Source organism: Arachis stenosperma, chromosome 5, assembly GCF_014773155.1.
Source record: "Arachis stenosperma cultivar V10309 chromosome 5, arast.V10309.gnm1.PFL2, whole genome shotgun sequence".
Taxonomy (NCBI): Eukaryota; Viridiplantae; Streptophyta; class Magnoliopsida; order Fabales; family Fabaceae; genus Arachis; species Arachis stenosperma.
In genome coordinates, this window is record NC_080381.1 from 139122057 (window position 1) to 139194145 (window position 72089).

General features: G+C 33.6%; 6 protein-coding genes, 1 non-coding gene and 1 pseudogene across 7 annotated transcripts; 2 read left to right on the forward strand and 6 right to left on the reverse strand.

Annotated features, from left to right (window-relative positions):
* Positions 1–4703: 4703 nt before the first annotated feature.
* LOC130979800 (F-box protein At2g27310-like) lies at positions 4704–7803 on the reverse strand. Its single transcript, XM_057903347.1, has 2 exons — positions 7280–7803; positions 4704–5361 (listed from the first exon to the last, which is right to left on the reverse strand). The coding sequence occupies exons 1-2, from the start codon at positions 7348–7350 to the stop codon at positions 4782–4784; spliced, it is 651 nt and encodes a 216-aa protein (XP_057759330.1). The 5' UTR covers positions 7351–7803; the 3' UTR covers positions 4704–4781.
* A 2959-nt stretch (positions 7804–10762) lies between these two features.
* LOC130981531 (uncharacterized) lies at positions 10763–11977 on the reverse strand. The gene has a single exon (XM_057905117.1). The coding sequence runs from the start codon at positions 11975–11977 to the stop codon at positions 10763–10765; it is 1215 nt and encodes a 404-aa protein (XP_057761100.1).
* Positions 11978–17148: 5171 nt separating this feature from the next.
* Positions 17149–18850, reverse strand: LOC130982823 (serine/threonine-protein kinase TOUSLED-like). The gene is made up of 3 exons (XM_057906930.1): positions 18424–18850; positions 17987–18076; positions 17149–17760 (listed from the first exon to the last, which is right to left on the reverse strand). The coding sequence occupies exons 1-3, from the start codon at positions 18643–18645 to the stop codon at positions 17554–17556; spliced, it is 519 nt and encodes a 172-aa protein (XP_057762913.1). The 5' UTR covers positions 18646–18850; the 3' UTR covers positions 17149–17553.
* Positions 18851–24650: 5800 nt separating this feature from the next.
* Positions 24651–25271, reverse strand: LOC130981532 (uncharacterized). Its single transcript, XM_057905118.1, has one exon. It carries the CDS (start codon positions 25269–25271, stop codon positions 24651–24653), a length of 621 nt encoding a protein of 206 aa, XP_057761101.1.
* Positions 25272–25431: 160 nt separating this feature from the next.
* On the reverse strand, positions 25432–27075 carry LOC130981534 (uncharacterized). Its single transcript, XM_057905119.1, has one exon. It carries the CDS (start codon positions 27073–27075, stop codon positions 25432–25434), a length of 1644 nt encoding a protein of 547 aa, XP_057761102.1.
* Positions 27076–33399: 6324 nt separating this feature from the next.
* On the reverse strand, positions 33400–34341 carry LOC130981535 (uncharacterized; annotated as a pseudogene).
* Positions 34342–39828: 5487 nt separating this feature from the next.
* Positions 39829–40644, forward strand: LOC130981536 (uncharacterized). The gene has a single exon (XM_057905120.1). It carries the CDS (start codon positions 39829–39831, stop codon positions 40642–40644), a length of 816 nt encoding a protein of 271 aa, XP_057761103.1.
* A 23348-nt stretch (positions 40645–63992) lies between these two features.
* Positions 63993–64096, forward strand: LOC130983474 (small nucleolar RNA R71). The gene has a single exon (XR_009087461.1). It is a non-coding gene; the product is annotated as a small nucleolar RNA R71 (small nucleolar RNA).
* The last annotated feature ends 7993 nt before the right edge of the window (positions 64097–72089 follow it).

Consider the following 72089-nt stretch of genomic DNA (forward strand, 5'->3'; position numbering starts at 1 on the left):
TAATTAGATCTTTGACCACATATTTTTCTAGTGTAAAAAATTAGTTACTAAATATTTCTCTAAACGTTAGCAACTGATTTTTGAACAAGATCACTAAGCCTTCACTAAAGAGTATCGGTCGCTAAATTGGTTGTTAACATAATTGATCGCTAAATAATGACTAACTTTTTGGTCACTGAGTAAATCGGTCGCTAAATAGCGACCACCTTTTTAGTCGCTAATTTATGACTAGTATTTCGGTCTTTAATTCGCGATCAACGTTTCAGTCTCTAATTTGGTCGCTAAGTGGGGATCTGTATTTTAGCAACCAACATTTCAGTCGCTAAATCGGTCGTTAATCAGCAACCAAGCATTTTAGTGACCAAATTTTCATGTCTAATCCTAATTTTTTAATTATCAATTTTTTACTAAATTTTTACATCTAGACCATAAAATGTTGAAAACCATCAATACAAAACCTAAACTTTAACACATAAAAGCCAAACCATAACAAATATATCTCAAATAACATAACACACTTAACCGATAACCAAAATAACTCATCAATTCAATATCATAGACAACAATAATAATAAGTAAACAACACTCTCAAATTACTAATTACATTATTTAAAGTCTATTAACTAACTAGTATCACAACTAGTGAACAACAATGAAATAATTACTCTTCAGACGTACGGTCACCAACTCATCATCTTCATTCTCTCCTATATTTTGTTTCTCCACCTTCTAGTTGAGGAATCGGAATTTATATATATTTTTAAAAATTTTAAAATATTGATTATATAAAAAATATTTGATTTTTTAAATTCTTTTTTTGTCTTTTCCAACCAAATTTTCAAGTCATCATCATTATTTTTTCTTATTCTGACTTTCGCAACCAATTAAATGACTGAAAACTTGAGCCACGATAACTAGGCCTTTTTTCAATTGGAATGGATTCTATTCCAACTTTCTTTTTTAATTCTTACTATTTCACACCACACATCCATTTTATTTAGTAGATTACTTCTTTTTTCAGATATTTTTTACATAACTTATTTTATAACATTTTTAAATTCATCCTACCAATATCAAAATCAGATTAATTATTACTCAGCATACTTAGCTAACTCAAAAAGAGAAATAAAGCATGTTAAGCCTGTTCTATAGGATTCTTTAATAGACCAAGAATAATATAACTTGTTCGGTAGGTCGGGTACTGGACGAATCGGAGATGTCTCTCTGATCTTGATGTTGGATTTCGCCTGAGGACCGGTTGAATAGTTGGTTGTATCCGACTTCTCGAGCTCCTCGCAAAGTGGGGGGTGTCACCTGCAAAGGCACTCCGACGCTCAAATCAGTGGGGTGTGCAGATAAGAAAGTGGTGGAATAATGGGTGACGTACCTTGGGGGAAGCGTATGCCCCCTCCCCTTATATACCTTGTCAGAGGTGGGCCCCCTAAGGACAGATCTATCTTCCTCGAAGCTTCCTAGCACAACTGTAAACTGATGAGCTGTGAAGGGGGGCAGGTGTTCGGGTCGGTGGCGGGGCCAGCTGGGCTGGGCCACAACAGTGCCCCCAACGCGCTAACTATGCCCGTGAGCGCCGTTGATGGCGCGTTTCGCTTTCTCGCCCGTTGGTGGTCGCTTAATCGGTCGCTCATGACCGGGACGCGCCTTCTTCCCGCGTTCGGGTTTCTCCTCTACCTCAGGTGTCTTTCGTCACCTCGTTCCTCGCGCCTGACATTAATTACCCTTAATGATTATTTTGAAATCCTGCATGAAATGACCGTTTTGCCCTTGGCTTTCGCGCTTTCCCTGGCTAATTTTCTCCACTCTCCTTTACAGTTTCCTTTCAGTTTCATTGTTGCTGCCATTGTATTTCCTCTGTCTTCTCTCTTCCCCTGTCTTCTCTCTTCTTTCTTTCCAGAATCTTTGCTACATTTTCTTGCTTCACTCGGATTCCGCCAATCACTCGATTCCTTTTGCATTTTCTACTTCTATCTGGTAAGCTTCCTTATTCCCATCTCTGGTATTGGTGTAATGCTGCTTGCTTCCTTGCTTTGGCTTTGCATGTTTTGCTTATTGATGTGAGTCATTCTGTATGAACTGTATTCTTGGTAGCGTTTCAGCGTTAGGTGAATAATGTAGGGGGTTTACCATCTTAGGATTTTGTCTTTCTGACATTGTTTCGATGGTTATAGCTATTGAATAGGTAGATTTTAGCTTCTTTGACAGTGATGTCATAGTTTTCTGGTAGTGCTGCCGACCTCCCTACCTTTTAGACTGATCTTGGGTGGTGCCCCACTGTAGGTATGGTCCAGCGTCCTGTTGTTAGAGTCGTGAGGCCGGCTGCGTATGACCGATACGCGTGGGTGACCTCGGATGTAAAGGAAACCCCGAACCAAATGTCGTTGGAGGAGCTTACCAAGTTTCGGCAGAATGAGTACCTTTGTGGTGGGACTGACGAGGAAGTTAACTATGAGGTCTTCGTTCCTGCCGACAACGAAAGGATCTACGAGCTAAACCTGCATGCTCCCCGTGTTCCCGAGTGGATGTGGTTGTACAAAGCCATGCATGTTCACTCGCTTGGGAGTCCGGCTCCCCTTTTCCCCCTTCCAGATGGCACTATTGAACCGTTGTGACGTGGCGCCATCGCAATTGCATCCAAACAGTTGGGCCTCTATTCGCTGTTTTGAGATGGTCTGCGGTCATCTGGACTTGCCGGTCTCCGTGGAAGTGTTTTTATTTCTTTTTACCTTAACAAATCCTTCGAAGGAAGGGAAGGCCAAAAAGGGTTTCATGTCCTTCCGGGCTGCCCAAGGTCGTAGGATTTTTAGTGTTTTTGAGGATTCTTATCATGGCTTTAAAGACAAGTATTTTAAGGTCCGCCCAGCTGAAGGTCGGCATCCCTTTTGGTTGACCTTAGAAGAGGAACGCCGGATTCCGACGTACTGGAGTTTTGGAGCGGGGGCCAACTCCTTTACGAAGGTAACCTACAAGGGGTTGTCCCCCGTGAACAAGAGGGCAGCCGACGTCTTGTTGGCTATCTTTGGAAAAAACTTTATTAACCCCATCTCCTTATGGGTGACCAGGATATGGCCAGGAGTTACATACGTGAGTGTCCGTTCTTTCGATTTATTTGTGCTTGTGATGTTTTTATCTTCCTGTTTTAATGACTAACCGGTTTTTGCGTGTCATTGTAGTGTCAATGTCTGCCGAGATGACCGGTCTTGACTCACTTTTCAACACCTTTTTGGCCGGGAGTGACTACGACTCTGCCACCCCTGCTCAGGAAGCGCAGGCGCCTCCGGAGGATACCCCTAACCCGGAGGTTCAGTCTCAACCCTCCCAAGGGGAGGCAGCTGGCACCAGCGCTGGGGCGGATCCTCCCCTCCAGGTGGCAGTTGGACCGGAAGATCGGGTGGAGGTGGACTTGGACGAGGATGAGGTCCATGTCGTTGAGAACCCGAAGAAGAGGAAACCTTCCTCCAGTCCCGAGGGGGCTCTCACTGTCATTATTTATCAATTACGTTATGACAAATCTGGTTATTAAAAAAGATTAAAATTGACTTAAATATACACAATATTATTCCATGTCTTTTATTTTTATTTTTATTTTATTTTCATAAAAAATCATATACATATTATAAGAGAACATCATCTTTTTATTACCAACGGTTCTTCCATTCAATAGTTTCTATAAAAAACAAATGGATGCTTTTGTTATTTTCAGTTCTTTGGTATGTATGGACTGACGTATAATAATATTGTGTTTGGCAAGAATATATGAGATTTTAAAAGGTTGAAGTATATGTTTAGTCCTTAACATATTCGTAGATGAAGTGCAGAGTAGATAAAAAGATAGCTAATAAAAGAATAAATGGTTAAAGCGTCCTCAATATTAACAGTCGTAGTGTATGATAAGTGTTCTATAATTTTTTTGAATTTAATTGTTTCTTTATTATTATATGTTATTCTGTTTAATTTATGCTAAAAAGACTTAAGATAATCATCTTATCGTAGTAGTGTAAAAGTTGTAGGTGATATATTTACTTTGTATGCTCTTAAATCTCATATCTTTGATAAATATTTGTGATTGATTAATTATTAAAATAAATTAGTTTAATATATATTATATATTTTATTTAAATTATAATAGTGAGTAAATATTTTTTTTCAAAGTAAATAATGCAATTTTTTCATAAAAATAACGTTTGAATAATTGTGAAATTAGATTATACCACAAATGATGATAAATATCTTAGCATTAAATCTGCTATAAAACAAACTTCTACGAATATTATGTTGTATTATATAATTAGTTATATTTTTTCTATTTTCAATCTACATTATTTAGATTGAAATATTTTAAAAAAAATTATTTAATTTTTTTAAAATTATTAAATCAAATCCATTACAACTAATTAATTAAATTGATTAAATATATAAATATCTTATAATTTAATATAATTTAATGTATATAGATACATGACTTTTGCAATTTTACTATTTATTATAATAAATTTTAGAAATAATTTTTATAAATTATAATTTATTTTTATTATCTGCATATTCAATTTTTAAAAATAATTTTTTAATTTTTTACTTATAAATAGATTATTTTTTACTTTAATATATAAAATTTTTATTGCGTAATTCATTTTAACAAAAATAAACTAATTTATGAAAATTTAAATTTAAATAAATTATCTATAAAATTATATGAAAATTCAATTATATAAAATTTAATAGTTTCTTTCAAAACATATATGTTAAAGTACTGTCTATAAACTTAATCAGTGTGAGGAGTCATTTAATTTCTTATAAAATGCATTTGGAACTCCGACATATGTGAGGAGATCAATCCTAAAGGGGCAGTTGTAGAACCAACCATCATATCCATTAGCATTTGGAACTCCGACACCCCATTGAACTTTCGAGCAGATTGCCTTATCTTTAAATCTAATGTCGACTACAGAGATGAAATCCGATGGAGAGAGGCTTTTGAACTCACTCATATCACCATAGTATTCTGCCTCGGTCCAATCATCCGGGTACTCAAGAAAGTTCTTCTCTTGATAATCCGCGACTTCCTTGTTTACTATAAGTGGGAAACAATCCGCATAAAACTTTCTGAATCCCCCCATGGATGATATTAAGCTTTTGATATCTTTCCTGTTGGTTGCAGGCCACACAGATGAACACACATTTTCCCACAAACTTTCTTCTTTTGAAATGGAACAAAACGCTGCACAGGTACATGCTGCACTAGCTAGGGTAGGGCCATCAAGACGTCGTAATATGTCGTAGAAGAGATCACTATTCAACGAAGGGATGCTATCAACCGGCACGACTGACATTGCTATAATCCGCAACCTGTCAAAGGCGCACAATCAAATTGCATAATAATAATAATAGAAAAAATGAAGGAACCTGCATTCTCTTAAATAATAAAAAAAATTAACTAAAAATTTATTAGTTGATAATCAGGCATATAAAGGTAGGACTATTAAGACTTAGTTCATCTGAAAAATTTTATAGCTATAATCTATAGTTATCCCCATCTTGTAATCATAAGACCTCAACATCATAGCATTATAATAGCATGAACATAACTTAATATCGTCATTAGAACTTAAGGGTTTGAAATAGAAACATCAATCAAACCAAGAGATTTACATCATTTTCCAATCATTTCTAACACATGCCATGGCCAAATTCTGAAAGAAAGTTTCCTAAAAACATGCATATATACCTACACAACACAGGAGATCAAGTGAATATCCGCAAATCCAAAGTTAACATCTTAGAACTTAGAATATCAAAATAACTTTTTCAGAGATACTCCAAATCTAATCTTAAGTTCCTATAAACATAGGTTTCCAACATATAGAAAATTTATGAGAAAAAAAAAAACAGGAAGTAGTGCTCATCTCATATATGTAATTTCCACTCACTCCCTTAAAGTATATACTATAATTCACAGCCAAGACAAATGAGTTCTTTCTAAAGATTGGGATGGCAAAAGGGGTAATATAAATTCTAAATTGTGTTTGATAAGTGTCTTAGGACAAAATATTCAGAAACATTGAGACAATAGAGACAGAGACAGGACGAAAAAAGAAAAGGTCCCTGTTCCTAGTGTATCTAATAACAGGTTAAAGGAGAAGAAATTAAATTGTCCCTAGTTTACTGGGTACAAAAAATGAGCAAAACCAAATTTAAAGTGCATAAAAAGAAAATTCAGAACAAATCAAACCAAAAAGAAAATGTATATAAAGAACCTTTTTACTTTTTAAATTTTTTCATATACAAGGTTAAGACAGCACAAGCACCTAGTGTATCTAATAACAGGTTAAAGGAGAAGAAATTAAATTGTCCTTTTGATAACAAAGTTAAGTCTTTTTCTATTAATAACAAACTGAGTAAATTGAGTATATATAGAGCGAGCTATTAGTCCAAGGACTAGCTTTAAATATATTTTGTAGCACGATAGAAGTTTGGTAAGAACAACAATAAAATGATAACAATACTATTCTTATTCATGTTTATATAATTGTAGTTATTCACTGAAATTCCTATATGAAGAGAAGTATTTGAATTTATGTATGTTTCTTCTGCACATGTTCTCTTACATTATATTTGATGCTATTTAGGATCTTTCATGTGCCTTTGTTAAATATTTATTTTTCTTTTTGTTTTTCATCCATTGAGAGATTCAATCAATCGATAATAAATTAACAAGAAGATAGAATAAGCAATAAAATTAATTAAGCAAATAACTTTCATCAGACTCAATAACTTAGACGTTCTGATCCTGATATATGGTAGATAGCTAGTTATTAGTACTAGAGTTAAGCTATTTCTATTTTCTAACTTTATGGAAAAACTCTAATAAAGCAGGGAATGAAGACAATCGATGCACATGATTCGACTGAAATTAAGCTGAGCTGAACCTTAAGGCTCTCAATTGATAATGTTAAGTGTGTAACAGAGTCCCAGGAAAAGGATGGTTGGGGACCTTATTTCAAACAGTTACATCCATAATATTATTAAAACTAAATCAAACTGAATCAATCAAATAACTTTTTTCATTTATTTACTCTAACTATCAATTTCAATATAAAGCACACAATAAATAAAAAAAGTAGTACCTTCAAATCCCTAACTCTAAATAGCAACAATTAACCCCAATTAAAAGAAGATTAGACAAATTCTGAATCAAAATAACGTGAATCAAAATTCTGAACCAAGAATGAAAGTAAGAAAGAAAGATCAATGTAGAAGAACGAACCAGTGAGGGGAGAGGCCGCGATAGCTCAGATTGGCGCAGGGGGAGGAGGGTTTAAGGGCTTCACACACCATGGAGGAGATGGGAAAGTTCGACGCCGGTAAGAGAAGGACGGAGGGCAGCCGCGCGACTCCACAACCACACAGAGGCGCAGGGTGGATAGGAGATTAGGGATTTCACGCACCGTGGATGAGGGAGTATGGATTTCAGGCACTGTGGAGGAGAGTCGAAAACACGACGCTAGACAGAGGAAGATGGATCAGCGACAAACCGTGGAGCAGCAGTGCCATGGTTTCGTGCGCTACCAATCTCACTTCGCAGGTTTCTGCAATATTGGGGGAAATTATTGGTTATAAGATTAAAAAGAAGGCAAAATAAAAATTGAATTATGATAAGGATCCAAATTAGCGGCATTTCTTGATGCAGTCGCCACGGATGGTGCGGCACATGAAGGGTTGGTGCTTCTGCAGACATGTTTTGCGGCGGTGAGTTGAGCGGCTGGCAATTTTTGGCCGGTATGGTCCGTGTCTGTTGTAAACTTGTAGTGATAGTTAAATATATTATCTATTATATATACAATTATTAGAATAAACAAACAAATATATAATTTAATTTTAATTTAAACTAAAAATTAAATAAATTATATAAAAAATTGCAACTAATTTTGTTTCTAATTTTTTTATAAGTTTATTTGAAAGTAAAAATTTTTCTATAACTACTAACATCACCGATAAAAAAATTATAAATTTCTATAAAATAAAAAATATATATAATTCGTGGGTTTTGGCAGATTTCGGTGGGTGAGGCGGACAAGCTTTTCTGCCGGGCCAAGCAGTTTTTGTCAAGGCCATTTTTTTACAAAATTCAGTGATGTTATTGATCTACAAGAGGATAAAAATGATAATCGAAGATATTCTAAGTTATATTTTGGATTATGTTTTATATTTGATTGATTATAAATTTGAAAATGTTTAATTATATTTTTTGGACAATATTTGTTTTGTTTTGGACAATGCTAGTTTTATTATTTTGTTTTAAAAAATTTAGTTTATAATTATGTTTATTATATATTTATAATTATAAAGACTTTAATATTTGTGAATTTAGAAATTATATTTTTTTATATCTTTAGAAATTATAAATTTATTGAAATGGCTGTGAAATTATATATATTGTTTAATATTTAATGATTTATAAAAAAAAAGATTTGGCGGGCTTGGCCCGCTAATCCGCCAGCCTACCGTTAGGCAGGGCGGAGGAAGAATTTAGGACCGCCTCACTAGGCGGAGCGGTCCAATCCGCCAGATGACGGACTTTTGGCAGGACAGGGTGGGTTTCCCCGTTTTTCACCCCTAATGGAAACACGGACACAAGTACCTGTCCCATAAAACTTATTAAATACACGTGAATATAAAATTACTAACTTATCGTAATTTATATATAAATAAATCCATTTCTTGAATTTAGTTACCCTAATTCTTGCCTCCAATTTGAATTCTTTCTTGTCACACTCTCATGAGTACCCATTATCATACCTAACTAGCAACGGAGATCCAATCTAAGCTGATTTGAGAGGGGACACGTGGACTTCATCTGCATTGGATGACCTTTAAGGTAATAGACCTAAGTTGGATTTGGAACCTAACAATTGGCCTTTAAGGTTGATCTTACTTTACTTACATTCAGGTCTCACTAGACCCAAATATATCTTAAATTAATATTTTGAGTCATTATTATAACAAATACTATACTATTTAATATTATAACACTTAGTATATGTAAAAGTTGAATATATTTACAAAAATTTTTTAATTCAAATTAAAAAATAAATTATTTTTTTAGTTTCAAATATTATTTACTAATATAACAAAAAAAATAAAAATAACAATAATCACTCACATAATTAAAATAGATAATCCTAATATATACATGACACTACATATATCAAAAATTATTATTTATAATAAATAATTTTTTTTCTGTAATGACTATTTATATAATTTATTGAACAATTTTTTCATCTTAATATTTAATGAATTTAACATTCAAAATATTATTTAACGTATAAAATAAATAACTTAAGTCATCATCTAAGATAATAAGTATAGTAGTATAAATATCTACTTATTTATTAACAGTGAAAAATATGTAAATAGTATAAATTGATATTCTTTTAATATAAAAGAAATAATAAAAGTTATTAATTAAGTTAATTACATAATTAAAAAATTATGAGTAATTTTTAAATAATAATAAAAAATAAGATCATTATTTTTACATATTACAAAATTTATGAAAAAATTTTGGATAATAAATCAATCCTCAATAGATTATACATTAGTTCTATCAAAAAAATAAATAATTAATACATTAAATATTATTATTTATGTACTAATATAATATATATTATCGATTATTAAGTTTATAATTAATTTTCAATCCAATTTTTGGTAACTAAAATTTAAATGATTGAAATTATTAAATGTTGAATATTTTGTATCTAACCAATTTTATTTTTGTTATTGAAATTAAAAAAGGATGAGTTGTTAATCAATTCTAAATTTAAATTTATATTTGAGTAAAAAAATAAAAAATATTTTAAATTTTATCTCATTAACTATAATTAATTTTAAGATAAAAAATTATTTTATACATCATACATATTGTAGGATAATATGGTCATTTGCTATTTTTTAATGGCAAATATTGTCAAAAAAATAGTGTAAGAAATTAGAAGGAAATGTATTTACTAGTTCAAGAAATATTAATTTATTTTTCAATAGAATAAATTATATATTGAATAACAAAAGTTGTTATTAGTTTTTTTTCACACTTATTAATACTCAACAATAGTGTTTCGGTACATTATATTACCAAGAAATATTAATCGATCTAATAACTTTTGTAATGATATAAGTTTATAAATTAAAAAATTTAAAAATCATTTCATCAAAAGTGAACTTTCAACAAGTAACAATGTTGATCATATTATTTTGACTTAAAAAATAATACGATATCAACAAATAAAATTGTCTCACGTAAATTTCAACAAAGACAAAAGCTTATAAGTATTGCTATTAATGAGAAATTAATCTATTTTAAAGACCAATACAATTTTTTTCTACAGATTTTTTAACTCGACAAGTCGAGAATTAATCCACCACATATTGATACTCTATTTATTAAGGGTTTGCCGTTAATTAATGGATTGTTATACACACAATATGAGACTCGAATTCCAAATATTTGTTTAAACGGACAAATAAAATGACCATTCAACCAATTTAAATTGATTAAAACAAATATTAATTATTTTTAATATTTTTAAATTATAAAATATTTATAATAATTACTATATATATTTTTTATTTAATATTTAATAAAAAAATTTTATATAATTTTATGTATTAGTCAACATACACTAGTTAATTCCAAAAAACTGAATAACAAGAGTAACTACATGAGAGAAGAGAGACACTAAAAAATCTAGAGATGTTTATTGGGATAACACCAAACAGGAGGACAGAAAAACTTGACATCCCGTAATATTCTTCGAAAACTTTTATCCTTCAAGTCGAAGATGCCAATGTCACGTGTGGAAGGAATGTCTGTTGATTTCAGCTCTATTAAGTCATCCGTGTAGTAAATTTGATTTCCTTTACCTAGAAAATTGGTAGGTAACATCTGGACGCTGGAATTGAGTCCGATCAAAACTATGAAATTCCCTAAACTATGTAATCTTGACCATTTTTTGGAACCTTTTCTCAATTCATAGATATCAAATTTCTTTGTCTCGAGTTCCTTCTCTGTGCCCCTCAATGTACCAAAATGTCTTACCAACATCAGTATGTTTCCATTGTCACATCCAATCAGATACTTCAGCTGAAAAGTGGATGCGGTAAACCCAGTCGGAGGTGCAGCGTAGATTCCTCCCATAGTCCCTGATTCTGTGTTTGTATCAAATTCGTATAGCTGGCCATCATAGTCTACTGCATATATCTTCTCTTTAAAAAATATGACATCTTCGAAGTCTATGTTTCTTGTGAAGTCTGACCATCTCTTATTGTTAGGTTTGTAAAAGGCTAATCTTTTGAGCTGTCCATATATAGCCACCGCCATAAAATCTTTGTTATCATTGTTAGGAGCTGAATTTATGACCACCTTCCAAACTTGGATCTTGTGCATACCATCGCGGTCTAGGCTAGAGATTTTGTCGCGAAAATCCCAAAAAATATATTCATCGTCTCCAGGATTATACTCAACTATATTGGGAAAAGTTGACAGTGGAGGAAGATCGAAATGCATCTTTGTAAATGGGTTTAACATTTGCATCATACCTTCGGATATTGTTAGGGTGATCAACCATCCATAACAGGAACCACGAATGAGGATGTCCAGCATCTGCATACCTGGCAGCATGGCATGGTAGACTCCCTTCTCTTCAAGAACCTTAGTCTCAAGTGTGTCTTCATCGGTAACAGGTAAATGCATCAGACTGTAGATCTCCTCCTCTTCATCAAAACTAGCCTTGAAAGTTTCTTCAGGTAACAGTAACCACGGAATTTCGTTGCTTACAAGTTTGAGGTTCCATTCCTTGCAAACCAGTGGAAGTGGGATGTGGTCGTCGTAGGAATGGAACCGCTTTGTAATTTCGTTCAATATGTCTGGATGGATGTCTGCCCATCGATCAATCTCACCCATGATTCAGATCTCAGAAGAGACGCCTAAACCAGGGTTTCTTTTTGCTAGTTACTGAACAAAACCTCTATATATATTAGGGCTTGTTTAGATAGATTTCTTTCAAGAAAGATTTTTTTTAAAATTAATTTTTTAAAGATCTTATAAGAAAATAAAATTAATTTTATATTTAGATATCTCATTGTAAAAATATTTATTTATTTATTAATTATATTTGGACATATTTTTTTTTAAAAAATCTTATAAAAAATAAAAATAATTTTATATTTAGATATCTTATTTTTCTTTTTATTTATTAATTATGTTTGGACATAATAATATAAAAATATTTGTTTATTTATTTGTTATGTAAAAAATATTTTTTTAAGAAAACAAAATCTTTAAAAAAATATCTAAATTGCAACTTCTCATTTTTTTATTTTTATTATTAAAAATTTACTAAATTCACTAAAAAAATTATTTTTTAATATTATAATTTTAAATAAGTTAACAGATTTTATAAAAATTATAATCTTTTGATATTTTACCTATTTAATTTATTTTTTTAATTGAAAAAATAAATACAAAAATTTTACAATGATAGTTTAATCTGCAACAATTTGAGTTGCATCAAATACAAAAAGTAAATTAAACTTTTAATCTAATGCTTTAAAAAATATATATTTAAATATTAAAAAACTAATTAATAGAATAGATTAGAACTTCTAATCATTACTCAAACTTTAGTACTTGCAAGTTGCAACAAGCACCCGTGAAATTGTTAAAAATGCGCATGGACCTGTTAGTTGGAAGCAGCACGAAATAAGTAAGAACACATTAAAGTCTAAGTGTGTTTCAAACTTACAAAGTTACAATCACTTAAAAAGTTTAAAATTACATTGAAGACGATAAATATGTTTTCTTCATCTTGCTACAATATCCCATCAAAATTACTGAATTTGGAATTCATATGATGTGTACCAAACATTTTTTTCTAAATAAATAAATTAAATTTCATATTTATTTTTATATGTATATTTTTAAATATTTATATTTCCATACACTATTAATTATGTCGCTATCACTATAATAAAATGGTGAATCCTACCCAACCCCTTTCAAAATAACATGTCATGTGTCAAATTTTAATTGGTCATTATCTTAACCATAATTGGGTTATTTTGTAATTTATTATTTGAGATGGTAATGATATAATTTCTTAAAATATCAAAATCTCACTTCCGTTAATTGAAGCACATTTCCATTATATTCCTCAATTCTTTCTTCATCGCGCACCTTCGATCCTTTCAAGCATCGCCGACGACGTCATCGCCGTCGCCGTGATAAGAAGCGCTGACGTCGTCGTCATCTAGCCCTCTCACGCAATCTCTCTTTTTAGAGTGCATCATTCTTTAGTTACGTCGTTGAATTCCCTCTTTTTGCCGTGGATCCCACCTTACTAACATAATTAATGGTTAGTTTAGTTATTACATTTTTTATTAAAAAAATATCTTTATTTTTTTGGTGACTTAAAAAAATATCTTTATTTAATTACATAATAGAACATATATTTATATATAAAATATAATATAATAAAATAAATTTATTTAGAATACTTAAAATATAATTAAAATCATGAACATATAAATATAATAGTAAAATTTGTACTCTAAACAAGTAAATATATGCTTTATCATACATAAATTATTTAAAAAAATTGAATAAATTGTTAGAATTAATAACAAAAATTTAAAATAATAAAATCTAACTTTCTTACCATATTTTTTATAATATCTTATTCTTTTAGTTTTTAATTTATTAGTACTTTATTATTTAATTAATGATTAAATAAATTATTTTTATGAGATATTATTTTTTTAATATCTTAAAAAGAAGACTAATATAACAATTTAAAAAAATAACGTAAAAATAATATTTTAAATAAAAAATATTTAATATTAAAATTTTTAAATACAAAAATAAATTGTATAAATATTTAAAAGATAAATATAAAATACATGTCTAAAATAAATGAAACATATAAATAGAAGTACTCTTGAGAAATAAAAAATTATTTTTGTCTGTTTTATTTATTTTAGGCATGTATTTTATATTTATTTTTTAAATATTTATATAATTTATTTTTACATTTAAAAATTTTAATATTAACTATTTTTTATTTAAAAATTATTTTTACATTATTTTTTAAACTATTATATTAGTCTCTTCTTTAGGATAATACAAAAAATAATTTTTTATGAAAATAATTTGTGTAATTATTAAGTAAATAATGAAGTACTAATAAATTAAAATTTAAAAGAATAAAAATACTATAAAAAATACTTGTAAGAAAGTTGGATTGTTATTAATTTTAACCGTTTATTTATTTTTTTAATAATTTATGTATCATAAAAGATATGTTTACTTATTTAAAATACAAATTTTATTATTATATTTATATGTTCCTGGTTTTAATTATACTTTTAAGTACTCTGAATAAATTTTATTTTATTATATTACATGAGTATATGTTCTATCATGTAATTAAATAAAAATATATTTTTTTAATAAAAAAATTTAATAACCAAATTAACCATTAATTACTGCGGAAAGAAGCTTCGAGTGAGAGGATAAGAGATAACGATAAAGCCAATACTGGCTATATTAGCAAGGACGGCAAAGTTACGGATGACAAGAATTTAACAACGTTGTTAAGAAATGATGACGACGACGTTGGCGCTTCTTGTCACGACAGCGACGGTGATGTATGGAAGGACAGAAGCTACGCGATGAAGAAAGAATGGAGGAGCAAAAAGTTGCTTCAATTAATGGAAGTGGTGTTTTGATATTTTAAGAAATTATATGAATACCATCTCAAATAATAAATTACAAAATAATCTAATTATGGTTAAGATGATGACCAATTAAAATTTGACACATTAAAAAAAGTAAGTTACATGTTATTTTAGAGGAGGTTGGATAGAATTCACATAATGAAATAGGTTTATAACTATGTTAATCTCAGGTGATATGCAAACTGTAGAAAAAATAGGAGAAAAGATCACATAAGCCTAGAGTTTCTTTTATTTATCGTTATACTTATATTACTTCCTTACACAGCACAAACTTGTATTTGTTAGCTAGTATTTTATATTCCGTACAACTAGGTAATCAATATGAATCAGCCTTTTTCGGTTATTAAATTATAAAAATTATTTTCACATTTGGCATTTTAAATCTTCATTCTTTTAAATTTAAAATAAAAAATCATATCTCTTAAAAAGGATTAATCTACAGGCTATGGAAAGATGGATGAAGAAGGAAGCCATTCGTGTTATGGATTTGGAAGGAGGTTTCTTCCTAGTTTACTTTTCAAGTTATGATGATCATGCTCATGCTTTGATCAATGGTCCATGGATGACAGGGATTACTACTTCCACATTCAAAGATGAAACCCTTGTTTATCTCCCAGGAAATTGAAGTTCAGAAAGTTGCAATATTTCTAATGGAAGGTAGAGAAGACGCTTGGAACTATGCTAAGAGTTAATGAAGAAAGTTTTGTTCGAATTTGTGTGGAAGTAGAACTGAGAAAGAAGCTGGTGCCTGCGTTTTATGCCTTGGGAAAGGAATCCAAAGTGAATACCAAGGTGTCCATCAAAACCAGTGAAGTGGATGAAAATGCTAAGGGAGGAGCTGCTAAGGAAAGCCGGAACAACCACCATGATAGCAGCGTGCTGCTGGGCTTAGTCAGTCGGAGCAGAACCACAGCAGTAATAATTATGCACCAAAGAAAAATTATGCTTCAAAATTTGAGATTCTGAACAAAGATGAATCCTCTGAGGAAGATTTGGAAGTAAATGCATATGCCAACAATTCTACTAGATAACTACCAGAAGGGCACCAAGAATGAAAAGCAGAACAAGAAGGAAAGAACACAGACAAAACAAAAGGAATTATGTTACGATTTAATATTAGGAAAGGTACTAGTTAAGCCCATAAGAATTAGTCTTTTAAGAGTACATGTAAGAGACTTTCATCAATGTATCTTAAGGAATTAATGAATTGATACTGAACTTGGTTCAATTTGGAGTTTCTCTCCCTAACTCGAAGAGGGGTTCTAACATTGGTGGACAATATGTACTGTGCAATACTGGAACGCTAGAAAAACAATTGAGGAGCAGAGATTCATAGAGGTGGGAAAAGGTTTGAAAGGGAAAGCTCTGAGATGGTTTCAGTTATGGAAGGCGCTCAATCCATTTGCCAATTTGGGAACATTCGAAATCTCATTCTATCATCGCTACCAACCGAATATGCGTTCAATCTTGCCAGAAATTTGCTGGAATGAAGTTGCAGAATGGAAAATTGAGTGGGAAGAGATTAAAGCTAGACTAAGGCAACAACAGCAACAGCCACAAATCGATCAAGAAGCAACCAAATCTCAGCTATCAACAGAACAAGAAATTGCAGCAGCATCAACAGAAATTCAAGAAAAGAGAGGCCAAATCGATGCAAATTCAGATTCAACAAGCAATTTAGCAACAAATCCAACAACAGATCACAAATTCAATTTCACAAGATCAGTTCACAAATCATCAAGTCCAGAATATGAAATTGATGATGAAGAAGAAGAATCAGATTTCAATTTTGAATTTCAACCACAACAGCAACAAGAAGAATCAACAGAAATTGCAGATCAAGCAGGAATTCAAAATTCAAATCCAGAAATTCAATAAAAAATAACTCTAAATCCAGAAAATCAAGTACGCTCGTTGCAAAGAAAGTAGCAAATCGCAACAATAGTGAGGAAATTAGAACAACTTTCAAAGATTCAAGCAGAACCGCTTTTATCATGGGGTCTTCGGCAGAGCGGCTTTCCGCGGGGTGACATCGACGACGATGACAGGAGCAGTGCCGAGGTCGGCACCTCTACTGAGGAAAAGGGGACTGCGGTGACGGAGACGATGAACGAGGGCGGTGCGAGTGGCAGAATGTTGCAGGAGCTTCATGTTGGTTTGCTTGAAAGGGTTGCACTTCTTTTATTATTATTATTATAGTGCTACGGTGCTGATAGTAATTTTTTTTGATACATGATGAAATGAAGTGACAAGAAGGAACGGTGGACGCGAGGTTCACTTGTAGCTACAATTGGGGACAACAGCTGATGCACAACAGATGGGTCACAATTATCTGTCAGTTAGAAAAAAATAGTTGGTGAGGTTTGCAGGATAAATTAATGCATCATTGAAAAATTAATTAATGGTTAAGGGGACTAAAACTCCAAAGTGGTCCCTGAGATTGGGCGAGTTACTCATAATCGTCCTTGACTTTCAAAATTTCCTAACAGTATCCCTCACATTCAGCTCCGGGACCCATAGTTGTCCTTCGACCCTTTTCGGCGCATAATCAGCAAACGGAAGGATGATCTGGCACCTCCCATGCCATGCTGGAGCCAGCAACGACTAGCTGATGTGGCAAATCTTAATTTTCTACCCAATGTGGTCCTGGTCTCATTAAAACCCTAAAAGCTAATAATCATTATTATAACTAGTATCTCTTCTTCCCCTCTCTTTCTTCCCATAATTCTGGTCCACCATTGTGATTTAACAGAAATTCCATCGAAACTCTGAAGCAAAATTCAAAGCAGTTGGAGGAGGTACTTTTGTTCTGGTCTGATCATTAGATCTAGAACCCCGGCCCCTTCCTGAACCAGAGTTGCCTCGTCCACGGCCATGTTTCTTTCTATTCACATCGTTACTTATTTTTATCTCGACGGGCTCTGAACTAGTTTGTCTTCCATCAGTCATAACCTGATAATGTAAATAATGTCGGTTGGAGACAACAAACTGACACAAGACTACTAATTCTTATGAGCGATAAGTTCTCAAGATAGTAGTTCGAAAAGATAAAAAAAAGAATAATATTAAAAAGTAAGCAAAAGAGGAAGCATTCTATCCAGTTGAGTTTGGGAATTCACAATATGAGTTGTAGCTACTGCCCTACTAAATAAACCAAGTTGTCAGGATAAAAATAAACCTCGAGATGTTCAAAAACATTAGAGTTGTCATCTTCTTGAAGTTTTAGCCGCTTCTCCGTGTTGGCTTGTATTAAGAATTCTTCACCATTCTAGAACAAAGATATAAAGGTAAGGACAATTTGATTAACTCCGAACTCATTGAATTAATACAGATCCATAGATCTACAATCATTCTAGATCATTAGTATGCAAAAAAAATTTGACAATCTTCTAATGCATAGACATTAAACAACTTATGAACACCACTTATAAAACACATACATCAATCGCATCGAATCATCCAAAACCATATATAGATGGAAGAAACAACCAGTCACGGTTGATTTATAGCAATGGATAGCAATTCAATCCACAATACCCTAATAATAGCTATCATGATACAACTATGCAAGCATATATTATCAAAACAACTGCATTGAATTGAGCCGGAACTTACATCATCATCAGAATCACTGGAGCTACATGCCTCAGCTAAATCCTTAGCAGCTCCTCCAAATTTCCTAGTTAAAGGGACAGAGGACCAACCTGGCTGCTGAGCAGCGGTGGAGGAAGCCTTGCCTACCATTCGAGCTTCCAGCTTCGCAATCTTCGTTGGAAGGGACTGGTCAGATTGGTTGGAGGAATTGGAAGAGAAATGCACAAGCATATCATCAGACATTATGCCTCCTGCAACTCAAAACTGTGTTTGCCAAAAACAAATAAAATGCACCTTAATAAACCATTCAACCCCAACAAGAAACTACAACAAAAACAACCACCAAATCTTTTTCAACTAAGTTAAGTCTATAGATGTATCAAAATATCACCAATGAATCCCATCATGAATTATGTCTTTAGACAAATAACTTAAATTCCTTTTAACGGTTTCATCTGAACTTAACATGGCTAAAAAAAATTCTACCCTTTTGAAATCAACCACAAACAATTCTGGTCCCATAATTCCTATCAAAGTATCTTTTCTTCTCCTCTCATTTTGAAATCAACCACAAACAATTTTGGTCCCATGAATTCTTAGCTTTTAGGATTTTGAGGGGAAGAAGAGATACTAGTTATAATAATGATTCTTAACTTTTAGGGTTTTAATAGGACCAGGACCACATTGGGTAGAAAATTAAGATTTGCCACATCAGCTAGCCGTTGCTGGCTCCAGCATGGCATGAGAGGTGCCAGATCATCCCTCCGTTTGCTGACTGTGCGCCGAAAAGGGTCGAAGGGCAACTATGGGTCCCGGAGCTGAATGTAAGGGATACTATTAGAGAATTTTAAAAGTTAAGGACGATTATAAGTAACTCGCCCAATCTCAGGGACCACTTTGAGGTTTTAGTCGGTTAAGGGAGATAATCTCTCGTGTCTTTTTTTGGGTATGGCCATACTGACTGGACCAACAAATGCTCTTTTGAACATAACACTCAAATTGGGCCATGAATATAAAGTTCACAAGGATAATAATAATAATAATAATAATAATCTTATATATATATATATATAAAAGACAACTACGAATTTATTTATAAACCCTAAATAAAAATTTTATTTTAATAAATACATTAAAAATTAAAATACATTAAAAAATTTTAATATATGAATTAAAAAAAATTTAGTTATAACAAATTTTTTATTTTAATTTATATTAATTTATTATGTATGTATTCAATTTATTATATATATATTGTACATAATAAATCGAAATTCAATTTATATGTAAATACCTAAAAATTGAGTTTGCCTGATTCGATTTATATAGATCTATTTAGGACATATATGAAACTAATTTTTATTTAAGACATCCGTATAATTTTAGTCTCCAATCAATTTATTAACATAAATTATCGTTATTTTTAAATCCAATATATATATTTTAGTTTTATTTTCTCATAAATTTACTATTCTTTTTAACTTTTAATGATTCATTAATTACTTTGTATTTACTGCGGTCTTCAAATTTTTTATAAAAAATAAAAAATCAAAATCATCAAATTACAAAATACTAACAGTAATTATTTTTCCTTTTTAATTCTTGAATATAATTTTACTTTACTTAAGATAGTATATTTAATACAAAAAAATAAAGCATACCAGATAATAATATTTTAATTTTGAATATTGCATTGTTATTGTCCATGTTAATAATGATATTTTTTTGGACAATAACAATGCAATATTCAAAATTAAAATATTATTATCTGGTATGCTTTATTTTTTTGTATTAAATATACTATCTTAAGTAAAGTAAAATTATATTCAAGAATTAAAAAGGAAAAATAATTACTGTTAGTATTTTGTAATTTGATGATTTTGATTTTTTATTTTTTATAAAAAATTTGAAGACCGCAGTAAATACAAAGTAATTAATGAATCATTAAAAGTTAAAAAGAATAGTAAATTTATGAGAAAATAAAACTAATATATATATATATTGGATTTAAAAATAACGATAATTTATGTTAATAAATTGATTGGAGACTAAAATTACACCGATGTCTTAAATAGAAATTAGTTTCATATATGTCCTAAATAGATCTATATAAATCGAATCAAGCAAACTCAATTTTTAGGTATTTACATATAAATCGAATTTCGATTTATTATGTACAAAATATATATAGTAAATTGAATACATACATAATAAATTAGTATAAATTAAAATAAAAAATTTGTTATAACTAAATTTTTCTTTTAATTCATATACTAAAATTTTTTAATGTATTTTAATTTTTATTGTATTTATTAAAATAAAATTTGTATTTAGAGTTTATAAATAAATTTGTAGTTGTCTTTTATATATATATATATATATATATATATATATATAAGATTATTATTATTATTATATTTATCATTACTTATTCTCCTTGTGAACTTTATATTCATGGCCCAATTTGAGTGTTATGTTCAAAAGAGCATTTTTTGGTTCAGTATGGCCATACCCAAAAAAAGACACAAGAGATTATCTCCTTTAACCATCAATTAATTTTTCAATGATGCATTAATTTATCCTGCAAACCTCACCAACTATTTTTTTTCAACTGACGGATGATTGTGACCCATCTATTGTGCATCAGCTGTTGTCCCCAATTGTAGCTACAGGTGAACCACGCGTCCACCGTTACTTCTTGCTACTTCATTTCATCATGTATTGAAAAAAATTACTATCAGCATCATAGCACTATCCTATTTTTTTTGGTTTTACACAACACATACCTACCTGACTACCTCTATTATTCCTCTTTTCTTTTTTTGGGTATTGAAACGGGGTTATAAAAATCCAGAAAACAAAGGCCTAAATACAAACTAAACGGGGTAAGGTAGTCCCTATTTCATCATCACTGAGGATACTAACTAGATCTGAAGGAGGTAAATCCCAAAACACAAACTCATCATCTAAATTTAAACTCTTTTTTGCTAGGCAATCAGCACATCTATTGCCTTCTCTATAAATTTGTACAAAACGTATATTCCAATCCTTTCTTTTCCACTCATTTACTTTTCTAATTATAGGATTTGGATGGGAGGCCAATTTCTTTCCTCCATTGAGTCTTTGAACCACCGCAGCAGCATCTACTTCCACGACCACTTTCTTGAAACCCATCGTCCATGCAAGCTCTAATCCCTTTACCACTCCCCATAGTTCTGCTGTGAACACCGTCGCTTCTCCAGTTCGATGCGAAAAACCCGCAATCCACCGTCCTTCATTATTTCTCAGAAGACCGCCGCAACCACTTCTGCCTGGGTTCTTCTGTGAAGCCCCGTCTATGTTCAACTTCACCCATCCCTCTGAAGGCGGCTTCCACTTGACATGCTTCTCTATTCTCCTTCCTATGCGACCGACCTTGTAAGACCTCTCCGTTGCTTCTTTAATTTCAGTCACTTGTTTGATGATTTCTGTTTGTGGGTTGGGTGGTCTCTTGTAGTTTTGTTCATGAATTTCTCTATTGCGCCAATACCAAAGTCTCCAGATAGCTAGAATGAAGATATCCCTCCACTCAAAATTCTGATTATTACCCATTTGTTGCCTAAAATTGACTTCAATCCAGTTTTCCCAATCGAGATGGAAAAAATCTTGGAATTTCTGTTATTTAATGAGTTTTATCCATATGGTAGAAACTTTAGGACAGTCCCTTAAAGCGTGCAACAGATCTTCTTGGCCTCCTCTGCATAATTGACATTCCCCATTTCCCCCAAATAATTTTGTCTTTCTATGATTTGTCATGACTCTATTATGCATAGCTGTCCAAACGAAAACTTTTGCTCGCTGAGGTCCTTCCAACTCCATAACTCTGTCCAAATAGTTTTACCTTTCTGGCCAGTTTGAGAGACTTTTGTATGTTGTGTTGACTGCAAAATTTCCATCAATTGAAAGCTTCCATCCCACCTTGTCATCCTCATTTTCTTCCTTTGGAGGGCTCATGTGACATATCTTTTCAATGCTGTCTTGCGGTAGATGGAGTCTGAGCTTTTCTAAATCCCACTCACCATTTGTAGATGTCCATTCCCACAAACTGTCCAAATCCACATTGACAGGATTAATAGCCTTTTCTATTAAAATACCTTCCCTTTCCACCCATTGATCTCTCCAGAAATAGGTGGATAAGTCGTTGCTAACATAGTGAACAGAATGCTCTTGAAAAACAGGCCAGATCTTTTTCAGCTCCTTCCACAAACTTGAGTCCGTATGTTTATAATTTGCATTGTTGTTTAATCTTCCCCCATTACAGTATTTATGGGATAGCACCCTCACCCAAAGAGCTTCCGAATTTTCCATTGCTTGCCATATTATTTTGAGCATGAACGCATCATTCATGGTTGAAAGTTTTCTGAATCCAAGACCCCCCAAGTGCTTCGGTTGACAGAGGGTTTTCCAACCAATCAGGTGCATTCTTCTTTGGTTAGGCTCCTCTCCCAGATGAAACTTCTTTGAATCTTTTCCATCTCCAAACATATTCCTTTGGGTATCCTCTCATGTTGCATATTGTAGTTCAAAGCTGGATTTAGAATAGTTTGAGCTAGCGTAAGTCTCCCTGCCAAAGACAAACATTTAGTCTTCCACCCTTTCAGCTTGCTATGGACTCTTCCCAAAATATCTTTAAAATTATCTGTACTCCTCCTATTGTTGGTGATGAGGGCTCCAAGATATCTTCCAAGATCCTTTTGCTCTTTGAAACCTGAGAGATTGGAAATCTCCTGTCTAGTGGTAGCAGTTGCACCTTTAGAAAAAACTATAGAAGTTTTTCCTTATTAATCTTAAGGCCTGAGGCCTTACAAAAATTATCCATCACTTGCATAACATTCATTATTTGGTCATTAGTAGCTTCTGCAAATAGTAAAAGGTCATCCACAAACATAAGGTGAGAAATGTTCAGTCCTTCTCTCCCAACTTTCATGGGTCTCCAATTTTTATTTTGCACATTATTCTCAATTAAATAGGATAATTTATCCATACAGATGACAAAGAGATAGGGAGATAATGGGTCTCCCTGCCTCAATCCTCTATTAGGAGTAAATTCTTCAGTTCTGCTACCATTCCAAATGATATTATAAGTGACAGATTGAATGCAAGACATAATGATTTTACTTAATTGCTCCGGGAATTTAAACTCCTGAAGTCTTTTCTCCAAGAAACTCCAGTTAAGTCTGTCATAGGCTTTCTCGAAGTCAATTTTAATGGCCATAAATTGCTTCTTTCCTTTCATGCGCCTCATGGTGTGCATCATCTCTTTTGCAATAAGAATATTATCCTGAATCTTCCTTCCTGGAATAAAACTTGATTGGTTGACTGCTATTCTATCATTCAAATGCGGTTTGATTCTTTCCACCAAAATCTTGGTCAAGACTTTGTAACTCACATTGCATAGAGCAATAGGCCGAAATTGAGAGATAAATTCCGGGCTATTAAGTTTAGGCACAAGAGTTAGTAGAGTGTTGTTGCATTGCTTTATAAGATCCGGATATTGCCAGCAGCAGTTGATAAAATCATATAGCTTCCCTTTCATTAAATCCCAGTTATTCTTGTAGATGAGAGATGGAAATCCGTCACTTTCTGGTGCTTTAAACGATCTAATACTGTAGAGAGCATTTTTTATTTCCTCTTCAGTGGGCTCCGCTATGAGTTTCCTGTAAACACAAGCGCTGAAATTAGGTAAAGTATCATATAAGTTTTCAATTGGACTAATGCTCACCTGTTCTTGATAGATGCTTTGAAAATGGTTTATGATATGTTCTTTCAATTCATCATCCTCTTCTATCCAGCTTCCATCTGTTCTTCTGAGTTTCTGAATTTTGTTCCTTCTTCTCCTAATGACAGTCTTAGTATGATAATATTTGGTGTTCCTATCTCCTTCCACTATCCATTGTTGTCTTGATTTTTGCATCCAAAAAGTCTCTTCTTTATCTTGAACGTCTTCTAACTCTTTATTGAGATCTTGCTCTAATTTGTCCAAATACCGATTGTTACCATAAGATCTACTCCTCTGAATGCCACTTATTCTGTTCAAAATTCTTCTCTTGATCTTGAAGATATTTCCAAAAATTTCTTTATTCCACTTCTGGAGGTCTTCTTTAAGATCCACCAAGGATCCTAAGAGAGAGTTGTTCTTGTTCCAGCTAGTATTCAGGCAGTTTTGAAAATCTTGATGCATTCCCCACATAGCTTCGAATCTGAATGGTCTATCTTGGCCTCTCCCCCTCTGTTCTCGCAAGAACTTCTACCACGGCTTCATGAAACCTTATCCTCCAAGAATGATTAGCGAGGGCTCTGTCTAGTCTTTTAAAGACTCTATCTTGTCCTTCCCATTGTGGTCCTCTCCAAGTGTAGCGAGATCCTATGAAACCCAAATCAATTAGACCCCATCTATTTATCCATCCGGAGAACACATTGCAATCTCTGTTACTAATAGTAGCACCGCCTTTTTTTTCTGAGTTGTCTTTAATTTCATTAAAATCACCAGCTATCAACCAATCTCCCATTATCTGATTAGCTATATTGAGAATTTTAGGCCATAATTCTCTTCTATTCTGGCTTTGAGGACTGGCATAGACTGCTGTGAGGAACCATTCCTTTTCACTCTGAGTTTGAATTTTAACATGTAAATATTGACTATGATTTTCTATGGTGGTTATGTTGATATCTGGTCTATTCCAGCAGATCCATATGCCTCCTACAAATCCCTGAGCTTCTTCCAAAATAGAGTAAGAGAAACCAAGGTTATGAATCACCCTTTTTGCTGTGTCTCCACTGCACTTAGTTTCCAAAAGAATAGCAATGTCTGGTCTATGTTGTCTCATCATTTCTTTAAAGATGCGCCTAAAAGTCTCGCTAGCCGCACCTCGCACATTCCAAATAAGAGTAATCATTAAAACAAAAGGATGATAGAAAAGACAGATAAGAACCAGTTATTTAAACCAAACAACAGTCAGAAAGTAGAAAGCTAAAGCTAAAGAGAAAGCATCAATGCATCTGCATTTCCACATCCTCTAATATACTCATGTCTGGTGTGGTGAAGTCCACCCCTTCAATTATCCTCATGCTTGGCTCCTTTTCCAAGGAATCCATCACTATATCTTCTTTTTCTATTACGTCCGCTTCCATAAGGTCAGGGGGTCTTCCTTCCTTTTGTTGGTTTTGGTTAGAAGGTTCAATCCCTTTCTCCATAGAAGATGGAGTTGAGGATTTTGCCTCCATCCAATTCTCTTCATGGTGGTTATGGTTCACCCTTTTAATTTGCATTGTAGTAGACTCTCTTTGTTCCCCTGTTTCCTTTTGATTTTGCTCTGGTTCTTGGTTTCTTTGTGCTTGCTTTTCTGTGTTCTTGGTGTTGTTCTGTTTGGCCTTTACTTTTTGAGCTGGCTGACTGCTCTTTTCACTTTGTTTTTGTTCTGGTTGTGCTTTTGTCTTGCTTTTGTTTTGCTGTTCCTTCTCTCTTTTCCCTTGTGTGTATTTCTCTTGTTCCCTTTGTTCTTCAATTCCTTGCCCTTGGGCTTTTGGATTTTTCTTTATATGTAGCACGCCAAATCTGCCTTGGTTTCTTTTTGTTTGTGGGACTTCTCTTTGTCTACTTGTTTCCTCTCCGTTTCTGATAACATCTTCTTTTTGTGCTTTCTTTCCTCTTTTTGGCCTCTGGACCACCATCCATTCACCAAAACTACTATTGTTCTCATTAATTACTTGCTTCCCCATGTCATTCTTGCTTGTGCTAGCTTTCTCTTTTTGCAGGTCTTGTTGTTTTTTACTGTTGTTTTCTTGCTGTACACCTGTATTAGATTCAGCATTTTGATTTTCTTGTTGCTTTTTTGTTGTTTCTTCCTTTCTCTTATTGTTTGGGCAGTGTTGTTGATCATGATCTACTCTTCCGCAGGTGAAACAAATATGGTGGATACCCTCATATTCAATGTGGTACTCCCTACCATTTATCAAATATCTCCCCAGTAATGGTTTGGTTAGATCAACCTCAACGCACAGCCTAGCAAACTTGCCCCTGCTCATGTCTGCCGTGTTGTTATCAACTTTTGTTGTTCTCCCAATTAAATTGCCAATTTGCCTCAGCACAGTTCTATCATATAATTCAATAGGCAGTCCCGGCAATCTTACCCATGCTGTTACTTTGTCAATAGTGGCTTCCAAAGGATTGAAGTTTGGCTCCCACATTCTCAGTGTTAAGTAGTGGTCATAGATTTTCCATGGTCCCTCTAGTAGAGCGAAATCAAAGTCTTCAGATGAGTAAAATTTCACTAGATAATAGTCATTGCTCAAGTCAATAACGTCTATACTCCCTTTCTTACTCCACATATTTTCCAGCCTCTTTTTCATGGCTGCATATCCAACCCTTCTTTCTAGTAATTTTACTATAAAAGGGTCCCACCAAGGTTTCCACAGTTCCCTCTCTATGGACTCACTAATAACAATGTTATAGAGCCCCTTCTCCACTTCTTTCACTCTGATTCCTTTGCTTCCGCTGCTTTGGGAGTCCACTCCATTATGCTTTTTTCCGCTATCATTAGCTGCTCCTTTTCCATCTTCTGTTTTTTTCTCTTCTTCCTCCTCACTGAGACTGTCGTCTTCCATTTGATCTCCTTCAGTACCTCCTTTCACCATTTGAGCAAAAGTGATTTTTTTGTTCTATTTTTGTCCATTTTCTGTGGTTTCAGTCATCCAGCTTTCCTCCCTTGGAACCAGTACTTGTGTCCCAGAGAAGCCCTTTGTATCCTTTCGCACCTTTTTAGTACTTCTTCTTAGCTGATCTTGTTCTTCTAGCGATGGCTGACGATTGTGTTGAGCCCCAACTGGGGTTCCGGTACTGGTCATGTGAAAGAAGCAAAGCTAACGGTAATATTGTACGGAGAGAATTACCTCTATTATTCCTCTATTATCATGGTTCTATATTTCTTCATGAGGATTTGAAATTTTTTCTTTTAACTGGATCACAGGTTGACTTAGTTGGGCCTTAGAAAGTCCCGGGTCATTTTCTGCAGAGATGCAGGCTCGGTAACGAGTAATCTTTGCGCTGCCAAATTGGTTGAGACACGTAAGGATTTGAATTGAATTCGGTGTAGCTCCAAGTGAGACAAACAAAATTACTATTTGACCCAGACCTCGGCTGCAAGGTTGCACTTCTGAGAATCAGGACAAATGCAGATGTTTCCTTGGAGACTCCTATTGACCTTAATGGGCCAATAGCAAGCCCAATTTCACCAGCCTGAAGTGAGAAAATATTTTTGGTAATGAACCAAAACTCTATGACAGTTATTGCTGAAGGCATACAGAGGCTAGTTATTAAGAGTTATTTGTTTAAATATTTGGGCCAGTATCAACAAAGTTGTTATACTCTACTTGGTGGATATTATTTCAAGCTTTGGGATCCCGATGGAATTTTTTTTATTTTTTATTTTTGAAATAAAAAGCTCAACACAACAAAGTAGAGTATCAATGATTCAATAAAAAGGTACTAAATAGATAAAATAAATTAATTCCTAATCATCTTCGACAAAATCATCAACAACCCAAAAGATCAAATACCACTCTACTCTTTGTAACTCTTAATCGACCTGCTGACTATTTTTGCAATACCTAATTCTTGATTCCTAAAAATTCTGTTATTCCTTTTCAACCAAGTGCTCCAAATGATAACAATAAAACCAAATTCACCAATATTTTATTAATTTGACTGCATGATTGACCTCCTGAACCACGTAAACTTACGGTCATTCAACTTTATATCCACCAGTTCAATAATACTGTTAACACACTAGCGCCTTTTCTTTCTTCCAACTGCACAACCTCATTAAAAACACCCATGTAGCAAAGAGGAACCTGACATATCTCCGATAAAAAACTTAACTCCTCACATAGCAAGCTTCTCTTTCCTTGTATGCGTACCATACACCAAGCAACTAGCACAAATAAAATTATTATTTGTTAATTTCCCTTTTATATACAATCATCTCTTCCCTTTATAAGAATTACTCAACCTAAATATCATAATATCCCACATTATTAATAAACTTCCAAAAACACCTTCTGATCCCACAAATTCTAAATTCACCACATCATTACTCCAAAATTGTATTACATTAGAATAGATTACTAATATTACTTACTAGTCCTATTTATACTTAAAAATTTAATAAATGTAATTAGAAATTTACTTATTTTTATTTTCTTATATCAACTTTGAGGATAAGGTTGGTTTAAAAGGGAGAGTATTGTTACAATTTAATATTAGAAAAGGTACTAGTTAAGCTCTTTAAAATTATTTAGTCTTTTAAGAGTATAAATAGAAAACTTTTATCAATGTATCATGATAAATTAATGAATTAATATTGAATTTGTTTCAATTTGGAGTTTTTCCGTCTAACTCGAAGAGGAAATTCTAACAAATTAATGAAGCTACTGATAACAATAATAAAGACGGAAAAATAGAAAAGTGAAGAATTTTCAAAAATATTAGGGACAATTTAGCAAATTTAACAAGGAAATTAATAGAAATAAATTGGTTAGTTTATCAGTTAGCTCACCAGTCACTCTAAATAAACGTTGAGAATTCGAATAATCAATAATAAAGCTCTAAATAGTTTTTTATTTATTGAGAAATACTGTGAGAACGAAATAAAAAAATAAAAAAATGAATAAGAGTTACAAATAGGGTGAAGCCAAAGCCATTTCAATCAGTGCTATTATTGAGTGGTAATGGGTAGGGTAGGGTAGGATTTGGATCCAACCCTAATCTTATCTGCGGGTTGAGATTTTTATATAAACTCAACCCAATCTTACTCTACCCGCGGGTTGAGAATATCTCAACTCTAACTAGGGCTGACAATCGGTAGGGTAGGGTAGGGTTTGGACCCTACCCTAACCCTACCCGCGGGTTGAAAATTTCATTAAAACTCTACCCTACTCTACCTGCGGGTTGAGAATCTCTCAACCTTAACCCTACCCGCACCTTAAAATTCTAAACCCTACCCTACCCTACCCTACCATACCCGCAGAAATATCAAATTTTTTCAAAGTAAATATAAAATTCAATTATTTCGAATTTTATATGTATTAATAACATAAAAAATAAAAAACTAATGCTCTAAATTACTAAATTAACTAACTAGTTTAGTGGTTGTTCACTTATTATAAGTCATTACATAAGAGAGGTTGTGGGTTCAACTCTTACTTCCTTCATTATATAGAGAGATTTTAAATATGTGTTATATATGAGGTGCGGGTAGGGTAGGGTAGGGTACACCCTAAACCCGTACCCTACCCTACCCGCAGGCATACCCGGACCGTACCTTACCCTACCCGAACGGGTTGGACCGGATTGGGTATCTTCGGATAGGGTATGAATTGCCAGCCTTGGACCGGATTGGGTATCTTCGGATAGGGTATGAATTGCCAGCCCTAACTCTAACCCTGTCCGCTCTTATATTGTATCATTCTAGACAACTTCAGCAGCAACTTGAATAGACACAATTTGATTACATTCAATAATAATTGATCCTAATTGATCCTAATTATATTCTAACAGAAAAGATACACAATTATTATATAACTTGATGATAATTTAAAATAGAACTGATTTTTATGTAAAAAAATATTAAATTATTAATTAATAAATTTTTTTTAGTAGCCAAGGATCTTTTGTATTTAGTAAGAGGTCTTTGGTTCAACATCCACTTAAAACATATTTTTATATAAGTATATAACATATACATATATAGAGTGCAGGTATTGGTCGGATAGGGTTGAGGCTCAACCCCACCCTACCCTACCCGCACGAGAACCCTACTCACACCCAACCTTATCCGCTGCGAATCGAGTTAGCAACTCTATCCGACCGAGTGGGATCGAATTGGATACCTGCAAATAGGATATATATTGTCACTCCTATTATTGATCAACATTCAAGGGACTTAATTGCTAAGATCATGGGAGGGAGAACAAGGAACAAGATTCACTCTACCAGCAAAGACAAGATTAATTCGGACGATGCTATCATGGAAAATGATAATACTATGCAAGAATTATAATTTTGATTTGATTATAAAAAATAAAAATACTAAATGCCTTGCTGAATTAATTTTTTGATATTAAAATGTCTTATTATGATAAATATAAAGTAAAATTAAAATACCATTTAGTTCCTTTTTAAAGGAATAAAATATTCTTTAATTGTTCATTTTAAAAAGTTTAAATCTAATATTAAAAAATCTTTTTAGTTAACTTTATAGGATTATCCCTCAGATTTCGCAGTGATCAAACATTGTGGTTAACAAAAACAAAAGGACAAATTTTGTTATGAAATGGAAATTTGTTAAAAGAAAAATGTTAACAAGACGAAGAAAAATAATCAAACGAGAAGTATAAAACAGGCATAAAGTAGGGAAAAAAATAAATGTGACAACTTTTTTCAATCTCTTGTACATCTAGAGAAACCCTTAAATATAGTCTGGGTTATGAGTAGTGGTTAGCGCTGTCACTAATTCAAATTGTACATTTATATTGTGTGTGATAGTGATAGTTAACACGTAGTCTATTTGTCACTAATTCAAATTGTACATTTTATATTGTGTGTGATAGTGGTAGTTAACACGTAAGCATATTATTTTTCGTTAGTGATTGTTAGTTTTAAGGTATATTTACTAGAGTTAGTAAACTAGAATTAGTTTATCCATTATTTTTACTCATTCTTTTACTTTTATATAAACCTTTTTTTATACGATGATTAGGTCAATATTTATCGTTATTATTCAATTTTTTTTTTAATAATCACATCATTTTCACACGCTCTCATCCAACTCAAACATTTATGGTCGAGCTTTTCAACATAGATAGTAGTTAAAATTAAGCTACTATTCATGCTATCCAGTACATTTATTTTGAAATAAACAAAAAAAAGATTTAAGTAAACTAGACTGTAATCAGTTCAAGAAGCATTGACAATATACCTGTTCTCTATTTCCATCATTCCTTTTATCATTTTCAGTAAAATCAGCACTAACTCCGAAAATTCCAACTAGCACTCAAAGCTATTTCTTCATCCTTGTACTCAGAGAAATCATAACCTTTTGTTTTCAGTTTCTTTGTCAATAGCTGATGTGCGGAGAAGAAAATTTGAAATATATTCAAACAAGTAAACCACAACAATAGAAGTAGAGCATTATTGTGAAAAGATACTTGGAAAGGAAATATGTGTTTAGAAGAAAGATTTTAAGATTTTTCAGAATGTCTAATTAAAAAATGTACTATTAAGGAGTGTGGTGTGTGGATTGATTTCTCATGAGTTTGGCAATTTTAACAGCGTAGAGCTATAATGCAGGGACATTGACATGCGACACGACACGACATGAGACGCGCCGATACGCAAATTTTAAAATCTTATAAGACACGGGGATACACATATATATAAAATATAAAGTATTTTTTAGATAAATCGTAATGATATTTTGATGTTTTATTAATATTAAAATATAAATTAATTTTTTAATTATTTTTAATATCTTATTTTAATTATATCAAGTATTTAAAATATTTTTTGTTATAATAAATAATAATATATACTATATCTAAATTTATTTTAAGAATATATTTTAAGAATAAAACTGGACAAATTGACACGTGATGATATTTAGGTGTGTCCAAATATATTCAAAGAAAAATTTTTTATTTTTTATTAAGATACGGTTTGAACATAGCAGACACGCGTGTTAGAGTGTCAATGAATATCGTATTCAAAATATATTTAAAACATGTACACAATAACTTAGTGAAGTATCCGTACTTTATAGGTGTACAATTTTTTTAGAATGAGAGAGCTCAAATAAACGAGTTCAAGGATATATTGAAATCTATGGTTGCAAGGATGTCATGGCGTGGACTTATAACACAAACGGGAAATATAACACTAAATTATTCTATGATATTGATCTAAGGGTGATGCATGGAGTGCCAACTATATGAAGCACATCTTTAATGATATTTGGAGAGGGTTAGTACCACTAAAATTTAAAATATTGGCGTGGCTTGTGATTTTAGAAGGCCTCAATACGAAAGATAAATTACAAAGAAGAGGCATAATAAATCAAGAAGGTGCAACTTGTGTACTTTGTGAGTCAGTGAAAAAAATGGTAAATCATCTTTTTTTACATTATTCCTTTTCTAGTGAATTATGGTAGATGACCTTAAACGGAGGATGTGTATAATAGATGGGTGCCAATAATATTAAAATTTGGTTTGAGAATTAGATGCAATAAGGGGAATAGATCCTCTCAATTTTTTTTAATAACAAGTTTAATCACCCGTGATAAGATTGAAATTATAATTTTAAGTTGTTATGTTAAATTTTATTTTAATTATAATAATTTAATTAATAAAAAAATAATTTGTATGTATTGTTTTTTTTTTAATATAGTGTTAATTGTATTAACTATAAAATAGTTATTTAATCTACTTTTTTCAATAAATCAAACATATATACTCAATATGACCATAAATAATCTAGTAATACTTAAATCTACGAACAAAGTTTTATATGTTAGTTTACTGTGAAGTAAGAAAATATCAAAATCAGCTCAAAATGAAGAACAAATTAATAGGGAATCTTAATGCAGAAAGTTTTGTAATAAACAATAAATAATTTAAACCTAATGAATAACAATTCAATGCTATCCTTTGATACCTGCAAAATATATACATGAAACAACACTGTATCAATGTTTGTATATAAAATTATATGATTAACGTAATTATAAAATTGTTTGTCAAGAGAATAAAATTATACGAATTTTTAGGATAATTTTAATATTCTCAAACTATTAATGTACAATAAAAATTCATCTATTAATTCCTAGAATTTCTAAATTTTTTTAAGTGATAGTAATAAATTTTAATAAATAAATAGATTTAGTAAGACATTTTGTTATTACCTTTTTATTATAGGCTCTCAAAAACTTCTCTATATACCACATTCATCGTGCAGTTATCTTCCAAGTGTCCATGATCTTGCAACAGCACTCGCAGACCATCTTTACTCGTTACCCTTGATAATGCAACATACAATTGACCATGGGTGAAAACTGGCCTTGGAAGGTAAATTCCAACTTTCGATAGAGTTTGTCCTTGAGACTTATTTATTGTCATTGCAAATGACATAATAATTGGGAATTGTCTTCTTTAAAACCTGACCGGCAATGTTTCATTATTTGGAATTAGATTCAATATTGGGATAAGAACAATACTTCCAACTTTGTTACCAGTTAAAGTCTTGCATTCTATCACATGATTTCCCATTCTTCTAACTTGCATCCTCGTTCCATTGCACAAACCATTAGTTTGGTCTATATTCCGCAGCAACATAACAGGAGCGCCAACCTTTAGAACCAACTTGTGTGGTGGTAGACCTGAATAATTTATTCCATTTAGAATCTCCGGCGAGAAAGCATCTAACTCAAATTCTATATTTCCCTCTTCAGCACACACAGAGTCTGAACTTAAGTAGACTCTTTCATGTCCAGGTAATCCTGCAGTCATCTTGTTGTTGACATCACTGACACAATCCAAAGTTGGTGCAAGAATTGCTCTATCATTGAAATAATTTTCAACGGATAAATTGGATAACATATCTGGATACACGAAATCAATGAGGTCATCCAAAGTTGTCTCAGAGTTCTTAATCAAAATGTCAGATGGTATATGAACGATCGATTCACCATCTGTTGTATCACCAGCCAAACCATCACCAATTTTGAGTAGCCATTCTGCAAAATTTCTGTGTTCTTGTATGTTGTTGTTTTCATCTAGTGACAATCTCATATTTTTTGTAAACTTCAAAACCTTACAGTTATGCCACAAATATGAAGTTTGATCTCTCACCATTAGTTTTATAAGTGAGACCAAGAATAAATATAAGAGAGAGAGCAGTGAAGGGTTAAAGATCACATTTTACACTCTCAATTTTTTTTAACAATTGAGAGAATCCATTCCCATGCAATAGGACGTTAAAGAATTAGGTTAACCACAAAAAATGCCCCTAAATTATTCAAACGCTGACAAAAATACACCCGAATTTTACTATCGACAAAAATACCGTCAAATAATTTAAAAACACAACAATAAATATATATTTTCAAAAAATACCTTAGAGATTGAATTTTGATGCAATTTTTTGCAAGCATGATTATAAAAATAAGGGAAAAAGACAGATAGGTCCCTGACTTTTTAAATTTTTGACAAATACATCCCTGACAAAATTTAAATACAAAAAAGTTCCTGACTTTAACAAACGGAGGACAATTTTGTCCTTCCGTCTATTTGCCTCTCATACACCAAACGGAACTGGCTGACGTGGTTGAAACGGTGTCCAGGTGTCCGTTACGGTGCCACGCTGGAAGGGGAATAAAGTTCGAAGGACAAATAAGTCATTGAAGTCATTTTACAAATAAAGTTCGAAGGACAAATAGGTCCTTGAGAATTTTTTTTTCATTATGCTTCTATTATGTTTCTATTACGAGAATTTAGTTTATAAAATTATGCTTGTATTTTGAAATCTAGTTAACTTGTTGTATTCTGTAATTTAAATTATTTGTATTAAAATTGTAGAAATTGGGCTTGTTCTGTTTCTTTTTTTTTTCTTAAATTGTATTAGTTCAGTTTTAGTGCATTTGTGTATTATATTAGAATTTGTTAAATTGCATTAGTTCAGTTTTCATCATACCAGTGGCATTAGTTTACATCAGTTCATTTATACATCAAGTTAGCATTAGTTTATTTGTGCATCATTCATGTATTAAGTTAGCATTAGTACATTTGTGTATTATATTAGAACTAGTATTTTTATCTATAATAACATTACGAGAATAATTTTTTTAAAAAAATTATAGTTCACTTCGTTCTAACAGTATAAATTATGCATGACACAAAAAATTTATAAAATCAAACTATTTTTACAAAAAAATTGTAAGTTGACAAAATTTCTGACTAAGAAAATCAAGATATCCGCAAATAAAAAATTAAATAATAAGATTTTTAGTTATTATTTTTATATGAAAAAGTCTAATTTTTTATTAATAATTAATTATAACATTTGTTATCTAAAATTTAAAATAATTTAATGTGTATACTTTTACATTTAAAATATTTTAATTGTAAAAAAATATCAAATGACATGTTTTGATTTGTCAAATTACTAATATAAAATATAATTATATATAGAGTAAAAATAATAGAGAGAATTTAGGAAAGGAGTTTATTAATTTTGAAAAAAAAAATTCTCAATGACCTATTTGTCCTTCGAACTTTATTTGTAAAATGACGTCAATGACTTATTTGTCCTTCGAACTTTATTTCCCTTCCAATGTGGCACCGTAACGGATACCTGGACACCGTTTCAGCCACGTCAGCCAGTTCCGTTTGGTATATGAGAGGAAAATAGACGGAAGGACTAAATTGTCCTCCGTTTGTTAAAGTCAGAGACTTTTTGTATTTAAATTTTGTTAGGGATGTATTTGTCAAAAATTTAAAAAGTCAGAAACCTATATGTCTTTTTCCCTAAAAATAATATATTATTATACATAAAAATTGGTGATATTTTGTTAAGTACGTAATTTTTTAATAATTGATTTTGTTAATAACCAATAATACTTTTAAAAAATCACAAAATAATATATACTTAACAAAAAATTACCAAATTTTAAGAATAATAATATCTCATTTTTTTAATTATTCTTGCAAAAAATTGTATCAAAATTCAATCTCTAATGTATTTTTTTGAGAAATACATATTTAATGTTAGTTTTTTTGCAAGATTATCTAACATTAAATAAGTATTTCTCAAAAAATATATTAGAGATTGAATTTTGATTCAATTTTTTGCAAACATAATTAAAAAAATGAGATATTAGTATCCTTAAAATTTGATGATTTTTCGTTGAGTATATATTTTTTTGTAATTTTTTGTTAACAACTAATAATACTTTTAAAAAATCACAAAAAATATATACTTAGAAAAAAATTACCAAATTTTAAGAATAATAATATCTCATTTTTTTAATTATTCTTGTTAAAAATCACATCAAAATTCAATTTTTAAGACATTTTTTTGAAAATATATATTTACTGTTGGATATTGTTGTTATGTTTTTAAATTATTTAAAGGTATTTTCGTCAATAATAAAATTCGGAAGCATTTTTGTCAGTGTTTGAATAACTTGGAAGCATTTTTGGTAGTTAACCCTAAAGAATTATATAAAAATAAGTAGTAAAAATTATTCTTTGCTATTATTTGGATTATCTACTACAGTAGAAATATGAAAATTTTTGAAAATAAAGTGTTTGACAGCTGATAGCATATTAATGAACTTGTAAATCAATGGAGTATAATAAAAGAGAAGAAATATGTTAGATTCAGATCAGCAAAGACGGAGGCAGTTAATAGGATGTAGTTTTGGTGGGTATGTAAAATATATATTCCTACCTATAATAATTTTGTTGTTAGTGGTTATCTTGAAGATTCCTATGGCATGATAAAGTGTTTTATGGAAGAGAATGTTATTGAAAAATTTTATGGTGAAGCTATTATAAGTATAGAATTAGTGCTTCAATTTTTACTAAAAAAATTATAGGCCAAAGAAGAGGACATTGTGATCTTTATTGATAACAAGAATATAATAAAGTGACTAAATGGGGGAGGAAAGTACGTCTTAGGAGTAATGGAACTTAAGAAATAAAGTTTATGGAATAAAGCATTTGGTACAAAATATTAGGGTAAAGTATAGGAACACTAGAGATTTTAAAGCAAGAAAGGAATGGAAGAGTGTGACTGTGACAAACAATAACTATTGAGTAAAATGAATCACATAAATATAAGTGGATGGCAATAAAGGTGATATGAATGAAGTAAGTCGGCGAAATTAGAATGATATGAGTGGTTAGCATAATGAAATCATTTGGAAAAAAATCAAAATAAAGCAAACACAATATTTGGAGTGCCCATCAAGAAACATGAAGAAATTTTTACGTGTTTGGTCATATAATATTACTTATTATTTAGTTGTTTGAAGGTCTATTATATTTTGATTGTTAATTTTTAAACGATTTTAGTGTGATCTGTACTTTGTCTAATTTGAATTTATTCTTAATAACATTGTTAAAGGAGATGATTTAATCTTCTCTCCCTAACTTGAGTCAAATTCTATAACAACCAATGTAAAAAAAAGTAAACCACTAACTTCTGGACTTGCCTTCTTCCGGAACGGGTAGATACTGTCTCTGGGATAGAGGTGGCGCCCTAGTAGGGAAAGGGGCTACAGCTAACACCTGAGATTCTCATGTCTTTTTTCAATTGAAAGTTGGTCGCCTTTTTAAAGAGGTAATCATATAAAAGGCAAAGGCAGAAGATCATGTTCTCGCTTCCCTTATCTGTTTGGCCTAAAAACAAAGCAAAACAGGTTTCAATTTTCAAGAAATGATTCACGCGAAAAAAATCTAAAATAAAACGTATTCCCAAGTACGGACAAATAAAACCATTCATTATTTCTAAGAAACAATAATAAATCAGATTATAAGAAAGGCCACAAGTACATATCCTCTATATCCAATTTCCTTGGTTACAGAGTGGTGAGAAATAAGGAACATAAATGTTGCGGCTAAAGAATTTCAATATGGAAAGGAAAGTGGTGATTTGGCCAGAAATGGGGGAACACTGTGTTTTACCTAATGGTGGACGTCTAGGGTGCATGGTCAACACGCAGGGGGCGTGTTGACTGCTACACGTGGGGGCGAGATGACGTGGCACAACTTGCGTGGTACACGGGGGGCACCACGTGGGAGCATGTTGACCTAGCACGTGGGGCGTGATGATGACATGGCGGAGCTTGAATGGTGCACATAGGCATCACGTGGGGCGTGCTAACATAGCACGTGTGGGCGTGATGATGATGTGGCGGAGCTTGATTGGTACATAGGGCATCACGTGGGGGCGTGATGACATGGCAGAAGCACGTGGGGGCGTGCTGAGTCAGCACGCAGGGGCGTCCAGACACGTGGCAATACGTTATTGGCCTGAGACAATTAAAACGTGGGGGGCGTGGTGAATGCTACTCTCTATATAAGGCAGTGCTCGGGTCCATTTTCATTTTGAGGAAGTGTGTGATTATTGTTTGAGTGTGTTTTTGGTGTAATAGAGGGTACCGCAAACTTGGTAGTGTATCGCGACGGTGAGATAATACGTAATACTCATGAGGGAGTGAGGTTTGTGTGCCAAAATCCATTTTTGTTTGTGGTTCCATGCACCATGACGTTTATGAAACTTCAGAACGGTCTTTGTCAAAGCATGGAGAACGGTACGTTAATGAGAGTGAGCAGAATTCAGTACCGGAATCCGGTTATAGTTTTTGGGGGTCTAATACAGTTTGATACCATGTCAATCACTGGCGAAGTGACTATGCATAATATGTTTCAAATTCACCGGCAGACTCAGATGCGACAGCCACATGTTGAGCTGTATGTTGAGTTTGAAACTGTAGAGGTGGAAGGGATTCAAAATGATTTAGAGGTGGAGGATGATAGAGCCGCAGTGTACTAGGAAATAAATAGTGACAGCGAAGAGGACTTAGAAGCCACTTATGAAGCCATCGACGAAGATGAGGATGGTGATGTGGGAGTTGAGACAACAGCAGATAATGTAGTGGTTTATCCCTCGATCAGTCAACCGATGAACGTGCCGCCTTTTATGCGTGAGTTGGATCTCGACGCCATGCATGCATCAGAGTTTCCGGAATATTCAAACATAGGTACGTGATGACCGAATAATATGTTTTCTTTAATCTATACTTTGGATTGATTAATAAACGATGATGGGCACTTTCTGTAAGCGTTGCTGATCCCGAGGACGGAGAGTTCCGGATTGGAATGAAATACGGTTCTAGAAAGTCGGCCGTGGCGGCAATTAGAAGTTACACTATCGCTAGAGGAGTTGACTACGACGTGTATGAGTTTAAGCCACAGACGTTCTATGCAAAATGCAAGATGTATGGGCGTGGGTACGACTGGCTTATCCGAGCCAGCTTGACATGGAAAAAAGGTTGTTGGGAGATATGCAGATACAACGGTAGGCACACATGCACAATGGGAGTGATTTCACAGGATCATTCCAAGTTGAACTCGGATACAGTTGCTGAGGCTATAAGGCCCTTGGTCGATACTGACCCGTCCATCAAGGTGAAATCTATAATAGCCAAAGTCTAGTCAAGGTTCAACTATACCATCAGTTACCGAAAGGCTTGGTTGGCAAAGCAGAAGTCCATAGCAAAAGTTTTCGGTGATTGGGAGGAGAGTTTCCAAGCCTTGCCGTGGTGGCTATCGGTTATGACTAAGAAGATACCTGGGTCAGTTGTCCAGATAGAAACACGCCCATTGTACAATGGGAATGAAGAGGCGCAAGGGGTAAAAATACTTCATCATGTATTTTGGAGTTTCAATCCATGCGTTAGGGCATTTAGGCATTGCAAGCCCTTAGTTCAGGTTAACAGAACACACCTATATGGAAAGTACAAAGGTACACTTCTGGTCGCTGTTGCACAGGATGGGAACCAAAACATTGTGCCTATCACTTTTGCATTGGTGGAAGGGGAGACAGCTGATGCGTGGCACTTCTTTCTCAGGAATTTGCGAATGCATGTTGTCAGAAAAGATAGCGTGGGTATGATCTCAGACCGGCATGAGTCAATTCGGGTAGCAGTAAATCGCTCCGGAAGTGACTGGCAACCTCCAAGAGCATGGTGGATGTTTTGTATAAGGCACATCGGCAGCAACTTCCTACGAGCATTCAAAGTCCCTCACTTGCAAAAGCTTGTAGTCAACATTGAATATTCAAGAACGGTGGAGGAGTATAACATCAACTATAAGAGGTTGGAAGAGCGAGGCGAGGCATATGCCAGGTGGTGCGATGCCATTGGACTTAGACATTGGGTATTGGCATTCGACGAGGGACATCAATGGAGCCATATGACGATGAACCTTGTCGAGTGCATTAACTCAGTGTTGAAGGGTGCCCGTAATCTACCTATGTTGGCACTAGTCCGAGCAACATATTATCGGTTAAATAAACTTTTTACGTGGAAGAGTGTTGAGACTTACGAACGTAAACGTACTGGATTTACTTATTCCGTATTCACACAATAGCGGATAGAGGCAAGTATGCAACATGCTGGGAATATAGTTGTGCACCATTTTGACAGACGGAATGAAGTATTTGAGGTGCGCGAAATGACTAGCGGAAAGGTGTTAGTCGTTGATCTTGCGCGACGTACGTGTGACTGGCGGCACTTTCAGGTGGAACGAATACCATGTCGCCATGTTATTGCTTGCTGTGCTAACCAGCGAATCGGTTGGCAACTGTATGTGCATGACGTGTACAAGATGACAGAGATCCGTAAGGTATATAGATTCGAGTTCTCACCGTTAGGTGATTCCGAGACATGGCTTGCATATGAGGGACCCACATTGGTCGCTAATCCTGCCTTGAGGCGAACGTCGAAAGGTCGCCCAAAATTGACCAGATACTTGAATGAAATGGACTCACGCGAGATGCGTGGTCCTCGGATATGCCGTCTCTGTGGTGCTCAAGGACAAAGTCGAAGTCGATGTCCTCAACGTGCTGGACCGAGTGGTGGGGGGGAATGACTTTTATTTTTATTGTGTTTGTATTTCTGAATTTGTATTTTTATAATAGATTTTCTTTTTTATCTTAGTCGTGTTTGTATTTTTAAATTTGAGATTATCCATTGATGTTTAAGACCATGATAATGTTAACATTTACTGCCTTACTGAAGCAAATATACAAATTTTTAACTACAAATAACATCGGCCAACATACAGAACATTAAATACGAATTACATTAAACCCTAGGATGAAATCTAAAAACCCCAACCCGATGCTCACTTCCTACGACCCATCCAGCTCAGTGCCTTATCCATCATGCCCTGACCTGGCCGCGACGAAGTATACCTATGAGGTGGATTTCGCTCCGTCCGTAGGTCATACGGGTGACCTGGAACTGAGTCATCCATACCTGCAGCGGCCGACCCACCTGCCTCTGCCGGAGGGGCCGACCCACCTGCCTCTGTTGGAGCAGATGGACCGGAGTTGTACTCGTCAACAAGTGTGTATGTCCGTCAAAGGAATCCACTATCACACGACGCACCCTCTGACGTGTGGTCGGAAGCAGGACGCCGCAAACCATGGCTTATAACGACTGATGCCCCACGTGGATCAGCTGAGGCTGACGGTGAATGCATAGTACTAAAATCTGACCAACCACCCAAACTAGCATTGGCCCAGTTTTGTAGTTGCTGATCTCTGTGACCGCCAACGGAGAAGTCAAACCAATCATGACCGGCTGGAATCGTCAGTATCGGCTGATGCACCTGGCTGGACTGGCCCTGGTGCCTGTGCTGAGAGTGCTGGGAATGGTGGCTGTGTTGAGAGTGCTGGGAATGGTGGCTGTACTGAGAGTGCTGAGGTGGGACCTGAGGTGCAGGTGGCTGAGGAACTTACCCCGACAATCTCAGCATATGTCTGAATGAGCGAACGTACCAATCCTGATACTCTGAGGTCGGTATGAAGTCCCAGGTCGGAAGGGGGTACAAATCCCGCAGTCGAGTGTTTCACCTGTTGCCCCACTCCGCTATCCATGCCAAATGCAAAACTGTCCAGTCATAAAGCTGCACTCCACGAAGAGCCATGCAATGCTGGTCCACTGGAATGTCCCTTGGTATTCACGGGGGAGGCTGCGCGAACCCAAACTAACGCATCACTCGGTCTGCAGGGTGCCATTCGATACACTCGAATGACAACAACGAAGCAACGATATCACACACATCAAGATGTCCATGTAACTCGCCGGGTATGATCATTCTTTCGTACGGCCGCCACTCAAACTGCCACAGATAATTCGAATGTCATAACCCTAACAATAATGTCTGGAACTGGGATTCATTAGAACCATAAATATTTAACTCATGCATGTAGTCTATATCATGCCTAAATGTCACAACGGTCTTCTCTAACCACGATGTGCTCTGTTCCGAATGACTCCACCTGAAACATGATACAGTGAAAAAATTTACATAAGTAACCGTAATTGAAACATGCATAGTGAATATAATCTCCGACAAGAACCATAAATATTTACCTCATGGCAATTGGTATCTCAGCAGGTGGAAGGATATGTCTCGGTACGGGCGCAATACACGGCATTCGCTCCCACGCCCAAACAAGCAACAGATTAAGAGGGCCATCCATCTCCTTCGTATCATATCGTGATGCACAACATAATGCTCTGTAAAGATGTGCGAGACATGCTGAACCCCAACTATAAGTATGGATTCGCTCGAAATCGCGAAGCAACGGTAGATACTTTGCATGGGCGTATGCAGTTAACTTATCTGTGAATAGAGTCGACCCTAACATACAAAAAATATAACATCTCACGTATCTCCTTATGGACTCTTCAGTGTCCAACGGCTCTGCATCTCTGATACGTCGAACCCAACCAAACTTTATGTAGGATTTCGAATTACGACTGAGTACTGGTTCACGTCCGAATATTGCCATGCTCTGACTCTGAACGAAATCACTACTACTATCAGTCCATCCACTCACAGGCTCTCCATCAATGGGTAAGCCGAATATATGTGCGACATCTTCCAATGTCACTATAACCTCACCCACCGGCAACACAAAAGTGTGAGTCTCCGGCCTCCACCTTTCAACCAGAGCAGCTAACAACGAGTGAAATTCTCTTATCATCCCAATCCTAGATACGTGGTAGAATCCCGTGACACGTAAGTAGTTTTCGACCCTCAGATTCCAACTCTGTGGCGGATCCAGTTTACGCACCAACAAATTTCTGTTAGGCTGCATCAACAAAAATATATTTATTATATTAGTTATAAATATTTATTTATTAATAAACAAATATTAACATATCTATTTGTATGTAATCACTTCATTTAATAACATTATTTACATATTTATTTATTTTAATATTTTATTTGTTAATTTAATTAACGTGCAGTGCATTACCAGTACAATAGTTAATAATTTTTTAATAATTTTTTTCGTGCATCAAAAGCATTTATTTCTCTAATACTATTAATAACAACGTATATATTTTTTAATATTTATTTATTACTTTAACATTTATATATTAAAATTTTGAATACATACATATTTATTTATTTTACAGAATATATATTTTATTTTACTATAGTATTATTTTTATATTTTTATCGTAGAAAAATATATTTTTTTTAAAAAAAATTAGCATATTCTATAGTATAATGCAAGGTTCTGAAAACCGAACCGATCATTGAACCGCTCTAGCTATTGGTTTACTGGTTCATAGGTTCAACCGGTTCAACCGTAGTTGAACCGAAAAAACCGTTTTATAAAAAAATAATAATTAAAATATAAATAAACACACAAAAATATAATTATAGACTAATAATCTTTAAAATATTATCCAAATTAAAAATATTACAATCAACCACAATATTATAATCTCATCCAAATACAAACACAAAAGTCAAATAACAAAAAAAATAATAATCAATCACAAACCATTTAATTATTCACCATCTTCATATTACATGTCAATTTGCTGCATAGAAAATACTAACATTTTGAGTGTTGTTCATTCAGCAATAGAGAGTATGTAAAGGTAGGATTGGGTGAATTAGAGAGATGGTGTATTGAGGCCACTGATGAGGTGAGCACCAATCAACCATTTGAGATCATTCCTTCTATTCCATATTTATATCATAACATGAATCTGTCATGCTCAGTATGTTGGCTCAGCCTAGGAGGAACTGAAACATATTGAGCAAGTTGTAAGATTCCTAGTAAAAGTCAGTTTTACAAAATCTTGAATTCATATTCAAACAATCAAACGAAAAGAAACTCAATATTGCTCATCTTCCATTCAATTCTTAATCTCAGGTATTGCATCTGAAGTAACAAAGGAGCTCTGCCCAGTGAGTGTCTTCTTTTCAATTTATAGCTACCTGTAAATTGATATACCTCAATTCCATTCTCTTTCTAATAACAAGAACAATTAATTAAGATCAACATCATGAACAATTTATATACTTAACAATTTATAAAATTAACAAATTATCAAAAGGTCAAGAACAACATAACAACTTAACAATCTAAAATTTAAAAGTTAAGAACAACACTAAAACATTAATTTATCAAATTAACAAGTTAATAAGATCAATTAGAATTGAAAATCAAAATAACAAGAACAACTAAAGCTTTAAAATACAGCAAACCAACAAGAAAACAAAAACTTGAACAACATACTAATCATTAAAAACAACAATTAAATAAAATAATAACTGAATAGTAAATACAAGAAAGAACAAATAAAGGAAAATAAATTACCTTAGGCTGGAGCATGTTCTGAAATTCGAACAGAACAGGGAGAGGGAGAGGGAGAGGGAGATGGAGCTTTGAAATGCAATGGAGATGGTTGAATAGAAACAGAACGGTGGGACATGACAGCAACCAGCAACCAGCAACCAGCAATTACAAAACAGCAATTACACTAACATTGGTACATTATGAAACAGAGCCAGTAACCAGAGCCATTACAAAAAATCACAAAATATTAAAATGAAATTTTGAAGAAAATTTTCAGAAATTAAAAAGAAGAAGAACCAACTATTCAGAAATTAAACAGAACCAGTAACCAGAGCAAAATTAAAAAGAAGAGCCAGTAACCAGAGCCACTAACCTTCCAAGCAAACATGAGAAGAGGGAAATTCCAGGGAATAATCTGACCAGCAACACCGATCGGTTCATACAATGTTTGCACATGATATTGCCCATCAGCAATGTTTTCAATGTTTGTAATGTTTCCAATATCAATATTACAGGCTTACAGCAACCCATTAATCTCATAGATAATTAGCATAGTGATACACAATAAAAAAAATTAATAGTAGCAAGGTTGAAATCAAGAATATCAGAAACAAATCACAGATTAACTGATTAACCAACAAACTAAAATCACAATTACAGTTACAAAAATAAAAAATACCTTCGAGGGAAGGGCCGCGCGATGGAACAGAGCAGACGCCGCTGAAGGGACAGGAGCGCAGTGGAACAGAGCTGGCGCGGCAAGACAGTGGCTGCGCGATGGATGCTTTGACGATCGAGCGGTGGCTTTGCGATGGAGGGAAGGAAGTTTGCGACATTTGTTGCGCGAAGGAAGGGAAGTGAGGGAGCAGGCGGTGGCTGTTCAAAGTTGGAAGTTGCGACGGCAGCGGTGGTTTGACGGAAGTGGCGGTGGCTGGACGGAGAGTGAGAGTGGAGACTGGAAACGTGAGAGGTGAGAGGTGAGAGGTGAGAGGTGAGAGTGAGAGTGGAAGCTCGAGAGAGGATAGGGGTGAGGTCTGTGCCTCTGTGATTAGGGTTCCCTTTGGCCCTTCAACATGCAAAACGCGGCGTTTGGGGCAAATATAAAAAACCGGCCAGGTCACGGTTCGGTTCGACCGACCGGTTCCCGGCCGGTTTGACGGGCCAACATCGGTTTTCAAATTCTGCGGTTTTGTGTTTTATTCGAACCGTATTTGCTAACGGTTCCCGGTTCGACCGGTCCGACCGGCCGGTTCGAACCTGTTTTCAGAACATTGGTATAATGTATATTTTACTTTAGTATTTTTATAACATAAAATTAATTCAAAATTAACAAAAAAATTATATTTTAACATGTTAAATAACAAAAAATAACAGAAATTTAAATACACAATAAAAATATAATTTAACAACTTACATAAATTGAATGATCCAAATAATTTATAATATGTTCTTCCGGAGCATTATAATTATGAACCATTTTTTAAAATAAATACAAAATAATTTTTTTTCTGCCTATTTTCCCACCTTCTCTCCTTGTGGAGCAGCAACACCCTTCCCCTCTTAGTTGAATCGCAACCCCCCTTCCCCTCTGTTTCTTGTGTAATGCACTGATGCTTTTCTTCCCTCTCACTAAGACACTAACACTTTGTATACATTGCAGTTGAGGGAGGCTCTTTATATAGAGCGACTTAGGCCACGCTTGCTGTTTACCGGGGTGAGACCTGTCCCCTGCATAACAGCAGCTGCAACACACCCTCCCGTGGTGCAGGCCTCGGGACTCCGCGACGCCAGCTCCTCCATGCCTCTGCATGGTGCCAGATCGTTGCATACGTGCCGCGTCACCATGCCCCCAGCGTGCTGTTGGGGTGCTGACACGCAGCTGAGGAGCAGGGACACCACGCCCCCTGCGTGTTAACCGGAAGTTCCACTGCCCGGTAAATCACACCACCCTCCAATATCTGCTGAAAACACCAACTTCTTTCCCATAACAAAAATAATCTATAAATGTTGCCCTAATAGCAAATTTCAATAAGTTGTTCCTCTATGGCACCATATGGTATATTGCCAACTATAAACACAATCACAATCACAAACAGTGTTCTTAAACTTGACAAATCTCCACAATATTAAAATTCAGAACATCCAATATATATATGTAACAAATATTAATTGGAATTTCAAATACTAGCTCTCATTTATCAGCTTGTAAAATACAATATTTTAATCAATAAATCAGATATAGGAGTAGTAGAGATACTGAGCTATCGAATATGGAACAATGTTAGAAGGCCATGTGATGAGTCTCACCCATGTTTTAGATTTAGAGTATGTCAAGTAGCATTTGAAAGAAAGACAGACTAAAAAACTGTGACCGAAAGATAGAGACGAAAAGAACAAAAACTAAAATAAGTCTCAAGATTGTATTTGGTGTAAAAGTGTACAGAACTAATTTGATTTAATTAATTGGAATAAAGCTCTAATTTGATTTTCACAAAGAGTAAAGTTGGAATTAATTAATTAAAATATGGATATTTTAGGTATAAAATATTATTAAAGTTTTAGTCCCCGTCTCTAAAATTTTTAGTTTTCTGTATCCCCACTTTTTGAAAGTATTGAAATACTGAAATTTTGGAGATGAAGACTGAAATTTTAATACCAATCTCTGGACTAACAAACATGTTACTGAGTCCTAGTCTCTATCACAGTACCTCAAAACAAACGCTACCTCAAAGTACATGTTCGCTATTTTAATCTCAAATCTTAGAAGAGACGAATGCAATCTAGGTTTCTTTTGGCTAATTACTTGACAAACTTGAATTTGTTCGCTAGTATTATATTATATTTACATGTGGTAAATACTAAATTGGTACCCGAAAGATTTTGGCGCTGACAAAATGGTACCTCACTATTGTTATTAACAAAATGGTACTTGAATTATTTTAAAAATTGACAAGTGTGTCCTCGTGCTCGTCGGACCAAAGCTCCAGGTGAGGACGATGCTTAGCTGGCAACCGATTTTTGCTAACAAGGTAAGTTTAATTTTAGCTGGAATTTTGAATTGCATAAATCATCATCCTAGGTGAAAAATCCCTAATTCAGATTCATTTTGCCCTAAATCAAATTGTTTGCCCTAGTTCCTAAACTTCTGTCTTCCTTCACGTGACTCCAGGTTGCAAAATTGGAAGATGCATACAGCTAGAGTTCGTGAAAAATCTGCAACTGGGAGAAAAAAACCATCGATGCAAGCTTTCAACGTAGATGGTGGGTCAGATAAGGTGAGCAAAGTCTACGACGGAACATGCTTTTGTCCCCTTCCAGTGGTTCCGTTGAAGTCAAAGACAACTAGCAACCCTGATAGATGGTTTCTACGATGTCCTATGTGGAAGGTAAACTTGGAATGCTGATGGATATGTAACGAAGTAATCCAATAGCTCTCCTTGTTTTGTCGTCTCTATTTATTCAATTTTAGTGTTGAATCATTCTTTGATGCATGAATTTTTTTTGTTTCATGCTAGAACACACAAATGCGATGCGAGTATTTTTAATGGTTAGATGAAATACAAGAGAAATATATGGAAGGAGAAGTATCTTCAGAGAATAGTAACATGGTGGATAATTCAGAGCCAAAAAAGAAAAGCAGAATCAATGTCAAGTGTGGGGATGCACTGAAAATTGATAGGACGATGATGGTAATATCTATGGTGAATGAAATGAAGGAGCATCTTAAGAGGGTTGAATTGTTCTAGATTTTCATTTGTATGTTGATTGGGTTAAATCTGGCTTTGAGTATGTTTTATTTGCCTAAGAGTGTAACAATGACTGTCTTTTACTTTGTAATGTTGAAAACATTGTAATTGAGATAATTCAATGGATGCTATTTTATTCTTGTTCTGTGATTGAATTATTGTTGTTGTGATGTGAGCAAGCTATATAGAAGATAAGTAAGCATTTAAAAATAATTGTACCAACAGAAGCTGAATATAGCCAAATTTCATCCAAATTCCTTCCTAGTTCCATTCTAATTGACAACAAGTTACAATATGTAATAAGGTTGCATATGTTCTGATGTCTCAAAATAGGAACTCCATTGTTCATAATAACATATCATGAAAGTAAATTAAAGGTAGAATAGGAGAGTAAATTAATCCATACTAGACACATTAAAATACCATTAACATAACATGAAAGTAGAATACATAATTGTTCAAAGTAACATACAGCAGACCCAAAATGACACTAACAGATCACAAGTATCTAGGATAGCACTAACATGCCAAAATGACACTTATATTCAGAGTAACTACTTCAGATCCAAAATGGAGCTAACATCAAAGTGAATAACCGAAATTCTCATATCACTCCTTCTTCTCATTTGTGGTTGACTTTGATGGTGGTGGTCCAGATGACTTTTTCCTCTTCAAAGATGAGGTGGGCATAAAGCCTATGAATCTGTTCTGGGTGGCTGGACTTGCTGTTGCCATCGTCTCTCTAGTCACAGTTGGTGGCCTAGATGGAGCTGATGTTTGGGTTTGAAGAGTGAACTTAACTATTGGATCTTGTTTCATTGATCCAGACCCACTACCTGAGGCTGCAGCACTTGATGGTGAGGCTGGACTTGGACTCTTAAACCCAACAGGAGGCCGAACAACCCTAGGTTGAGCAGGGGGGTGTTAGTGTAGCCACTGCATATTGTGCTACAGTTGGAGATGTAATTGCAGTGGTTGCTAGTGATCCTCGAGTGAATCTGCCTCTTCCTCTTGGATTAACTGGGCTGTCCCTTACAAAAGTAGGTCTGCCTCTCTTTAGAGGTGGTGGTGCTATTGGCTTGATGGTCACTTGAGGTACTGGTTCTGAACCAATTTTTAGTTGTTCCAAGTTCAAAGCTGCTGGTATAGTGTCTGCATTAGGTGGTGGTGTAGTTGTTGTAGTAGTCCCATCATTGTTGTTGATCTGGATTATTTTGGTAGTTAGTTAAATAAACAGTTATACAATTCAGATCCAACATGTGGTGAACAACAAGGTAAGATAGATTGATGTGTTTACTTGTTTAGATTGACTATGTGGATGATTTTGAGTGAGGTCCTCCTCATCTGTCACATGTGTAACATGTGCAGCCTCCATAGTTTTCTCCCAGTTAGCTTCTTGCTCTCTAGCCTCTTCCTCATAAATATCTTGCTCTTCAGCTGCTGTTCTAGTTGGTCTCTCAGGACAAGTTCTACTATTATATCCAGCTTTGCATAGAGATAATCAATAATGTAATTCAGCACTCACATACACACAAACAGTTCATTTATATGTTGTAAATAGAGATTAAATAATAATTTTTTTACTTACTCTCTTACAGATTTGACATATTATCTGTTCATATCTTCTCTTTGCAGATTTTTCACGAACCCTAGCTGTATGCATCTTCCAATTTTGCAATATGGAGTCGCGTGAAGGAAGAGAGAAGTTTAGGAACTAGGGCAAACAATTTGATTTAGGGCAAAATGAATCTGAATTAAGGATTTTCTGCCTAGGATGATGATTTATGTAATTCAAAATTCCAGCTAAAATTAAACTTACTTTGTCAGCAAAAACCAGTTGCCAGCTAAGCATCGTCCTCACCGGACTTTGGTCTGGCGAGCATGAGGACACGCTTATCAATTTTTAAAATCATTCAGATACCATTTTATCAATAACAATAGTGAGGTACCATTTTGTCAGCGCCAAAATCTTTCGGGTCCGATTTGGTATTTACCTCTATTTACATTTAGAGAGCTATTACATATCTAAGCATTTCTGGCAACTAAATCTAACCAAATTGGCCCAAACTCAACAAAAGCTACTTTCATTATATATAGCGTGTACACCTCCGCTTCACTAACACAAATGAAATCCTGTTTCACTTTGTGTTTGTTCTTCGTGTTTCTCTGTGCGTCTCCTCGTTCTTCTTCTATTGGTGATGTTGTTGCTGTATTTTATTTTTGTTTCTTCTTCTTCTCCTTTTTTTCATGTTATTGCAGTCATTTATTCTTCTTTTTTGTTTGATGTTTTCTTCTTTTTTCTTGGTTTTATTCCTCTCAAGAGAGTAAATAAAAAAATTATGAGAAAATAAAATAAGAAGGAGAAGATGAAGAAAAAAGATGAAAAAGAAGAAGAAGAAGTAGTAGAAGATGATGAGGAAGAGTTTTGAATTGTGCAGAAAAACGAGATCAAATGCACCAAAATTAACTAAAAACTGCACCAAAATTACATAACAATTGCGACACAATTAACTCAGAAATGCACTGAAATTACATAATAATTGCGACACATAAACTCAGTTCGAAAACAATCACACAAATAAGACTGAATCATGAACAAAAACACAACTAAAATCAATTTTGGATCAGACAACGTCATTAATATGTTTCTTCTTCTTTTTTGTTTGATTTTTTCTTCTCTTTTTCTTGGTTTTATTTCTTTTAAGAGAGTGAAACAAGAAAAACTATAAGAAAATAAAATAAGAAAGAGAAGATGAAGAAGAAAGAGATTAAAAAGAAGAAGAAGTAGAAGAGAAGAAAGAGAAGGAAGAGTTTTGAATTGTGCAAGACAATGAGACCAAGTGCACTGAAAATTACATAATGATTGTGACACAATTAACTCAAAAATGCACCGAAATCTATTATATCTATTATATATATCTAATTTTACAACCAAAATGTGCCACATGTCACTTTCTCATTGCAATTGAAATCAAATTTTTTCCTCTAAAATTAAAGAGTTCTATCCTCCTTCCTCCTAATTTTACAACCAAAATGTGCCACATGTCACTCTCTCGTTACAATTAAAATCAAATCTTTCCCTAACAAATTAAAGAGTTATTCACTCATCTCTACTAATTTTACAATTAAAATGTACCACATGTCACTCTCTCATTACAATTAAAATCAAATCTTTTCCTCCAAAACTAAAGAGTTCTTCCATCATCCCTACTAATTTTAGGGCTTGTTTGGGTGAGTTTCTAAGAAAATATCTTTTTTCGACTTATCTTTTTTTAAAAGATCTTATGTAAAAGTAAAAGTAATTTAATGTTTGGATATATATCTCATGCAAAAAAGATCTTTTTATCTATCAATTATGTTTGGGTATAACAATATAAAAGTACTTTTTTGTTTATTTATTACATGAAAAAATATCTTTTTTTTTTAAGAAAAAAAGATCTTTTAAAAAAAGTTATAAATTATACATTCTCAAAAAAGATGTTTTTTTTTTATTTTTCTTGTACTTTTACTTTTACTATTAGAAATTTGCCAAACACGCTAAAAAATAAAAAAAATTCATTGAAAAAAGATTTTTTTTATCAAAATAATGACGCCCAAACAAGTACTTACAACCAAAATGTATCACATGTCATTCCCTCATTGCAATTAAAATCAAATCTTTCCCTCCAAAATTAAAGAGTTCTCCCCTCCTTCCTCTCTCTTTATGTATTCCTCACATTCCTTTAACCACTCTATCTCTTTTATATATCATTATCAATGAATAATTATAAATTTGATAATCAAAATATACAACATGACTCTTTTTAATTATATTAAAATTAAAATATTAAAATTATAATTAAAATATAGCTATATTATACATTGTTAACTAATTTAATAATAAAATATGTCACATGACACTCTTATTAAATTTAAGAGAAAATATTTTCCTCTAAAATTAATAAACTATCTTCCTAAATTCTCTCATCTATCTCTCTTCCTTTTTATATTTCTCTCCACCATTCTCACTCTATATATAATTCTGATATATTTATATATTATTAGTATTATCTAATTTAATAACTAAATGTGTTACATGACATGCTCTTATTCAAATTGAGAAAAAATATTTTCTTCCAAAATCAATAAACTACATTTTTAAATTCTCTCATTTATCTTTCTCTCTTTTTGTATTTTTCTCTACTCTTTTCAGTTTTCACTCTATATATAATTTGTAATTTATATTTTTTATTAGTAATTTGACGTGTCATAAGATATTTTTTTATTATAATTAATTTTTTTAAAATTAACAAACTTCTTCTCTCAGTCTTTATCTTTATCTTTTTTCTCTTTCCTCTCATTCTCTATTTTTTTTATCTTTTTGTTTTACAAAAAATAAAATTAACAAAATAATATAATTTAAATAAAAATATTATTATTATATACATATTTTTTTAGTTTTTTTATTTAGTTTTAAATTTTTACTGTTTATCTTTCTAATCTATATTTTTATTTTTCTTCTTTTAAATATTTATTAAACATAATTTAGAGAGAATACTAATGTTATGATTACAAATTAAAATCAAAATTTAATTGTTTTAAAAAAAATTAATTTTGAGTTAATTTTTTAACTATCAATATAATTTTTTTCATGCTAATATCTAATTATATTTTTATATACATAAAAAAATATTATTTTTAAATAGCAAGCATAAAAATTAATTATTTCAATTTGTGCAACAGATTTAACATCTAATCAAAAGTATACAAGTTAAATCATTTCAAATTTTAGATAACGAATATTAAAATTAATTATTAGTAATAAATCAAACTCTTTCACATGAAAATAATAACTAAAAATTTTATTATTTGATTTTTTATCTATGGAGATCCTGGTCTTCTTAGCTGACGGAAAACTTTTGTCCCCTACGATCTTTTTATAAAAGTAGTTTGATTCTATAAATTTTTTGTGCTATAATCTATAATGTCAGAACAAAACCCACATAGTTTGAAAAGATTTATATTCCCGTAATGTAATTACGGGTAAAAATACTAGTTACATAATAATTGTGACATATAAATTTAGTTCGAAAACAAACACACAAACAAGATTGAATCATGAACAAAAACACATCCAAAATCAATTTTGGATCAGACAACATCATCAACAAGACAAAAATTCAACGATAACAATAATAATAACAACGATAACGATAACAACGATATGTATAAAAAGAAGATGATAATTATAATAACGATAATGATGATGATCATGATGATGATAGAGGAGAGGAGGAGGAAAAGGAAGGAGAATAAGAAATTCAAATGAGAAAAAAAAAGAAAGAAGAGGAGGAGGATGAGGTGGTGGTGTTATTGGTGATGACGATAACAAAAGAGAAAGAAGAAAAAATGGCATGCGTTAATTTGAAATATGAAAAAGAAGAAGCACGGCGTAAATATGCGCGCATAAATTTAAAATACTTGGTTAGACTTTGTTAGAATTATGATTTGGATGTAGAATTTTACTCTTATATTTATGTATTAGTATCGGATAATGCGTAGATTTTAGATAAAATTGAATTATAGATTTTAGATAGAATTGAATTATGGGATTGGGTGCACTTATTAAAAAAAGAAAATATTTTTAATATTTTTTAAAAGATTTTTTTTTAAAAAAATAAAAATAATTTATTAATAAAAATTTCAGCAAAAAATATTTGTAAATATCAATTATATTTAAATACAATAATATATTATTTATTTATTTATTATTATGTTAAAATAATTTTTTAATATCTTTTTAAAAAATGAGAATTATAATATTTTTTATTTTTAATATTTTTATTTTTACTTAAAAAAGTTTGCAAAAATAATAAAATTAAAAAACAAAATACTTTTTACTGAATTTTTTATTTTGGACTTCAAGTAACCAGAATAAATATATTTAAATCAAAATATATACAAATTAATTTTAATGGATAATTTTAGTATATAAATAGTATTTTTAAAACTTTATATGCATAAAAACTTAGAGGCTTGCTACACATACAAGTCTTTTTGACTTACAAGTTTTACAAGTTGCTACACATTAGAGTCTTTTAATGCGTTATTTAATTTCCAAAGCGCTACACTCACCGTGAATTATGAACGACTCCTCTTCCTCTTCCTCTTCCTCTTCCTCTTCCTCACCGTGAATTATGAACAACTCATCTTCATCTTCCTTTTCCTCTTCCTCTTCCTCTTCTTCTTCTTCTTCTTCTTCACTCACCATGGATTATGAACAACTCATCTTCCTCTTCCTCTTCCTCTTCCTCTTCTTCTCCTTCTTCTTCTTCTTCCTCCTCCTCCATGTATTTCTTCGTTATTCTCTTTGCCTTTTCATTAGTTGTTTTATTTGCGTTTATTACTGGTATTCTTGCTTCGTTTTTTTTCGATTTTCATGGTTTCTGAAATCAAGCTTTGAAATCGTTTTGAAGATAATGAAACTTCAGAAATACACCCAAACGATTATAGAAAATACACCCAAACGATATTTTTTCGTTATTCTCTTTGCCTTTTCATTAGTTGTTTTACTTGCATTTATTACTGGTATTCTTGCTTCTTTTTTTTTCGATTTTCATGGTTTCTGAAATCAAACTTTGAAATCGTTTTGAAAATAATAGAACTTCAGAAATACACCCAAACGATTATAGAAAATACACCCAAACGATTATAGAAAATACACCCAAACGATATTTCTTCGTTATTCTCTTTGCCTTTTCATTAGTTGTTTTACTCGTTTATTACTGGTATTTTTACTTCTTTTTTTTCGATTTTCATGGTTTCTGAAATCAAACTTTGAAATCGTTTTGAAAATAATGAAACTTCAGAAATACACCCAAACGATTACAGAAAATACACCCAAACGATTATAGAAAATACACCCAAAGGACACTTTATGCATAATTCAGAACTCTTTCTCTTTCTCCTCCTCATATTCTGCTGCTTCTTCTTCTTCAAAAATGATTTCAGAGCTTGATATAAAAAAATAATGGAAATCAAGAATAACGAAAAAAGAAAACAAAGAGAAAAGCACGTAAATGAAGAAGGAGAAAGAGAAGACAAAAAACGAAAAAAAAGAAGAAGAAGAAGAGGAGGAAGAGGAAGAAGAATGTGCAGCAAGAAGAAGAAGACGATGCAGTGAAATTGTGCAGTAACGGTTGAAGAAGGAGAAAGAGAAAGTAAGAAACGAAAGAAAAAAAGAAGAAGAGGAAGAGGAAGAAGAACGTGCAGTAACGTTCAAGCGCGTTAATATAATAACTTGTAAAGACTTGTATAAAAAAATGCTTGTATACGGAGAATTTCTCAAAAACTTATTTGTTACGCATGACAATAAAAATGTATGTTGTATTCAATTTATATATATGCGACAATATTAGTTTGATGTATAATCGTAACAATGTTATTTTTTTTCTTTTCTCAAAGATAATTGTCATTGATTGAAATCAAATTACAGAAAGAGTCAAATGGCCATGCATTAGCAGAAGAAAAGGTTGGAACAACCGAACAAAACACAAGAAATTACATCAATCTAAAACTGAGGGATTGACTCCTCTACTCCTCTAAAAAACGAATAAAGAAGAAAATAGAACCCTAGCATACCCTTCTAAAGATCCAAATAAAGAACATAACCAATGAACAGTTATATCCAAGAAAAAACCATACAAATTTCTCCATATGCCCTTTTAACCGCCGGTCACCGGCGGCGGTGCTGGCTGGGCGTCTTCGAAGGGGGCTGAGCATGGCATTGTTTCTTGGCTTTCCTTTGGCGTTGGGGAGGTGGCTTTCCCCAACACTGCCCGCAGTAAAAAAAGAAAGATTAATTGCGTTGCACCAAAACCAAAGAAATGATGAAAGGATATATTAATTGATCTTACCTGATGTTCTTTGAAAGAAACGACATCTTCAAATTTATTGCCACAGGAATAGCACTGAAATGGAAGGTCTCTGTGCTTCACTCTACTATGCTCGGTTAACGCATTTGTGGCATCAGAGGGAAAGCTTTTTCCGCAGTTGAGGCAGATAAGCGGTGATGGAAGAACTTGTATTTCTTGGTTTTCCTCTTCGGCCATCACTTGAAAGTTGAAAGTAGAGAAATATTTTAAGTTTGGGAGCGAGAGATTCAGAGAATATAGAATGAATCAGTAAATGAATGACTAGTGTGCTAGCTAGCATGTATATATAGCCATATAGGTTACTTGAGATTTCAAAGGTGGTGAAAGAAAGCATATCAAGATTAAGAGATGGATCTTTAATTCTTTATACAATTTGTTTCGAGAGTGTACTTTATGCTCATTTGTACATGTGAGTTGTGACACAATTACATTATTTGACTTTTTTACTGTCAAAATAATCATTTCACTTTCCCCGCAAATAATAAATCTCTATTATATGTAATTTATTTCCTAGCTTTTTCATTTTTTCAACTTTTTAAGTATATCCAATTGTAAGCTAAAATTAATTACATAAGTAAATTATAATTAACAACAGTCCCCATTATGTATTTATTAATGACGCACAACTTTATAATTTAAATAATTTAAATATTTTATTTTGTAAAAATTATAAGTATAAATACATAATCTTTTATATTTATCAAATATAAAATAAAATATTTATATTTTTAAAAAATACAAATACCTTTTTAAAAAAATTTACCAATCAAGCCTACCATTACAAAAAAGGGGGTTTAAAATGGCATTTATATTACGGCGGTTTTGAAGAACCGCCGTAATATTCAGACATAATGGCACTTTTAGTTGTTGCCATAATTGACTATGTGTTTGGTGGCGGTTTTGGTAATTATGGCGGTTTTGAACCGCCTTTATCATACGTATATAAAATGAAAAATGCAATCCCTAACTGAAACACTATACATATGCATACGATGGCTCGCTGAATCTCCCTTCTATCTCTCCCTCTTCCTCCTGTTCAATCCATCGCTACCGCCTCTTTCACCCTCCACCATTGCTTCTCTTCAACAGAATCGAAGATTCCAAGCCACACACACGTTGTTTCCCCATTGTGCGACGATTGCGGATCTTCTTTCGGATCTCGGATCTTCTCCGGTGACATCTCCACCAGCGACGACCTCCTTCGGTGATATCTCTTCCCGTGGTAATCTCCTCCGGTGATGTCACCTCCAGCTTCCTCTCCTTTCCATCCTAGCTCTGCGCCTTCTCTGCCGAAATCTTCAGCGTCTTCTCCGATGACATCTCTCTATTGAAGATCTCTAAATCCAAGCCATCACAAATAGAACAAGCACAACTCTCCCCTGCTTCCTCTGTTCTTCTGTAAGTACTATAGATCTCTCTCATCCTTTCTCTTGTCCCTTCTTTAATTTTTTATTTTATTTTTGCAGTATAACAATATAATTAATTACTATTTGTTCTTCTGTTGCTGGTTCAATTTGATTAATAATTAAGGTTTAGGCATGACATCTTAATTATATGATTGTTAGGGTTTTGAGAGACAGGAATTGTAGCTTATTGTGTTTTGAGCACCATGTGTTTGTTTTTATGTGTGTGTGATGGTTAATGTATCTAAATTGGTACTTTTGTATATCAGCTTCTAGTGTGCTTCTAAATTGGTGGTTTAATCTCTGCTTGATGATCTTAATTTTTTATTTTATTTTTTTTGAAACTTATTACATAAGAGTATGTGATTCAGTTTCTGGCTGCATTGAGATAGATCATTTGGTGACTTCATTCCAAGCTACTTTGTGTTTGATTTGATAGGACAGTCAATTTGTATCATATAAACGTGCTTAACGATGAGAATATGGGACTCAGTAGTGATTAGCTAAGCATGGATGTTGACTAGCTAATTTAATGCATATTCTTTGTCTCCAAGGGAATTACCAATCTTCATTCATGCTAATGCGGTTTAAGTTACCCTTTGTATTTTGGTTTGTTGTGGTTCTTTCTTGAAACAAAACAGTGATGAAGAAGCAGTTCAGAAGCTTCAGGGACATCAATGAGCTGATTAAGGACATGCTGGAACTGAAGGAAAGACATTCGGCTGTGAAAACAGTAACTGAAAGAGATTGGTGCACGAAATTGTGATCACTACAACTTCGCACAACTAACCAGCAAGTGCACTGGGTCGTCCAAGTAATACCTTACGTGAGTAAGGGTCGATCCTACGGAGATTGGTGGTATGAAGCAAGCTATGGTCACCTTGTAAATCTCAGTCAGGCAGACTCAAATGGATATGGTGATGAACGAAAATAACATAAAAGATAAAGATAGTGATACTTATGTATATCATTGGTGTAAGAGCTTCAGACAAGCGTATGAAGATACCTTCCCTTCCGTCTCTCTACTTTCCTACTGTCTTCATCCAATCCTTCTTACTCCTTTCCATGGCAAGCTCGTGTAGGGTTTCACTGTTGTCAGCAGCTACCTCCCATCCTCTCATTGGAAACGATTGCATACGCTCTGGTCACAGCATAGCGGAATCCATATGTCGGTTCTCAATCAGATCGGAATAGAATCCATTGATTCTTTTGGCGTCTGTCACTAACGCCCCACCCTCAGGAGTTTGAAGCACGTCACAGTCATTCAATCATTGAATCCTACTCAGAATACCACAGACAAGGTTTAGACCTTCCGGATTCTCTTGAATGCCGCCATCAGGTCCTGCCTATACCACGAAGATTCCGATTAAAGAATCCAAGAGATATTCACTAAGCCTCAGATGCTTGTAGAACAAGAATGGTTGTCAGTCACTTTGTTCATGGGTGAGAATGATGATGGGCGTCAATCATCACATTCATCAGGTTGAAGAACAAGTGATATCTTGGATAAAGAACAAGCGGAATTGAATAGAAGAACAATAGTAATTGCATTAATACTCGAGGTACAGCAGAGCTCCACACCTTAATCTATGGTGTGTAGAAACTCCACCGTTGAAAATACATAAGCATAGGGTCTAGGCATGGCCGAATGGCCAGCCTCCCAAAGTGATCAAAAGATCTAAAGAAAAAGGTTCCAAAGATCAAAAGATGAAAATACAATAGTAAAAGGTCCTACTTATAGAAAACTAGTAGCCTAGGGTGTACAGAGATGAGTAAATGACATAAAAATCCACTTCCGGGCCCACTTGGTGTGTGCTTGGGCTGAGCAATGAAGCATTTTCGTGTAGAGACGTTTTCTGGAGTTAAACGCCAGCTTTCATGCCAGTTTGGGCGTTTAACTCCAAGTTTTATGCCAGTTCCGGCGTTTAACGCTGGAATTTCTTGAGGTGACTTTGAACGCCGGTTTGGGCCATCAAATCTTGGGCAAAGTATGGACTATTATATATTGCTGGAAAGCCCAGGATGTCTACTTTCCAATGCCGTTGAGAGCGCGCCAATTGGGCTTCTGTAGCTCCAGAAAATCCACTTCGAGTGCAGGGAGGTCAGAATCCAACAGCATCTGCAGTCCTTTTGAGTCTCTGGATCAGATTTTTGCTCAGATCCCTCAATTTCAGCCAGAAAATACCTGAAATCACAGAAAAACACACAAACTCATAGTAAAGTCCAGAAAAGTGAATTTTAACTAAAAACTAATAAAAATATACTAAAAACTCAACTCAAACTACTAAAAACATACTAAAAACAATGCCAAAAAGTGTATAAATTATCCGCTCATCACAACACCAAACTTAAATTGTTGCTTGTCCCCAAGCAACTGAAAATCAAATAAGATAAAAAGAAGAGAATATACTATAGACTCCAAATTATCAATGAAACATAGCTCCAAATTAGATGAGCGGGACTAGTAGCTTTTTGCCTCCAAACAGTTTTGGCATCTCACTCTATCCTTTGAAATTCAGAATGATTGGCTTCTTTAGGAACTCAGAATCTAGATAGTGTTATTGATTCTCCTAGTTAAGTATGATGATTCTTGAACACAGCTACTTTATGAGTCTTGGCTGTGGCCCAAAGCACTCTGTCTTCCAGTATTACCACCGGATACATACATGCCACAGACACATAATTGGGTGAACCTTTTCAGATTGTGACTTAGCTTTGCTAAAGTCCCCAATTAGAGGTGTCCAGGGTTCTTAAGCACACTCTTTTTGCCTTGGATCACAACTTTATTTCTTTCTTTTTCTTTCTTTTTCTCTTTCTTTCTCTTTTTTTTTTCGTTTTTATTCTTCTTTTCTCTTTTTTTTTTTTGTATTCACTGCTTTTTCTTGCTTCAAGAATCATTTTTATGATTTTTCAGATCCTCAGTAACATGTCTCCTTTTTCATCATTCTTTCAAGAGCCAACAATTTTAACATTCATGAACAACAAATTCAAAAGACATATGCACTGTTCAAGCATACATTCAGAAAACAAAAAGTATTGTCACCACATCAAACTAATTAAGCTAGTTTTAAAGATAAATTTGAAATCCTGTACTTCTTGTTCTTTTGTGATAAAAACAGTTTTCATTTAAGAAAGGTGATGGATTTCATAGGACATTCATAACTTTAAGGCATAGACACTAAGACACTAATGATCATAAGACACAAACATGGATAAACATAAGCATAAAAATTCGAAAAACAGAAAAATAAAGAACAAGGAGATTAAAGAACGGGTCCACCTCAGTGATGGCGGCTTGTTCTTCCTCTTGAAGGTCTTATGGAGTGCTTGAGCTCCTCAATGTCTCTTCCTTGTCTTTGTTGCTCATCTCTCATGATTCTTTGATCTTCTCTAATTTCATGGAGGAGGATGGCATGTTCTTGGTGCTCCACCCTTAGTTGTCCCATGTTGGAACTCAACTCTCCTAGGGAGGTGTTTAGTTGCTCCCAATAGTCTTGTGGAGGAAAGTGCATCCCTTGAGGTATCTCAGGGATCTCATGATGAGAGGGGTCTCTTGTTTGCTCCATCTTCTTCTTAGTGATGGGCTTGAGGTCATGCCTTCTCAGTTGAACCGGCTTTGGATGCCATAAATGGTTATGGAAAAACAAAAAGCAATTGCTTTTACCACACCAAACTTAAAAGGTTTGCTCGTCCTCGAGCAAAAGAAGAAAGAAGAGAGTAGAAGAAGAAGAAATGAGGAAGAAGGGAGATGGCTTTGTGGTTCGGCCATAAGGGGAAGAAGTGGTGTTTTATGAAGGATGGATGTGAGTGGTGAAGAGAAAGAGATGTTGAGGTGATTGGTGAATGGGTGAAGAAGAAGAGAGAGTGGTGGGGTTGTTTGGGGATCCTGTGGGGTCCACAGATCCTGAGGTGTCAAGGAAAAGTCATCCCTGCACCAAATGTCATTCAAAATCACGTTTTGAGGCATTTCTGGCGTTAAACGCCGGGCTGATGCCCATTCCTGGCGTTTAACGCCAGGTTCTTGCCCTTTTCTGGCGTTTAACACCAGTCTGGTGCCCCTTTCTGGCGTTAAACGCCCAGAATGGTGCCAGACTGGGCGTTAAACGCCCAATTGCTAGGCTTACTGGCGTTTGAACGCCAGCAGCATCTTCCTCCAGGGTGTGCTATTTTTCTTCCTGTTTTTCATTCTGTTGTTGCTTTTTCAATGGATTTTGTGACTTCTTATGATCATCAACCTACAAAAAACATAAAATAACAAAAGAAAATATATAAAATATAATCATTGGGTTGCCTCCCAACAAGCGCTTCTTTAATGTCAGTAGCTTGACAGAGGGCTCTCATGGAGCCTCACAGATACTCAGAGCAATGTTGGGACCTCCCAATACCAAACTTAGAGTTTGAATGTGGGGGTTCAACACCAAACTTAAAGTTTGGTTGTGGCCTCCCAACACCAAACTTAGAGTTTGACTGTGGGGGCTCTTCTTGACTCTGATGTGAGAGAAGCTCTTCATGCTTCATCTCTATGGTGACAGAGGGATATCCTTGAGCCTTAAACACAAAGGATTCTCCATTCACTTGAATGATTAGTTCACCTCCATCAACATCAATCACAGCCTTTGCTGTGGCTAGGAAAGGTCTGCCAAGGATGATAGATTCATCCATGCACTTCCCAGTCTCTAGGACTATGAAATCAGTAGGGATGTAATGGTCTTCAATCTTAACCAAAACATTCTCTACAAGTCCATAAGCTTGTTTTCTTGAGTTGTCTGCCATCTCTAGTGAGATTTTTGCAGCTTGTACCTCAAAGATCCTTAGCTTCTCCATTACTGAGAGAGGCATGAGGTTTACACTTGACCCTAAGTCACACAGAGCTTTCTTGAAGGTCATGGTGCCTATGGTACAAGGTATGGAAAACTTCCCAGGATCTTGTCTCTTTTGAGGTAATTTCTGCCTAGACAAGTCATCCAGCTCTTTGGTGAGCAAAGGAGGTTCATTCTCCCAAGTCTCATTTCCAAACAACTTGTCATTTAGCTTCATGATTGCTCCAAGGTATTTAGCAACTTGCTCTTCAGTGACATACTCATCCTCTTCAGAGGAAGAATACTCATCAGAGCTCATGAAAGGCAGAAGTAAATCCAATGGAATCTCTATGGTCTCATCTTGAGCCTCAGATTCCCATGGTTCCTCATTGGGGAACTCATTGAAGGTTGGTGCACGCCCATTGAGACCTTCCTCAATGGCGTCCACTTCCTCTCTTTCCTCTCCATATTCGGCCATGGTTATGGCTTTGCACTCTCCTTTTGGATTTTCTTCTGTATTGCTTGGGAGAGTACTAGGAGGGAGTTCAGTAACTTTCTTGCTCAGCTGTCCCACTTGTCCTTCCAAATTCCTAATGGAGGACCTTGTTTCATTCATGAAACTTTGAGTGGTCTTTATTAGATCAGAGATCATGGTTGCTAAGTCAGAGGTATTCTGCTTAAAACTCTCTGTCTGTTGCTGAGAAGATGATGGAAAAGGCTTGCTATTGCTAAGCCTGTTTCTTCCACCATTATTGTTATTGAAGCCTTGTTGAGGTTTCTCTTGATTCTTCCATGAGAAATTTGGGTGATTTCTCCATGAAGAGTTATAGGTGTTTCCATAGGGTTCTCCTAGGTAATTCACCTCTTCCATTGAAGGGTTCTCAGGATCATAAGCTTCTTCCTCAGATGAAGCATCCTTAGTACTGTTTGGTGCATTTTGCATTCCAGACAGACTTTGAGAAATCAAATTGACTTGTTGAGTCAATATTTTATTCTGAGCCAAAATGGCATTCAGAGCATCAATCTCAAGAACTCCTTTCTTCTGACTAGTCCCATTGTTCACAGGATTCCTTTCAGAAGTGTACATGAATTGGTTATTTGCAACCATTTCAATTAGCTCTTGAGCCTCTGTAGGCGTCTTCTTCAGATGAAGAGATCCTCCAGCAGAGCTATCCAAAGACATCTTGGATAGTTCAGAGAGACCATCATAGAAAATACCTATGATGCTCCATTCAGAAAGCATGTCAGATGGACATTTTCTGATTAATTGTTTGTATCTTTCCCAAGCTTCATAGAGGGATTCTCCATCCTTCTGTCTGAAGGTTTGGACTTCCACTCTAAGCTTACTCAATTTTTGAGGTGGAAAGAACTTTGCCAAGAAGGCATTGACTAGCTTTTCCCATGAGTCTAGACTTTCTCTAGGTTGTGAGTCCAACCAAGTCCTAGCTCTGTCTCTTACAGCAAAAGGGAATAGCATTAGTCTGTAGACCTCAGGGTCAATCCCATTAGTCTTGACTGTGTCACAGATTTGCAAGAACTCAGCTAAGAACTGATGAGGATCTTCCATTGGAAGTCCATGGAACTTGCAATTCTGTTGCATTAGAGAAACTAATTGAGGCTTAAGCTCAAAGTTGTTTGCTCCAATGGCAGGGATAGAGATGCTTCTCCCATAGAAATCAGGAGTAGGTGCAGTAAAGTCACCCAGCACCTTCCTTGCATTGTTTGCATTGTTGTTGTTTTCGGCTGCCATGTCTTCTTCCTCTTTGAAGAATTCGGTCAGGTCCTCTAAAGAGAGTTGTGCTTTGGCTTCTCTTAGCTTTCTCTTCAAGGTCCTTTCGGGTTCAGGGTCAGCTTCAACAAGAATGCCTTTGTCTCTGCTCCTGCTCATATGAAAGAGAAGAGAACAAGAAAATATGGAATCCTCTATGTCACAGTATAGAGATTCCTTGAAGTGTCAGAGGAAAAGAAAAATGAAAGACAGAGTTAGAAAATTCGAACTTATCAAAGAAGATGGAGTTCGAATTTTGCATTAAAGAATAGTGTTAGTCCATGAATAGAAGGATGTGAGAAGAAGGGAAGTAATTTTTCGAAAATTTAAGCAAAAGATTTTGAAAACATTTTGAAAAACACTTAATTGATTTTCAAAAATAAGAGTGGAAAAGAAATCAAGTGATTTTTGAAAAAGATTTTGAAATTAGAAGTCAAAAAAGATTTGATTGAAAACTATTTTGAAAAAGATGTGATTAAAAAGATTTGATTGAAAAGTTATGGTTTTAAAAAGATGTGATTGAGAAGATATGATTTGAAAACAATTTTAAAAGATATGATTTGAAAACAATTTAAAAAGATATGATTTTAAAGATTAATGACTTGCCTAACAAGAAAAGATATGATTCAAACATAAAACCTTCCTCAACAGAAAAGGCAAAAAATGTTCAATCAAATCATTAATTGTTAGTAAGTATCTTTGAAAAAGGAAAGAAATTAATTTTGAAAACATTTGATTGAAAAGATATGATTTGAAAAAGATTTGATTTTGAAAAACTTTGAAAACTTGAAAAAAATTGATTTTGAAAACAAAATCTTCCCCCTAGCACCATCCTGGCGTTAAACGCCCAGAATGGTATCCATTCTGGCGTTTAACGCCCAAACCTATACCCTTTTGGGCGTTAAACGCCCAGCCAGGCACCCTGGCTGGCGTTTAAACGCCAGTCTGTCTTCTTCACTGGGCATTTTTGAATGCCCAGCTTTTTCTGTGTGATTCCTCTGCAGTATGTTCTGAATCTTCAATTCTCTGTATTATTGACTTGAAAAGACACAAATTAAAAATATTTTTGGATTTTTAATAATAAGGAATAATCAAAATGCAACTAAAATCAAATAACAATGCATGCAAGACACCAAACTTAGCAGTTTGTATACTACTGACACTAACAAAATGAGAATGCATATGAGAAACAACAAAACACTCAAGTCAATAGAATTCAAAGATCAAAACAAGAAAATCATCAAGAACAACTTGAAGATTAATTAAGACACATGCAAAAATTCGAAAAATGCAAGAAGAACAGAAACATGCAATTGACACCAAACTTAAAATGAGACACTAGACTTAAACAAGAAATATTTTTGGATTTTATGATTTTATAAATTTTTTTTTTGTGTTTTTTTTTTCGAAAATTATGTAGAAAAAGAAAATAAAGGTATCAAAATTCTTAATGAGAATTCCAGGAATCATGCAATGTTAGTCTAAAGCTTTAGTCTAAAGGAATTAGACATGGCCGGCCAAGCTTCAGCAGGACACTGCATTCAAGAGCTAAATTGATGAGAATCAATCAGCCTTGGTGATGATAAGAACATCACCTTGAAACACTAGAATTCATTCTTAAGAACTCTGAAGAAAAATACCTAATCTAAGCAACAAGATGAACCGTCAGTTGTCCATACACAAACAATCCCCGGCAACGGCGCCAAAAACTTGGTGCACGAAATTGTGATCACTACAACTTCGCACAACTAACCAGCAAGTGCACTGGGTCGTCCAAGTAATACCTTACGTGAGTAAGGGTCGATCCCACGGAGATTGGTGGTATGAAGCAAGCTATGGTCACCTTGTAAATCTCAGTCAGGCAGACTCAAATGGATATGGTGATGAACGAAAATAACATAAAAGATAAAGATAGTGATACTTATGTATATCATTGGTGTAAGAGCTTCAGACAAGCGTATGAAGATACCTTCCCTTCCGTCTCTCTACTTTCCTACTGTCTTCATCCAATCCTTCTTACTCCTTTCCATGGCAAGCTCGTGTAGGGTTTCACTGTTGTCAGCAGCTACCTCCCATCCTCTCATTGGAAACGATTGCATACGCTCTGGTCACAGCATAGCGGAATCCATATGTCGGTTCTCAATCAGATCGGAATAGAATCCATTGATTCTTTTGGCGTCTGTCACTAACGCCCCACCCTCAGGAGTTTGAAGCACGTCACAGTCATTCAATCATTGAATCCTACTCAGAATACCACAGACAAGGTTTAGACCTTCCGGATTCTCTTGAATGCCGCCATCAGGTCCTGCCTATACCACGAAGATTCCGATTAAAGAATCCAAGAGATATTCACTAAGCCTCAGATGCTTGTAGAACAAGAATGGTTGTCAGTCACTTTGTTCATGGGTGAGAATGATGATGGGCGTCAATCATCACATTCATCAGGTTGAAGAACAAGTGATATCTTGGATAAAGAACAAGCGGAATTGAATAGAAGAACAATAGTAATTGCATTAATACTCGAGGTACAGCAGAGCTCCACACCTTAATCTATGGTGTGTAGAAACTCCACCGTTGAAAATACATAAGCATAGGGTCTAGGCATGGCCGAATGGCCAGCCTCCCAAAGTGATCAAAAGATCTAAAGAAAAAGGTTCCAAAGATCAAAAGATGAAAATACAATAGTAAAAGGTCCTACTTATAGAAAACTAGTAGCCTAGGGTGTACAGAGATGAGTAAATGACATAAAAATCCACTTCCGGGCCCACTTGGTGTGTGCTTGGGCTGAGCAATGAAGCATTTTCGTGTAGAGACGTTTTCTGGAGTTAAACGCCAGCTTTCATGCCAGTTTGGGCGTTTAACTCCAAGTTTTATGCCAGTTCCGGCGTTTAACGCTGGAATTTCTTGAGGTGACTTTGAACGCCGGTTTGGGCCATCAAATCTTGGGCAAAGTATGGACTATTATATATTGCTGGAAAGCCCAGGATGTCTACTTTCCAATGCCGTTGAGAGCGCGCCAATTGGGCTTCTGTAGCTCCAGAAAATCTACTTCGAGTGCAGGGAGGTCAGAATCCAACAGCATCTGCAGTCCTTTTGAGTCTCTGGATCAGATTTTTGCTCAGATCCCTCAATTTCAGCCAGAAAATACCTGAAATCACAGAAAAACACACAAACTCATAGTAAAGTCCAGAAAAGTGAATTTTAACTAAAAACTAATAAAAATATACTAAAAACTCAACTCAAACTACTAAAAACATACTAAAAACAATGCCAAAAAGTGTATAAATTATCCGCTCATCAGAGATGCGTGAACGTTACTCTCAATTAAGGGTTGATCAGTTTATCACATTAGAAAGAATAAGATTGTTTTTTGATGTTGCAGAATACAGAACTGTGTCTGGTGTTGCTGGACCGTTGGTTATTCTTGATAAAGTTAAGGTAATGACTAGTTTTAATGCTATGCTTATTGCATATTCTAGAATTTTGAACTTTTCTCAATGAAATGTATCACTTTCTGTGCGGTGTGACTGAATTTTATACTGATCAACTGCAATAGGGACCAAAATTTCAAGAGATTGTTAAACTAGAAATTAAACTTTCTATTTCTTGTGTAATTATTTGAACTAGAAATTAAACTTTCTGTTTCTTGTGCAGTGATCTTAGCAACAACCACATTGGAGGGCCATTCCATTCACTGTGTAATAAACATTGTGAATATACTGCTCATTTTTGTAAAGAGAATTTGTTGTCCTTTGTATTCCTCCTCTGCTGTCTAATTTTCTCTTTAATCCCAAAACAAAAAAATCATTAAAAAGCCTTGTTATAATATTTCCTTTGGCTGTTATCTTCGTTGAGGATTTCTTTTCATCTAACTTCAATTTCTTATCTATGGTTAAAAATATAAACATATATATATATATATATGCAGGACACGTGACTCAACTCTCAGCAAGCTAAGCTTCTCTGAACTTGTGTCTCTTTCTCTCTGTTTCAAATTCCAATTACTTAGCTTCCTTTGAATTGTAGTTTTCATCATCTATTTTTTTTAATTAAAAATAAATAATAATCTCAAGTGGGATGAAGATTTGTAATAAATAATTTGAAGCTCTAACTTTTTTGCTTCTTTGAATCTCCAGTGGGCAGTGACAACAAGTGGCATGAGGATTGTTTGTACAAGACATTTTACTTCAAAGTTTAAATTGATGAGCTCGTTCAATTGTTTTATTGAAGGCTAAATCTACTGAAAGGTTCACAGTTGGAATCTAAAACAGGTTTAGGATTAAATAAGTGCAACAAATCAAATTTACTTGAACATGATTTCTTTGATTTTTAACAAAATAGTATCTCTTGTTTTCAAGATTTTGTAAAAACAAAAATTGAAATCATTAAATCTGTTTTTATTATGCTTTTCTAAATCTTGTAAAAGTAAGAAACATATGAATACACCATATGAATACACCGAATAATGTTATGAGAATACGTGGCAACAATAGTTTCAATTATATTATAATATGTGATGCAATTTGCAAAACTGAATTGATCTTAACCGTGCCATGCAATTTTAGAATTTTCATGGTTTATTTATTTAGTGATTATGGTATAGTATCGTTTACTTGAGCATTTTTCTTCTCTTCATATTATTAACTATATATATATGATTTTTCAGAACCTGAAGTCTGGATTGAAATTGCTGGAATGGTTTATATCTTTTTTTATTGTGCTCATAATTATATTTTTGTTGTAGGGATTGGATCAAGAGAGTGACATTCTATCACTAAGAGAGTTAGGAAGTAGGTTTTCTGGAACGAGCAACAAAGAAGCATGATCTTGTATGATAAAGATTTTATGTATTAAGTATTATTTTTGAAATTATTGAAAAATGTTATCTTTGATATTTTTGTTTTTGGATTATGATTTTTTATTTTCGGAGACTGTATGAATTAAAAATCTTGTTATGATGTTTGATTTAAGGTTATACTTTTTGGTTATTATGAGATTTTAAAGTTTGAGTTCTAAAAATGTCACTTTAAATACATAGTTTCAATCTCATTTTAAAAAGTATAAAATTGCAATTAGGTAAAAACGTCATTTTAAACAAAAATGGTGCCATTATATCTTGGTAAAAACGGCAGTTAAAAAATGCCATTTTAAACGAAAAGGATGCCACTAAATCTTGGTAAAAACGGCGGTTAGAAATGCCATTTTAAACGAAAAGGATGCCATTAAATTTTGGTAAAAACGGCGGTTAGAAACGTCATTTTAAACGAGAAGGATGCCATTAAACTCAGGTAAAAACGGCGGTTACAAACTGCCATTTTAAACAACAACAAAACCGCCAGAAAACCGCCGTATTATCCACTGGTTATTACGGCGGTTTTCAGAAAATCGCCGTATTATCCACTGGTTATTACGGCGGTTTTTAGAAAACCGCCGTAATAACCAGAATGGCGCCCAGAATTCTGGCGTTTCTTGGAAGCGCCGTTTTCGGTAATAATGGCAGTTGTAACCGCCGTAATTACCTTAAAAAACCGCCATTTTAACCCCCTTTTTTTGTAGTGTACAACTTCACCTGCAAACTTTTGTGTAGTAAAAGTTTAAAACCATCAAATAATTTTTACTTGTATGAATAATTGAATCTCAACAATCTTTATCTTTCTTAAAAAAATAATCTTATTACAGTTCTAATGTTCTTTCAATAATTCAATAAAAGAATATGAGTGAAAGTAATTACATAGATATTTTACTTATTTTAAAACTTAAAAATTATAATTTCTAATATAACTAAATAGCCATTATTATAAAAAGATATTTTAGTCTCTTAAAATTAATTATAAAAAATTATTTTAGTATTTTAAGGGTTAAGTATAAGAGTATTTATATCTTTTTAATATTTTATTAATTTTTTTATTTTAATATATATAATCAAATAATTTTAATTAATCTTATACGAAAAATTTAGTCTTTTTCATATTAATGACTAAAAGGGTATTTTAATACTCTAATATGATGAACCACAACAATTTTTTTTAATTATATTCAAATTTTTAATTTTTAACACAATTAAATAATATGAATTAGTCCTATGATAGTATGATGGTATTTTATTTTATTTTTTTAATTAACCTTCAAAGGTTGTTTTGTTTTCTTGAACATCAATTATAAGGGTATTTTAGTCTTTCAAAAATTGAGATTAATCCTAAAAAATTATTTTAGTTTTTTAAAAGTTAAGTATAAGGATATTTTAGTCATTTTCATATGTAAAATTTTAAATTTTTCATACAATCATACAATTTTAATTAATCATATAAGGGTAATTTTGCCTTTTTAAAATCAATGTTAAAAATTTTGTAGTCTTTTAAAATAAATTCTAAGCAAACTTCAGACTTGTTATAATGAAATTCAAATATTAATTTCTAATACAATTAAACATACTTAAATATGAAGGATATTTTAGGTTTTTTTTAATTAATACTAAAAGTTTGTTTTTATTTGAGTTTTAAAGAAAATCTTAGTCATTTAAAATAAATTAAAAGGATATTTTAGTCTTATTAAAATTAAATTTAAATTTTTTATTTCTAATATAAGTAAACTATATGAATAATTCTATAATGATATTTTTAGTCTTTTTAAAATTAAACTTAAAATATTATTTTGTTATTTTAAAAAAATTAATTATAAAGATATTTTAGTTGTTTTAAAATTTAAAATTTATAATTTTTAATACAATTAACTAAGACACTCATCCAAATATTATTGTTTAATTTGATTAAAAAAAACATGAATGTATAGACGTGAAAAAAATAAAACGAAGAAGGAGTAGTGGAGTACTATTCAATAAATCCAAAATTTGAATACAACATAGAGTAGTGATAATTAATTTATAACATCCAGTCACACACCAATAGTAATAAAAATTGTGCCTACAGTTTCTAATATAGGAAAACTAATGATAAAGTTAAAAGAAAAATAGATTTTTGTTAGCTTAGAAATTTAATTTAATGCTTCTAATAATGATGTTCTTTCACACTAACATAACATATAAATTCGATCTTATATAAATTTGCAGGGGAAAAAAAAGGCTAGAGTTGTACAATAGTTGAGATATCAATCTACAAAATTGAAGAGTTGCATACAGCATACTTAAACTCGACAATAATATGTTTGGTAAAATTGAAAGAGACGAAAATCTAAAGGTGGTGAATTGAATTATATTGACATAAACTTCCTTGAGTTAGCAAGCTACATTTTTTTCATTGATAAATAAGCCATGCGGCTCTCAAAATTCTTACAGCATTTTAGATTCAATACAATAATTATACTTTGTTTGGATGGAGTGAATATAGAAGGAAAGAAAATGTGAAGAAAGAAAATGAATAGAAATGTGACTTTTTTGTTGTTTGGATGAGGAAGAAAAATAAAGTGAAAAAAAAAATTGATGCGGGACTCATAAAAATATTTTCTTCTCAAAGATGAGATGAAAATAGAAGAAAAATGGGTAACAAATGTAAAATTACTAATTTATCTTTTAATTAATTAAAAAAATAAAAGATATAAGGGTATTAATGTAATT

Excerpts from the sequence above, each read along its gene's own strand:
- LOC130979800 (XM_057903347.1), bottom strand. The coding sequence starts at position 7,350 with ATGGTGTGTGAAGCCCTTAAACCCTCCTCCCCCTGCGCCAATCTGAGC. Across the intron at positions 5,362-7,279 it reads CGCGGCCTCTCCCCTCACTG|GTTGCGGATTATAGCAATGT; the intron begins GTTCGTTCTTCT and ends CGCCTTTGACAG.
- LOC130981531 (XM_057905117.1), bottom strand. The coding sequence starts at position 11,977 with ATGGGTGAGATTGATCGATGGGCAGACATCCATCCAGACATATTGAAC.
- LOC130982823 (XM_057906930.1), bottom strand. The coding sequence starts at position 18,645 with ATGTCTGATGATATGCTTGTGCATTTCTCTTCCAATTCCTCCAACCAA. Across the intron at positions 18,077-18,423 it reads CCAGTGATTCTGATGATGAT|AATGGTGAAGAATTCTTAAT; the intron begins GTAAGTTCCGGC and ends TCTTTGTTCTAG. Across the intron at positions 17,761-17,986 it reads ATGTTTTTGAACATCTCGAG|GTTATGACTGATGGAAGACA; the intron begins GTTTATTTTTAT and ends TTACATTATCAG.
- LOC130981532 (XM_057905118.1), bottom strand. The coding sequence starts at position 25,271 with ATGATGAGACAACATAGACCAGACATTGCTATTCTTTTGGAAACTAAG.
- LOC130981534 (XM_057905119.1), bottom strand. The coding sequence starts at position 27,075 with ATGGTGAAAGGAGGTACTGAAGGAGATCAAATGGAAGACGACAGTCTC.
- LOC130981536 (XM_057905120.1), top strand. The coding sequence starts at position 39,829 with ATGACTAAGAAGATACCTGGGTCAGTTGTCCAGATAGAAACACGCCCA.